This window comes from Budorcas taxicolor, chromosome 23 (genome assembly GCF_023091745.1).
Source record: "Budorcas taxicolor isolate Tak-1 chromosome 23, Takin1.1, whole genome shotgun sequence".
In the NCBI taxonomy this organism is placed as follows: Eukaryota; Metazoa; Chordata; class Mammalia; order Artiodactyla; family Bovidae; genus Budorcas; species Budorcas taxicolor.
The window spans coordinates 39015869-39080338 of record NC_068932.1 but is presented as its reverse complement, the minus strand read 5'-3'; the positions used below and the strand labels follow the sequence as shown (position 1 = coordinate 39080338).

The 64470-nt window shown below is 42.1% G+C and overlaps 1 protein-coding gene across 2 annotated transcripts; it reads left to right on the top strand.

Moving 5' to 3' along the window:
• The first annotated feature begins 23069 nt into the window (after nt 1-23069).
• On the top strand, nt 23070-43018 carry TIAL1 (TIA1 cytotoxic granule associated RNA binding protein like 1). Of its 2 annotated transcripts, none has more exons than XM_052661191.1 (12): nt 23070-23573; nt 30429-30525; nt 36002-36100; nt 36340-36394; nt 36549-36636; nt 38539-38614; nt 40254-40362; nt 40691-40786; nt 40905-40989; nt 41203-41326; nt 41669-41808; nt 42630-43018. In XM_052661191.1, exons 1-12 carry the CDS (start codon nt 23542-23544, stop codon nt 42754-42756), a joined length of 1128 nt encoding a protein of 375 aa, XP_052517151.1. In that variant the 5' UTR covers nt 23070-23541; the 3' UTR covers nt 42757-43018. The 2 variants fall into 2 exon arrangements, with proteins under 2 accessions (XP_052517151.1, XP_052517150.1); XM_052661190.1 differs by having other exon boundaries at nt 35951-36100.
• The last annotated feature ends 21452 nt before the right edge of the window (nt 43019-64470 follow it).

Here is a 64470-nt window from a genome sequence, read left to right as displayed (position 1 = left end):
TTCCACAGCAAGGGGCGCAGGTTTGATCCCTAGTCCAGAAACTAAGATCCCACATCCTATGCGGTTCAGACTGGGGGTGGGGGTGGGGAGGAGAGTGAATTCTCATCTAAAGAGGAGATGATCAAGTTAATGGAGCAACTCTTCTGAAAACAATCTGTTCTAAACGAAGGTCAACTGGATTCTGGCCACAAGTTACTTTTGCTATTATGACCTCCCTTCTCAGGCAGCTGGTTGTTTCAGAGAAGACCCCTGGGGTTGGGGAGTGGGAGCCAAGGCTGCAGAACTCACCAGGCGGTTCGCAGCACAGCTGAGAAACACCAGGGAGAGCAGAATTGCTAATCACGCTGTCTGCTGATGTAAACTCTATTTGGATCCGATAATGTTTTTAAATAACCTCAAACACAATTAGCACTCTGAGGAGGAGGGGCTGGTTGAATGACTAGAGAAATATCATTCAGATGGTTCATTAACTAATTACAGCGCTCCACACACAGTGTCTGGGAGGCAGGGGGCTGTGAGCTGAGTCACAGGGCTGAGTTAGGGACCACAATTCAGCACACTCTTCTGGCACTAGCATCAGGAGGTGACTTTTTTTTTTTTTAATTTGGCTGTGCTGGGTCTTACTTGCACGTGGGATCTTTAGCTGTGGCATTCGGGATCTAGTTCCCTGCCCGGGCATTGATCCTCAGCCCCCGCACTGGAAGCACAGAGTCCCAACTACTAGACTACCAGGCAATTCCCAGGAGATAGCATTCTTAATTGACAAAGAGGGACTCTTCCTTTCTTGCTAGCTATTTCCCTAGCATCATTGGGAAGCTGGTAGGGGAGGCCTGGAAATACTTCCATGCCAGGGCTACAGGGCTTCAAAAGCTCTGTTCCTCTCCATGCTAACTCCTTGCTCTCACAACCAAAGTCAGACTCTCAGAGAGCTTAGACAGGGCAGGCCGGTGTTGGGTCACTCTTTCGGTTAATGAATCTGTTGTCTCCTCTGTCTTGAGCACTGGGTGGAAGAATGTATCCTGGGGAGAAGAGGGCACCTGCTGTTCTACTGCAATCTTGCAGCCCGAAAAACTTGAATTCTCCCTGCATGGGACAGAGGCGTCCATGCAGAGTCAGGGCTGGTTGTATTGCCGCCATGGAGAGGTTAAAAAAATAGTTTGAAGTTGTAGGAAGTGTTTGCAAAGCACGTAGGAATGCCCGCAACTTAGGACAGGCCCCTGATTTTTCCCCCTTCGACTGGGCTGGATCTTTGTTGCCCATGCAGGATCTTTAGAGTTTCCCCAGCGGCTCAGCAGTAAAGCATTCACCTGCAATAACGGAGATGCAGGGGATGTGCGTTCAATCCCTGGGTCAGGAAGATACTCCTGGCGAAGGAAAAGGCCACCTATGCCAGTATTCTTGTCTGGAAAATTTCATGGATAGGGGAGTCTGGTGGGCTACAGCCCATGGGGTGGCAAAGAGTCAGACACATCTGAAGCGACTGAGGTGCATGCATGCAAGATCTTTAGTTGCAGCATGTGGATTCTAGTTCTCGGACCAGGGACCGAACCCAGGACCCCTGCGTTGGGAGTGCGGAGTGTTAACCACTAGACCACAAGGGAAGTCCCTGAGCAGGCCACTCTTTGAATCTTGGTTTTCTGAGCTGCAAGGGAGTTAGCATAATAATCTCCTTCAAAGAGTCATCGGATCAAATCACGAAAGGATGTAGAGATTTTAGCATGGTGCTTGGCAAGAAGCCAGGACTCCGTCAGTTCTCCTTTATGTCATTTGATCACACGCACGCTGTTACTCACATCCTTCAGAGGAGAGCAGATTCAGACCTCGGCTCCTTCCCCCAGGCATGCTCCTCCAGCATTCAGTCAGCATTCAGACTCTCGACGTTTGGCCAGCCTTCTGATGGAGCTGAAGACTGACTACTCACAACTCTTTTTCTGAATTTTTTAAAGAAATCAGTGTCAGTAGCACACTATTAGAATTGGCAACCTCCTCCCCCAGCTTTGTTTTGAAAACAGCCTTCTTTTAGAGGAATATAATTAAGCCTAGCTGGCTATATGACCCTATTTTTCTATTTTCCTCCAAAGAGGAGGCCAGATATTTCTGGGGCCAAATACAGGATTAACATTTCTTAGCCTAGTAAACACACCCATCTGGATGCAGCGTGGGGAGCATTAGCGCTCCAAACGTTTCCTGTAATCAGCTTGAAAGATCCAGGCCACAAGCTTGGAAATTGAATTCTAGAAGTGATTTTCCCATCGTGGAAGCTATTTCAATTACGGCTTCTGCAGATGAAACTCAGATAAGCCGCAAACACAAGCCTTGCACACTTATGTAATGTGTCTGTACAATGGGAACCTTGTGCCGCACAAGGAAGAGGCCACCTGGAGGCTCAGAACACAGGTGCCAGCCAGGGCCACCTGCCTGCTCGGAGCGGCCGCGGCGAGCCAGGTGTCAGGTGAGACTCTGAGCAACCGCAGGTGACCGGAATCCAGGCCCCATCCTTAAATCCTGGCAGTGAAAAGAAGACGAGATTCACTGCAGGAAGTTGGCAGGGCGGTTGACTCTGGTGCCCTGAAAGCAGTAGCTCAGCTTGGAGTTGAGGGTGTGACATCTGAACTGAATTCCCAAGGGAAGGGAGGGCATGGCAGGCGGAGGGAAGAGCAAACCAGGACCCAGAGCTATGAAATGCGTGTGTGTGCCCGTGTCTCCAGGCTGCCCCGGGTTCGAGTGGGAGTGGCAGGAGACTAGCTTTGCCCTTCACCATCATTTTTAGCCTCAGAAAGTCCTTTAGGAACTGCCCCAGGAGCTTATCTCCAAGACACCAGACTTCTAGGGCATGAGATTCAGAGCTCCATGAGCCCTCCCAAGAAATGCAGAGGCCACGCTGTTGCATTTCCAAGCTGGATCTCTGGAGGGCCTGATCTCTAGAGTGCTGGGTCTCCAGAGGACCATGGGGCCTGAGCATTAGTATCAGAGTCCGTGGGTGCAACAGTGGCCAGTCCATGGAGGCTGAGGCACCAGAGCCCAGGTGGAAATTCTAGGATACAGCCGTCAGTCTGGGAAGGCCTCAGCTATAGATGGCAGGAATAAGATTCAGGGCAGTTTCAGAGGTCATTAGGCAGGTGGCCCTTGGGCGATCTGGGAGCAGAGGCCACTTTGCCCAGCGATCCTTCAGTGAAGAAGACTCGAAAGAAGACAGAGGCAGGCTCATGGGGTGGGAGCCTTGCAGTTGTTCACTTTTTGTGTGCTACACAATTTGGGTGAGGAATGCTTTGTAAGGGGATTCCCATGTGGCTCAGTGGTAAAGAATCCACCTACCAATGTAGGAGACTCAAGAGACTCGGGTTCAATCCCTGGATTGGGAAGATCCCCTGGAGAAGGGAATGGTGACTCATGCCAGTATTCTTGCCTGGAAATTCCACAGACAGAGGAGCCTGGCAGGTTATAGTCCATGGGGTTGCAAAAGTCAGACACGACTGAGCAACTGAACCTATGAAATTTGTGACACCTGGCTAACATCAGCTCATCGTGGGAAGCCCACAGTAGGAGTTCAGAGGGAAGCAGATAGACCTGAGTTCAAGTCCTAATCTTGCAGTTTGCTGTGGGCCTTGAATTAGAGTTTCACGAAGTGCCGGATTGCTAGGTGTTAAAATGGGGATTAGGGAGTCCACAGGTTATTGTGAGTGTCAAATGAAGTGTTAGTGGAAGATCTGGCATCATGGTGAGTATTGGATGGTAATGGGTTTTATCCAGGTGTCCCTGGATAAAAGTTTGCAGCCAGTAGCTAATCTTGCATTATTTAGGGTACTGAGAGACAGTGTTACCCTTCAGTTTTGAGGCCTCCTTACTGTCATCCTCATGGCAGTGGGGTCGGCTCATCTATAATCACATGCTAAGGAAACAAAATTGAGGGGTTCCTGAAGGGCCTCCCACTGGCCTCTCCTCTTTCCTGCTTCCACTGAGACTCTTCTGATTGCCTTCTCCATGCAAAGCTGCCAGAAAAGAGTGCATGCAGCGAGAAGTGATGCAACTTGAAATTTCATTCACTGTCATAAGAGAACTTGCTGGGCTTGAACCTTTTCACTGCCCTTCTCAGTATCAAAATCCAAGAGGCAAAGATTTTATGAGAGAAATAATGTAGATTCAAAGTTGAAAAAAAAAAAAAAATCTAGGACACTGAAACTGAGTTGCTTTTCTGCTCCTGGCCTCAGTTTCCTAGTCTGTAATGGAGAGATCATAGTAATAGCTTCCTCTTAGGGTTACTGTCGGAGAAGGCAATGGCAACCCACTCCAGTACACTTGCCTGGAGAATCCCAGGGACAGGGGAGCCTGGTGGGCTGCCGTCTATGGGGTCGCACAGAGTTGGACACTGAAGCAACTCAGCAGCAGCAGCAGCAGCAGCAGCAACAGCAGCAGCAGCAGGGTTACTGTGGAGAGTAAATGAAAGTATTGAAAAACGCTTGGTGCAGGGACTTCCCTGGTGGTCCAGTGGTTAAGATTTCATCTTCCAATGAAGGGGCTGCAGGTTCAATCCCTGGTCAGGGAGCTAAGATCCCATATGCCTCGTGGCCAAAAAACCAAAACATAAAACAGAAGCAATACTATAAAAAATTCAACAAATATTATTAAAAATGGTCCACATAGAGAGGGAGCGGGAAATGCTTGGTGCAATGCCTGGCAGAGAGGAAGCACCTCACATATGTTAATGATAGTCATCATAGCCATTCTACTCCCAGACATGATGTAGGGTCTCTTTCCAGAAATACTCTGTGCTTCCAAGAAAATGTATCTACGTACACATCCACACAGAGAGATGTTACACGTAATGCTCTGCAGCATGCTTGTGTTCACTTAATAAGCTTGGGCATGTTTCCATATTCAAGCATATTGATTTCCCACATTCTTTTTAAATAACTGGGCACTATTTCATTGAATAGGTACCATAATTTATATGACCAAAGGAGAGCATTTAAACTATAATGCTTGAATTATAGTTCAAGAGACACAAGAGACATGGGTTCGGAACCCTGGGTCAGGAAGATTGCCTGGAACTGGGGGACTTCCCTGGAGGTCCAGAGGTTAAGACTCAGCGTTCTCAATGTAAGGCATGCCAGTTTGATCCCTAGTCAGAGAATTAAGATCACACTAGCCAAAAACTAAATTAATAAATAAAATAACCTATTTTGAAGCTCTCTGTAAAATTTTTTTAATTGAAAAAAATTTTAAGTAAAATATATAATTACAAACTTGTCCAGAGTTTCTATATTTGAATATACATGAAAACAACCATTTGAATAATTCAAACATCCTCTACAACATTTACAAAATCTTACAGTTTTGACCCACATTGTGTACCCAGAGTGGTACAGAGAGACAAACTGGAACCTCAGGTCAAGAGTGCTGTAGACTGGTCTGGACATGCCTAATGGGGCCGCTTAAACACTGTGAAGTTGCTATATTTATTCCAGGTTAATTGGGAACAGAATCAAGATTAAAAGAAGTGTAATAGCTGTTTGTTTACACTTTTAACGACAATGTAAAAGGACCAGTGGTTTTAGTGTTATTTTTCCATTTGGCTTCCTGGCACCTCGAAATTCAATCAATGTCCTGCTGTTCAGAGGTATTTTGAAGTGTGCCAAGTCTTAATTGAAGTGGAAGTGCCTGAAACCATAGTTAATACTGTGAGCAACAGGGAGTCGAATTTATGGAGGTAAACTGTTGCTAGCTCTGCATTTCAACTCCTCCTTGGCTCCTGGGGTCCATTTAAATTCTGAGAGTAGACTGGATGGTCGGGAGCTGGGCTGAGCCAGAGCAGCAGCTCTGCTGATTCTGCTGAGCTTCGGGTTACCTTGGAGTATAAGAAAAGAGTCTGCCACGGGGCCCAGGGCGGACCTCGGCCTGACGTGTGAAGCCTACTGAACGCCCTGGGCACTGCACTGAGAGCTGGAGAGGCAGTGGACTGAAGAACGAGACTGGCTCCCTGTCCTGGGAGACTCCAGTCTGCGTGTATGCTAAGTCGCTTCAGTCGTGTCCAACTCTGTGTGACCCTATGGACTGCAGACCACCAGGCTTCTCTGTCCGTGGGATTTTCCAGGCAAGAGTACTGGAGCCGGTTGCCATTTCCTACTCCAGGCAATCTTCCTGACCCCGTGTTCGAACCCATGTGTCTTGTGTCTCTTGCATTGACAGGCAGATTCTTTGCCACTGTGCTACCTGGGAAGCCCTGGAACCAATATTGTACCAGTTGATTCAAGGCAGAATCATCAATGAGTGCTAAAACCACTGGTAAAATAATGTTGGGGGAAAGGATATTTACATCCACTCAAATGATCACATCATGAATTACTTAATAATTACAAACAGTGAGAAGTGTCTTTCCAAAGGAGAAATCTGGTGGACATCTTCACCAGTTATCTTCTTCAGTCTTCTTTAATGTGGCCAGTAATGGGTCAAATCAACACCAGGTAGCTTCTAATGGGATATGTTGAGGACACAGCATCACCTATGAGGAATTCCTACCAAAAATATTCAACCTGAATATAACTATGAGAAAATAATGAAATAAATCCAAATTGAGGGCCTGAACATTTTAAAAGTATCAATGTAATTGAAGAAGAAATAGAATTGTGACAAATTTGTACTTGAAAGCAGAAGTGAATGGGAAAGACTCAGCCTAGCTCAAACTACCCCTTAACTTAAAGGAGTAGAGATTGGATGAGGGGAGAGGAAACATATGGATAGAGAAACCTGGGGGTGGGCAATGCGCTAATTCTTAGGTGGGGTGGTAAGTATTCACTTTATTATCCTTGACACTTGTCATATATATTACATTCTTTAGTATATGTTACATATGACATCATATTTTAAAATGGCACTTTGGTGATGACCTAGAGGGGTAGGATGAGGGGGTGGGAGGGAAGCTCTTAGAAAGGTGGGATATATGTATACATACAGGTGATTCATGCTGTTATACAGCAGAAAGTAACACAACACTGTAAAGTAATTACACTCCAATTTAAAAAAATTTTTTTCTTAAGTGGAGAAGCAGTAAAAAATGTTCAACTTAAAAAAAAAAAAAAAAGGCATTTTAGTTAGGGCAAGTCCTGAAGTCCCAAATTCTACTTTTGGCCTATTTTCTCTAATGAGTGAAAGTGAAAGTGAAGTCGTGTCCAACTCTGCAACCCCATGGACTGTAGCCTACCAGGCTCCTCTGTCCATGGAATTTTCAGGCAAGAATACTAGAGCGGGTTGCCATTCCCTTCTCCAGGGGATCTTCCCCACCCAAGGATCGAACACGGGTCTCCCACATTGCAGGCAGACGCTTTACCATCTGAGCCACCGGGGAAGCACTTCTCTAGCTAGACCTAGTCCCCAAACAGAAGGCAATGGCCGGTAAGTGAGAGGCCGAGGAATCACTGACTGCTCCAAACCCCATGGCAGAGAAAGGAGGTAAGGTGGGCTGCATGGGTACTGCCCCTCTTGTCCGTGTTGGTTGGACCCTGAGGCCCGCTTACAGGTTCTGAAGTCTAGTTCTTACCCCAGAACTTAGATTTGAGTGTCAGACTTTGCAATCGTGATAAGAGGAAAAGTCAGCTTTCACGCAGATCCATCATCAGGGAGAAATACAGCCAGTGGCAAGAGCGAGGGAGCCAAGTGCAGAGCTGGTGCAGGTCTGGAGGAGAAAGGGGAAGGGAGGAGAGGTGGTTTGGTCATGTGCTCTTGGGCAGAGAGCAGGCCTGCCCTTTCCTACTCCTGCTATCGTTTCACAGGAAGGGACAGAGGCAAGAGCCACACTCCACCCGAGGTCCCTTTAACTGAGTAACTGTCCACTGGCAGGTGTGGCCCATCTTGAGTTCCAGAGAAACTCCTCTTGACCTTGGTGGAATCAGGCGTAGGGCCAGAGGAGGACAGCAAGGACACTGAATTCCTTCTCTTGGAGGACAGTCCACTCCAAAGAGAGTGGACTTATAATATTTTACAAGTGAAATTGACAGAGTTCTGGAGGCTTCATAAATGTTACATGGCTTCCTTTCCCTTCTCCTCCAGGAGCACACAGTCCCCTCTGTCCAAGCCTTTCAGATGGTGAGAAGTATTGTCACCCTTGCTCCCCAATGGGTCAGCCGGCGGGGACAGAGCTCCCTCTGCTGGCTCACACGCTGGAGACTTCCAGATGTTGAACTGAATCCTTCCTATGTGACATCAACTGCAAATAATTGTCATCATAACAATCTGTAACAACTTTTTTATTATCTAGTACAAGTATCTATTGCTGTAGAAGAATACTCTAATATAAAGTATAGCAAGGACTCTGGAATCAGTTCAGAACCTGTAACAGTGACCTATGTCTTAATTTCTGAGCCTCAGTTTTCTCATCTGTACAATGGGTATAATGATACTGGATTAGGATCCAGTTAGCAAAACAGAAATTACATTAGTTGGTTTAACAAAGAGAAGTTGGGGGAACTTGTTACACATGTTGGAGGACTAAAAAAGACAAAAATAGGTATTTTGAAGCTACAGAAAATAAGCACAAGCGGCAGCTACCATTCCTTTGGTGGAGAGAAGAGGTTGGGGTTTTCGGAACTGCCTCAGTCATCTATTGCTACTCAACAAATCGCCTCAAAGCTTAGAGACTTCACATTGGTTGGTTGGCTGGACAGATCTTCTGTGGGTCTCACCCGGGCTCACTTGTGCTGCAATCTTTTGCTGGAATGCAGGCTGAGACATGCTGAGGGGTTGGCCTGTCTCTCTCTCTCTGTCTGTTCATCCTCAGGGAAGGCTGACTTGCTATAGTCCACAGGGTCGCAGAGTCCAACACGACTGAGCAACGGAACAGCATATTGGTGATGGTGGCAGCACCAGCCCAAAAAAATGAGGCCCAAAGCGCAAGTTCTGATCCATCCTCCTGTTAATTGATATCCCACCGACCATAGCAGATCACTTGGCCTAGCCCGAGTTATGGTGGAGGGGACTCCACGAGGGCACTGACCTCACGAGGTTATCATCCATCAAGGGTCACTGGTGTAACAGTTGATCACAAGGACCTATGGGATCTCCAGCTACTGCTCAGAACCTTGGAGGAGGGCCCTCATGGAGCTGGCATGTAGACAGCTGAAAAGTGGGTACTACCCAGCCATGCTGGGAATGTGGAAAGAAGTTGGAAATTGGAACCATCTGCTGTTCCCAGCAAGCAAATAGGAAGAAGTCCCTTCTGCCTTCCACACTCCCCCCTTGTGGCCCTTTTTTGGCCAGCTGTGAGAGAAGAGCTGGAGCTTGCAGGCTCCCAGCCCTGGCGTGGATCACAGAGCCAGGGCGGAAGGTGGGCACTGAAACAGTTCCTCCCTTCCCTGGCAGGTGTGGTGAAGACGGGCACTGTCTGCACAGCCCAGATGAAATGTTCGATTATGAGTAACTATTTTTAAGATGCATTTTGGCCACGAGGCACGTGGGATCTTAGTTCCCCATTGTTGTTGTTCAGTCGCTAAGTCATGTTTGACGCTTTGTGACCCCATAGACTTCAGCATGCCAGGCTTTCCTGTCCTTCACCATCTCCCTCAGTTTGCTCAAACTCATGTCCACTGAGTCAGAGATACCATCCAACCATCTCTTCCTCTGTGGCCACCTTCTCCTCCTGCCTTCAATCTTTCCCAGCATCAGGGTCTTTTCCAATAAGTCGGTTCTTCACATCAGGTGGTGAAAATATTGGAGCTTCAGCATCATTCCTTCCAATGAATAGTCATTGACTGATTTGATCTCCTTGCTCTCCAAGGGACTCTCAAGAGTCTTCTCCAGCATCACAATTCGAAAGCATCAATTCTGATGCTCAGCCTTCTTTATGGTCCAACTTTCACATCCATACCAGGGATCAAACCCATGCCCCCTGCATTGGAAGGCGAAGTCTCAACCACTGGACTGCCAGAGAAGTCCTGGAGATAACTATTTTTATGTTTTTAATTCTTTTTCCATCTTTCTTGAGCACAATTGCTAAACTCTCACTGTACTAAACTGCACTGTGCGAAACTCTCACTGTACTAAGTACCACACAGTGAGATAAAATTTAGAGACAGCTGGTTTTTGTTTTATCACAGTTTTGTGGCCCTCATCCATAAATGCCATGACATTTATCATCTCAAGTTTCCCAGGTGGCTCTAGTGGTCAAGAATCGGCCTGCCAGTGCAGAAGGTACAAGAGACATGGGTTCAATCCCCGAGTCAGGAAGATCCCCTAGAGAAGGGCATGGCAACTCACTCGAGTATTCTTGCCTGGAAAATTCCGTGGACAGAGGAGCCTGGCGGGCTACAGCCCACGAGGCCGTGGAGAGATGGACATGACTGAGCAAAACACAGGCTATTTATCATCTCAGGCCAGAGTGTGTCAGGAACCAGGACTGTTATAGCAGTTCACAGAGCATCTGAGTGGATTTTTCAAACATGTAAGACACTGGTCTTGAGAACTACACTTTTCAGTTGCAAAAGCAGGGTTTATTAAGAGAGGAAAGATTTCCTGAGGTCTCAGAGACCAAGAGCCTGGAGGACTCAGAATACAGAGCTCATACCAAAAGGCACAGAGAGGAACGGAAGCCATGAGGTCTCTGAAATAGTTTTCTTGTTTTGTTTTTTTCCTGCTCCAAAGAGATGGTAGTGACAAACTACAGGAGAGAAAGAATCAGAGGGGCTTAAATGGATCTGATATGTGGGGCTGCAGGAGAGGCCCTGTAGTCTGGCCTTACCAGGAGTCATAAGGGTTTCCACAAATGGCCATGGGAATGTCAAGGATAGATTTACTTATTCTGTCTCAAAAAGCCAGGAACAGCCTCATATCTGCAAGACACAGACAACACTCAAACTGGGAAACTGAAATGAATCAGGGATCTATTTACGAAAGTGTGGGCAGGGTTTAGTAACAGCCACAAGGAGGAGTTGCTACAGTAGCCTAGTACTAATAATAACTGGGTGCTATCAACTACCACTTTTAGGCCTGACGGAGCAAGAAGGAGGACCAGTTACTACAACCTGGTGAGCTGTATGTTGAAGACTGCTGGTTATGTTTTAGGGGACATGACCAGCTGAGGGTAGCAACCCAGTGGGTAGAAAGTTGTGGGAATAAATACTGTCTTTTCTTTCTTTCAACCTCTTAATACAAGGGTTGCTAGATTACATGGGAAATACCTATGCTAAAATATTGCTGAAATTCAAATTTAACTGGGTGTCTTGTATTTTATCTGGCAAGACTAGCCAGTACTCCCCATTGGCTGAACCAAGACAGAAGCCAGAGCCCAGGACAAGCTATTGATGCAATCATGGGTCCCTTTGGGTTTTATTTTGTAGTCAATAGGGATAGTGGTAGATTTTCAGGAAAAGGATAAATATTAAGTAATACTTTACTTAATATTCACAGCAACACTACTTGTGAGAGTATAGTGAATGTGTTAGTCACTCAGTGTGTCCCCTCTTTGCAACCCTATGGACTGTAGCCTGCCAGGTTCTGCTGCCCACGGAATTCTCCAGGCAAGAATACTGAAGTAGGTAGCCATTCCCTTCTCTAGGGGATCTTCCCAACCCAGGGATCGAACCAGGGTCTCCAGTATTGCAGGCAGATTCCCAACCATCTGAGATACCAAGAAAGCCTATGGTGGTGAAGTCGCTCAGTCATGTCTGACTCTTTGCAACCCCGTGGACTGTAACCTACTAGGCTTCTCCGTCCATGGGATTCTCCAGGCAAGAATACTGGAGTGGGTTGCCATTTCCTTCTCCAGGGGATCTTCCCGACCCAGGGATCGAGCCCAGGTCTCCCGCATTGGAGGCAGACGCTTTAACCTCTGAGCCACCAGGGAAGCCCCCCCAAGTGATAGCATAAAATGCACATTAATGAAAGAATGAATAAACTGCAATGGTCACAAAGTGGAATGTAACACAGCAGCGAAAATAAACTGAAGACACAAACAACAACATGGATTTTTTTTTGGTTGTTAACCATCTCAGTTTATTGGTATCTGGATTTTTTTATAAAAACATCTTAAATAAAAACAGCTAAACAAAAAAATAAAGTATATTTAACTTATGTAGGGTACATGTCTTAAATTTAATGTACATATTATTTCTTTTATATACATATTGTCTTATGTTGATATCCTAACCAATCCTGAATAATCATTGGAAGGACTGTTGCTGAAGCTGAGACTCTAATACTTTGGCCACCAGATGAGAAGAGCCGACTCATTGGAAAAGACCCTGAGGCTGGGAAATAATTGAAGGCAAAAGGAGAAGAGGGCACCGGAGGATGAAATAGTTAGATGGCATCACTGACTCAATGGACATGAATTTGAGCAAACTCTGGGGGACAGTGGAGGACAAAGAAGCCTGGCATGCTACAGTTCATGGGGTCACAAACAGTCAGACAAAACTAGACAATGGAACAATAAGAAGTGTTTTTAAAAATTGCATTTATTTATTAATTTTGGCCGTGCTGGGTCTCTTGCGTGGGCTTTTCTCCAGTTGCAGAGAGCGGGGGCTACCCTCTAGCTGGGGTGCGTGGGCTTCTCACCACGGCGGCTCCTCCGGTGGGGAGCACGGGCTCTAGGGCTCTTGGCTTCAGAAGCTGTGGCTTGTGGGCTCAGTAGCTGCAGCTCCTGGACTCCAGAGCACAGGCTCAGTAGTTGTGGCGCACAGGTTTAGCTGCTCCAAGGCATGTGGGATCTTCTCAGATCAGGGATTGAACCCGTTTCTTCTGCATTGGCAGATGGATTCCTAAGCACTGAGCCACAGGGAAGCCCAACAATTATTTTTAACACAATTATTATATTCCAGATTCATTCTCAACCTCTATGTATCACTAAGTAGGAAGTTTTGTGTTACCATACAGTTTATTGTCAGTAGAATAATTTTCTTTACATGATTGCCTCTTGTGCATTTTTAGCATATTTTTGTGATGGTATAATTATTATGTAGTCAAGTAACTATGACAATAGATGGGGAAACAGTGGAAATAGTGACAGATTTTATTTTGGGGGGGCTCCAAAATCACTGCAGATGGTGACCACGGCCATGAGATTAAAAGATGCGTACTTCTTAGAAGATAAGTTATGACCAACCAAGAGAGCATATTGAAAAGCAGAGATATTACTTTGTCAACAAAGGTCCGTCTAGCACAGATGTGTATAACGGACTTTTGGACTCAGAGGGAGAGGGAGAGGGTGGGATGATTTGGGAGAATGGCATTGTAACATGTATACTATCATGTAAGAATCGAATCGCCAGTCTATGTCCGACGCAGGATACAGCATGCTTGGGGCTGGTGCACGGTGATGACCCAGAGGGATGTTATGGGGAGGGAGGTGGGAGGGGGGTTCATGTTTGGGAACGCATGTACACCCGTGGTGGATTCATGTCAATGTATGGCAAAACCAATACAGTATTGTAAAGTAAAATAAAGTAAAAAAAAAAAAAAAAAAAAAAAAGGTCCGTCTAGTCAAGGCTATGGTTTTTCCAGTAATCATGTATGGATGTGAGAGTTGGACTATAAAGAAAGCTGAGCACCCAAGAACTGATGCTTTTGAACTGTGGTGTTGGAGAAGACTCTTGAGAGTCCCTTGGACTGCAAGGAGATCCAAGTCATCCATCCTAAAGATCAGTCCTGGTTGTTCATTGGAAGGACTGATGTTGAAGCTGAAACTCCAATACTTTGGCCACCTGATGTGAAGAGCTGACTCATTTGAAAAGACCCTGATGCTGGGAGGGACTAGGGGCAGGAGGAGAAGGGGACGACAGAGGATGAGATGGCTGGATGGCATCACCGACTCGATGGACATGAGTTTGGTTAAACTCCGGGAGTTTGTGATGGACAGGGAGGCCTGGCATGGTGCAGTCCATGGGGTTGCAAAGAGTCAGACATGACTGAGCGACTGAACTGAACTATTAAAAAATCAAGCTATAAAGTAGTTCTATTATATCCCCAAATCTCCACAAACTCTCCTGTAGTCAACTCCTCCTCCAGCCCTCGACCTCTGGCAACCACTTACCTGTCTTCCATTCCTACGGTTTTGTCTTTTTCAGAATTTCATATAAATGGAGTCACACAGCATGTAGACTTTGGAACCTGGCTTCTTTTGAATGAAAGAATAAAGCGTAATGCATTTGAGATTCATTCCTGTTGTCGCATGCAAATTTCATTCCTTTTCATTGTTAAGTGGGATTCCACTGTACAAATAGTGTGTCAGTTTATTCAGAAGTTTAAGGACATTTAGGATATATATCAATCAGGACTGATAAGTGTCAATCCCCAGAAAAGCAGATCCAGTAAGATACACATGCGTGTGTGTGTGTGTGTGTGTACACATCTCTCTCTCTTGCTCAGTTGTATGTGACTCTTTGTGACTCTGTGGACTGTAGCCCACTAGGGTCCTCTGTCCATGGAATTCTCCAGGCAAGCATACTGGAATGGGTTGCCATTCTCTTCTCCAGGGCATCTTCCTGACCCAGGAATTGAACCTAGGTCTCCCACATCGAAGGCAGACTGATTACCATATGGGCCACTAGGGAAGCCTGTATACACACATATCTATGTATATGTATTTATACATATAATACATGCATATATACATCTATAGATGCATATATATATCTATGCCTATCTATATCATCTGTATCAATATCTGTATCTGTGTTTATCAAGAAAAAGAATTCATTCTGAGAAATTAGTTCATATGAGTGTGAGACAAGTCCAAAATCTGAAGAGTAGGCCAGCAGTCTGGAGACACAGGCAGGACTTTTATGCTACATTTTCAAGGCAGAATTTCTTCTTCTCTGGGAAACGTCAGTGATGCTCTTTAGACCTTCAAATGATTTAATGAGGCCCACCTGCATTATTGAAAATAATCTCCTTTACTTAGTAAACTGTAAATGATAGTCACATGTACAAAAATATCCCCATAGCAGCATCTGGACTAATGCATGGCCAAACAACTGGGCGCTGCTGTCTAACCGAGTTGGCATAAAATTGTCACAAGATATGCCCAGTGTTTGGTGACTATGAACACAGCTCTATAAACATTCCTGATAAAGGTTTTGTGTGGGTATAAACTTTCATTTCACTTGAGTAAATAAATCAGAGTGGGATAGCTGGATCATATAGTAATTTTTATGTTTAATTTTATAAGTAACTGCCAGATTGTTTTCCAAAGTGATTAGAGGTGAGAAATTAAGGTAGAGTCTCTTAACTGATGATTGTGTTCAAGTTAGGGTCCTGATCTAACAGACCTGAGATGGGGGAGTTGAAGGACTATACGAAAGAGCATCATGTTAAGAACTCTGGAGAACCTAACAGACCCTGGTCCCCACTGTCACAGACCACAGACTTGAGGACCCTTTTCATCAGATCAGAGGTTGGTGACTTTTTGAAATTGTTTCTAAATGACTTTGCACGCAGCAGAGGCTGAGATTGCTATGGGCTGGTTTTTCAACGTGTCTATGTTCCTCATTTGTCTGATTTTAATTTAGATCAGCCTTTTGCTACATGTTTTAGTTGCTTGATTTTACAAAAAGTAAAGGCCTTTCATCATTTACAGCACCCTATTAGGTCTAAGGCTTAGCATTGGGGAGGGGAAGGTTAATTTTTCCATTGGTGCAACCATGTTGATGCTGTATTTTCTTTGTAGATGAATTCTAATTTTTATCAGCTCTATCTACGTAGTTTTTAAAATATCAATGTGTATACACACATATCTATGTATACACATTTATACGTATAATACATGCATATATACATCTATAGATGTATATCTATAGATGTATAGATGTTTCCCGGCTTGTCAGGAAACCAGAAATTCTGGAACCTCTTCCATTTCCTCTTCCCAGAATCATCCATTTTCAGTATTTACTCCCTATCTTTAAATAGCTTGACTATATTTCCATTTCCCGTTCCTCAGTTTTAGGTATTATCTATTGACTTCGGCCATAAAAGATAAGAATTTATCTTTCACCCCTCATCTACCATACAAACACATATTTTGCTGTAATATAATTTTGGTTAAATCAATTTTCAGTGTCTTTATTATTATGACCATGTAAATGTTATGCACAGCTGAGCCAAACAATACAATTACTTCTCCTCTCCAATGTAACTTCCTTTTCATGGAGTTGGGAAATGTCTTATTTTTCTGTTCACTTGGTTTTTCATGTACTTATTTACATTATCTCCCAATTCTGTCTCAGTTGTTTGCTCTCCTTTCAGTAAGAGTAAACAAACTAGGTATTAATTACATTCCATCTTCTTGAAAAAATCTCTCTCAGACTCTTTTTAAAAGACTGCAGTAAAATTGACACAGCAAAGCTTACGCCGGATGCCATTTTTAAGTGTACAGCTCAGCGGCATTAAGCACAGTCATTTTAGACAACCATCAGCTCCATCCATTGCTGCCACATTCTCATCATCTCAAACTGAGACTCCGTGCCCATTAAACACCAGCGTCCTCCCCAAACCCCCAGCCCTCACCCTTCTGCCTGCTCTCTGAATTCAACTATTCTAGGCCCCTCCTGTAAGTGGAACCATACAACATTTGCCCTTTGTGACTGGCTTATTCCACTTAGCAGGATGCCTTTAAGGCTCATCCATGTTGTAGCATGTGTCGGAATCGCCTTCCTTTTTAAAGCTGAATAATAATTTCATTGCACGTATAGGCCACATTTTGTTCACGCATCCATCCATCAGTGGGCACGTGTGTTGCCTCCACCTTTCGGCTGTTGTAATGCTGCTATGAACACGGGTGTATGGTTTCTCTTTGAGATCCTACTTTTAATTTCTCGGGGGTATATATTCAAAAGTGGAGTTCTTGACTCATGGTAATTCTGTTTTTAATTCTGAGGAACTGCCATACTGTTTTCCACAGTGGCTGCACCATTTTACAATCCCATTGACAGGGCCCAAGGGTCCCAATTTCTGCTCATCGTCACCAACACTTATTATTTACTTTTTCTGGCATTTTCCATAGTATCCATCCAAGTGGGTTTCGGGTAGGAGCCTTTCCTCTTGACTGATCTTTTAAGGTTGTTTCTTTGATTTTTGTCATGTGTTTTTGTCCTCTCATATTCTCAGCCCTCCTTCCTTACCCTCCCTAGGGGACACTTTCTCTCACCTCAGACCTCAGTTACACCTACAGATTTTTTACTCGGGGAGCTAGGCTGGGTCCCTGAGCTCTCGACTTCCATATCCATTTGAATGCTGGGCAGCTTTAAATATATGTGCAATCACTGAGAGCAAAACCAAACGCATTTTCCCTAAAACCCGCTCTTCCTGTGTTTCTGACTCAGTGAAAGAATTCACCATCTGGGAAGACAGGCAAGCCATTAACACGTGGAGTTAGCTTGTTTTTTTTTTTTTTTTTACCCTTCTCCCACCTTACTGCCATCCTGTTATCTTGTATCCATAACATTGTCTTTTTCATTGCTACTGCCTCAGTTCAGTTCAGTTCAGTCGCTCAGTCGTGTCTGACTCTTTGCGACCCCACGAATCGCAGCACGCCAGGCCTCCCTCTCCATCACCATCTCCCGGAGTTCACTCAGACTCACGTCCATCGAGTCAGTGATGCCATCCAGCCATCTCATCCTCTCTCGTCCCCTTCTCCTCCTGCCCCCAATCCCTCCCAGCATCAGAGTCTTTTCCAATGAGTCAACTCTTTGCATGAGGTGGCCGAAGTACTGGAGTTTCAGCTTTAGCATCATTCCTTCCAAAGAAATCCCAGGGATGATCTCCTTCAGAATGGACTGGTTAGATCTCCTTGCAGTCCAAGGGACTCTCAAGAGTCTTCTCCAACACCACAGCTCAAAAGCATCAATTCTTCGGCACTCAGCCTTCTTCACAGTCCAGCTCTCACACCCATACATGACCACTGGGAAAACCTAAATCTACTCATTGTAACTCCTTTTCTTTTACTTGTTGAAATTTAGCCCAGAAGCTCAGCCTGAAATCTTTCATCCCTGTGATAATCTAGACACCTGCTTGAGTCTTCCTGCTCCAGTATAGGCCTGATACTACTCCTCTACTTAAAACCTTGGAACATATGTGGAAGAGAACCCTGGTGGTGCAGTGGTAAAGACACAAGAGACCCAATCCCTGGGTCAGAAAGATCTCCTGGAGTAAGAAATAGCAACTTACTCTACTTGATCCAGTATTCTTGCATGGAAAATCCCATGGACAGAGGAGCCTGGTAGGCTACAGTCCATGGGGTCGCAAAGAGTCGGACACTACTGAGCGACTTCACTTTCTTTTTTTCTAACCGATCCAGTATTCTTGCCTGGAGAACCCCAGGGATGGGGTTGCACAGAGTTGGACATGACTGAAGCGACTTAGCAGCAGCAGCTACTCAATCCAGTATTCTCGCCTGGAGAATCCCAGGGACAGAGGACTTGGCAGGTTACAGTTCAAGGGACTGCCAAGAGTCAGTCACGGTTGAGTGACTGAGCACAGAGGGACGGAGAATAGATGGATTCTTCTAGGGAAAAGCAGAAAGGGGAAGACTAACCCTATGATGCGAACTTCTCATGAAGATAACAGTTTTGTACTGACAACAGGCATAAACTAGAGAGCCCAGAAACAAACCTGTGCATGTCAGAAACTCTGGCACAGGACTCTGGTAACCACGAAGGTACCTTACTCAAAATTCCCTCCAAGAGAACCAGGGCTCGGAGCACAGTTAGTAGACAACCTCTTGGTCTCGCCCAGATTAGAAGACAGCAACTTTATAGCCACTGCGGCATTCGTGCAGAGACCATGCTCTCGCCCAAGGCTGCTTTGAGCCAGGGGCTGAGACAGCAGAGGTACAGGGGTCGAGCCGTTTCTGTCTGACATGGGTCTCCACTAACAGGCAAACTTTCCTCTAAGGGTCTCCAGTGACCTCATCAACATTAGCTCCGAGTTGCACCAAGTTGGAGGCAATTCCTAGCCAACCCTCCTTGCCCACTTTCCTTTTCACACGTGTCCAACATGTATTATGGGATTTTTGCCTATTCCTGTTCTATTTCACCCTTCACAAATTTTCCTTCAATGCCTCTCTTGATCTTCTAAGGACCCAAATTACATGATGACACAAGGAGCATATCAGATCAAATGGGAAACACTGTGTGGAACTGTTCAATGAATGGAACTTTAAAATAATGATTATAAATGTGGAAGAATATGAAATTGGATCCCTACCCTATATTTGTATAAAATTTTAACTCCAGGTAGATTAATGACTTAAATTTCAAATATTAAGTTTAAAAACTTTTAGTAGATTCCATGGATGAATATCTTTTAGAATCTGTGATTTAGAAGTTGAGGTAGGAAAATATTTCTTAAACAAGACACACACACACACACTCCAAACAGATTTGACCGCTTTAAAATTAAGCACTTTTGGGACTTCCCTGGTGGTCTAAAGGTTAGGAATCTGTGCTTTCACTGCTGAGGGTATGGGTTTAATCCTTGGTCCAGGAACTAAGATCTCAGAAGCCACTAGGTACTGCCAAAAATAAATAAATAAATAATTTTTAAAATTAAGCACTTTTGTTCATTAAAGGCATTTAAAGAGCTTATAAACTGGGAGAAGATATTTGCAATATATATAACTGAGAAAGGATCAGCATCAAGAATTCCTTAAAATCAATGAAAAAAAGCATATATAACCTAATAGGGAAATGGACAAAAGATGTAAACAGGCATTTTTCAGAAGAGGAAACATATGGCTATGAAATATGAAGAGACAATCTTATTGATTATTAAATGCAAATTAAGTCCAAACTGAGCTAACATTTTGATTGATAAGTGTAAAAAGTCTGACAAAGCAAGTGTTGAAGAAGTTATGGATCCACTCATAAAACCTCCTATATAGTGCAAATCTGTGTATCCCCTTGGGAAAAAACGTTTGACATTATCTTCTAAAACTGAATATTCACTACCCCATGATTCAACAAAACTAATTTTACATATAGACTCAAACAAACCAAAGAGAGCTCTTGTAAATCTGTAACAGAAGAATACAAAAATGTTCATAGCAGCATTGCTCACAATAGCAAAAACCTAGAAGAAACCCAAATGTCCATTCATGAGAAATCAGACAAAATCTGGTACGTTCACCAGCTGGAATCTTATACAAGAGTGAAAATGAATGAACTAAATACATACAATATGGCTGAATCTTACAGTGTAGTGTATGAATTTCATACAGTATATGAAAAAAGCTCAAAAAGATACAAAGACACCATTTCCCCTCTCCCACTCTGTAATAGACTTTATTTCTGAGCAGTTTTAAGGTCCATCACTTCATGGGAAATAGATGGGGAAACAGTGGAAACAGTGTCAGACTTTATTTTGGGGGGCTCCAAAATCACTGCAGATGGTGACTGCAGCCATGAAATTAAAAGACACTTACTCCTTGGAAGGAAAGTTATGACCAACCTAGACAGCATATTGAAAAGCAGAGACATTACTTTGCCAACAAAGGTCCATCTAGTCAAGGCTATGGTTTTTCCAGTGGTCATGTATGGATATGAGTGTTGGACTGTGAAGAAAGCTGAGCGCTGAAGAATTGATGCTTTTGAACTGTGGTGTTGGAGAAGACTCTTGAGAGTCCCTTGGACTGCAAGGAGATCCAACCAGTCCATCCTGAAGTAGATCAGTCCTGGGTGTTCATTGGAAGGACTGATGCTGAAGCTGAAATTCCAATACTTGGCCACCTCATGCGAAGAGTTGACTCATTGGAAAAGACCCTGATGTTGGGAGGGATTGGGGGCAGGAGAAGGGGACGACAGAGAATGAGATGGCTGGGTGGCATCACCGACTCGATGGACATGACTTTGAGTGAACTCTGAGAGTTGGTGATGGAGAGGGAGGCCTGGCGTGCTGTGATTCATGAGGTCGCAAAGAGTTGGACACGACTGAGCCACTGAACTGAACTGAAGGTTATAGAAAAATGGTGCAGAAAGCACAAAGTTCCGATACATCCTTTCTCTACCACACAATTTTCCCTATTGCTGCTGCTGCTGCTGCTAAGTCGCTTCAGTCATGTCCGACTCTCAGGCTCCCCCGTCCCTGGGATTCTCCAGGCAAGAACACTGGAGTGGGTTGCCATTTCCTTCTCCACCCCTATTGCTACTATCTTGCATTTATGTGGTACATTTGTTGCACACAATGGGCCAATGTTGACATATGATTATCCACTAACAGTTCATAGTCCACGTTAGCATTCACTGTGTTGTACACTCTGGGACCCACCATTACAATACCACACAGAATAATTTCACCACTGGGGTAAAAATGACCTGTGCTCCACCTGCTGCTGCTAAGTTGCTTCAGTCCTGTCTGACTCTGCTGCTGCTACTGCTGCGAAGTCACTTCAGTTGTGTCCGACTCTGTGCGACCCCATAGACGGCAGCCCACCAGGCTCCCCTGTCCCTGGGATTCTCCAGGCCAGAACACTGGAGTGGGTTGCCATTTCCTTCCCCAATGCATGAAAGTGAAAAGTGAAAGTGAAGTTGTTCAGTTGTGTCAGACTCTTAGTGACCCCATGGACTGCAGCCTACCAGGTTCCTCCATCCATGGGATTTTCCAGGCAAGAGTACTGGAGTGGGGTGCCATTGCCTTCTCTGGTCCGACTCTATGTGACCCCTTAGACGGCAGCCCACCAGGCTCCCCCATCCCTGGGATTCTCCAGGCAAGAACACTAGAGTGGGTTGCCATTTCCTTCTCCAATGTGTGAAAGTGAAAAGCGAAAGTGAAGTCCCTCAGTCGTGTCTGACTCTTAGTGACCCCATGGACTGCAGCCCACCAGGCTCTTCCGCGGTGGGATTTTCCAGGCAAGAGTACTGGAGTGGGGTGCCATTGCTTCGGGTTACATGTGCTTTAATTTGCTCCACCTATTCATCCTCATCTCTTGCAACCATTCTTTTTTTTTTTTTAACCAGTCCTGCCAATACTTTGGTTATAGTCCAGTGAAACTCAGTTCAGAACTGTAAGATAATACATTCCTGTCGTTTTAAGCCACTAAGACTGTTAGAGGCATAGATCCATGATGAACTGCATTATGATAAATACAGTCCTGTACCCAGGTCCAGTTAAGAGAATAAATCCCTTGAATAGCTTTTTGTGGACTAGAAGACAAAGCCCAAACTCCTCAGCCTGGTGGCAATCCTTAACATGGTTCTATAAACCCCCTGCTCTTCTTGTCACCTTATCCGATGAGTGAACGGATGGAGAGATCTTCGAAACTTGCAAAGCAATTTTCCCTGGGGCTTCCCTGGTGGCTAAGTGGTAAAGAATCCGCCTGCCAATACAGGAGACGCAGATTCGATCCCTGAGGAAATGGCAACCCCATTCCAGTATTCTTGCCTGGAACATCCAATGCACAGGGGATCCTGGCGGGCTACAGAGGTCGCAAAGAGTGGAACACGACTGAGCACAACCCCCAAAGCAATTTACATGCCGCCAACCCAGGCTCGAATACCTATTTGAGGGAAAACGCGACCACAGGACGCGGCTGGCAGTTGGGAAAGTTGGGGTGGGGGGCCGGTGAGGGTAGCCTGCAGCTCAGCGCGGGTCCAAGGTCCACTCTATCATCTTCGCCCGTCGCGCGGGGTAGCGGTTGAGGACAGGAGGCCGGCCGTTTTGTTTAAAACTGGGGGTCAGAAAGCCCCTGAGGGCTCGGACACCACGCGGAGTCAGAGCACTGCCTTTAGCAGCAATTGAAGAAACCGCTCTCAAGCTGGACGGAGGCGGAGCGGCAGCTCCCGCAGAGCCAACAGAAGTGCTTTAAAATGCCAGGAGCAGTGCTAGGACAGCCCCCAGCGCGAGGCACTCTGGGACTTGTAGTCTACCTCCGAGACGGGGCTTTCCCGCACCTCGTTTCCCCGCCTCTTACTGTAGCTTTTATTCTCCCCCCGCTCCCCTCCCAGCACGCCGACTTCCTGGTCGCCGCACGCCTCACAGACGACTACACTACCCAGAAGTCTCTTCTCCGCGTCCCAGCGCCCCGCTGGTGCCGGCCGTCTCCTTTGGACTACAGTTCCCAGAAGTCCTCTGGAGCAGTGATTCCCTCTCTCATTTCTAGGACCACAATTCACAGACACATTACCTTCCCGGCGGTTCTCTCTCTCTCTTTTTTTTGACTCGAGCTGGCTGGGTTTCGCCGACCGGCCGGCGCACAGCGACGACGTGGTTCGCCGTGACACCGCACCGGGTTCTCTCAGCGGCCCGTCTTCCTCCCCTCTTAGCGATCCCCCTTGCAGGTCGTCGCCGCCGGCCTGAGCAGTGACCTGGCGGGCCGCGCCTGCGCTCTGCCCCGTTTCCTGCCTGGCTGGTGGCGGCGGCCATTTTGTCCATCCTCCTCCTCCTCCTGCTCCTCCTGGTTGGAGCGCAGTGTCCGGAGCGGGCTGGGGGGAGAAAGCCCGAGAGCAGGGTTCGGTGCCTTTTCCTCTGTCCCCAGCCGGTGCCCGGAGCCCCCCTCCCCTTCCTCCCCACCCCCTCCCCTCCCCGGCCCTGCCCTCCCCCTTGTCCCGGGATCGCTCCGTCGCACCCACCATGATGGAAGACGACGGGCAGCCCCGGACTCTGTGAGTACCCGAGACGGAGGGGGTACCAGGCGCTGGGAGGCCCCCTGGCACCGCGGGATGCTGTGGGAGGGAGCAGGAGTGCGGGGCCGAAGCTGGGACTTCTCGGTGGATCCCTGGCCGCGGTGGCGCGGACGCGAAGTGCATTCCTCATCTGTCCCTTTTTTCCTTGGAAGGGAAGCCCTCCCTTCCCCCCCAAATACAGTCACTTCCTGGGGTCCGGGGCTCGCTTGGACCTTTCCCTCTAGCGCCCTTCTTTGCACGCCCTTTCTAAGCTGGGTTTCTGCACGGCAGAGCCTGTCAGGCCCGGGAGAGCTCCTGCTCTCCGTCTGCTTTGGGAGCCCTGGGCTGGGCCGGGAGCTGCGGGTCCCCCCCCACCCCCCCGACCATGGGGGCCGGGCCTGGTGGGGGTGGGCCTGGGGGTGGGATCGCAGCCACCTCCCGCTGTGGGTCGCGAGGAATCGGCCCTCGCGCCCTTCACGTCCCCGGCTCCAGTCGCTGCCGGCTCTTCTCCCTAAGTTGAACTCCCGGAGGAAGCCGGACGCTCGCCCGCAACTCTAGCCCCTACTCTGCCCCACGTGCCCGCGCCCACGCTGTCAGAAACACTCGCCCAGCGCCCGCTACTTTGAGAGTGAGAAAGGGATGCCTCTTGCCGCCGGAGCATCTTTTCCCTTCTTGGATGATGAAGTTTACTTTGAGCGCTACCTACGCTAAACTGACAACCAGTTGTTAAACTGCTTTTGCTCTCATTGGTGTTACCTCCTCCTAATCTGTTTCTTGGGTCGAGACCTTCAGAATTGGATAAGTAGAGGTTTTTTTGTTTTGCTTTGTTTTGTGTTGTTTTTTTTTTAAATCAGCTCTTCGATGTGTGTCTTTTGAGCGCTCTTTCTTCGATCTTGCTGTTGCTCTTTACCTGAAGCCCAGTATAATGAATGAATTTCATCTTCCAATTGCTTTTTCTAGTTTCCTTGCCTTTCTACTGAAGAGTGATGACTCAGCATTTGCATTCCTTTGCAAATAATGTGGCACTCCTTTCTTTTTTTCCTGCTTTTTTTTTTTTTTTTTTTGAAGCGTGAGTAATTCCTAGTTAAATGTTTTAAGTTGGGTACCTTGGGTTTTCCTAACGTTTCGAAGCTCAGCACACCTGCCTCCAGTGCAGGGAGTCAGTCAGGTCGCTGCTTTGTTTTCTCTTTCCTCTGCCTGGTATTGATAGGATCATAGTCCACTTGGCTCTACTGTCTGTTGGGGAAATTACTTTGGGGGGAATAGACGAAGGTGGATGGGTACTCAGGAAGTTTGACCAGTTTTTCTTCTCTACTTCTAGCAAGGAAAGTGTGTTCGGTCAAGAAGGTAGATATCTGTGTTCAATATTGGTACAAGTTTGGCTTCTTGTCTTGTTGGGAGGGGTAGATTACACTATTTGTTCCTGTTTCTCTAATGTCTTCCTAAAGTATCTGCTATTCTTTTTGAGAATTTGAGGCCAGCTGAAGCACATATAATGCTTGGATGAAAAGCCTGCTTAAGTAGAGGTTTTCCGTGTATGTTTTGTGCTGTCTTCCATTTCTGCTGTCTTCCCAGAAGAGAGAATTGGGACAAGCTTGAAATTTGTCCTTTTGACATCTGTTGAAGCCAAGACTTGGGATTTAGTTAGCAATGTGTTCTTGGAAGGAAGCATCTGGGAAGGGTGAATTTAGGCCTAGCAAGCTTGTATTTAACAAGGAGGAAAGTTACATTGTATTTAAAACTCTGAAATGTCATCATTGCATCATAATAGCTACTGAATAATTGGTTAATTCTTGAGGCACGTTTCACTTTAATTGTATCTGTTTCTGATGAAGAATTCCTGGTTTTTATCATGCTAAATAAAATGCTGTTGCAGTAGCCTTAATTCATATAACTACTTTGCATCTTCCATCTCTATCAGATCTTACTCCACAGACTAATTTGTCACTTAAGAATTCTTACCTCAACCTTCTCCAAACTCCTGTTCTTTCTCAGTATGTTTACAGCTGTCTAAAAATGTGACATGTATACATATAAGTACTGAAACATCTTGAGCCTGGTTGTGCCTGCATGTCAGATGTCAGCACATGTTCGCTTTTCTTCCTTTTTCCTGCTCCCACTCTTCTCCATGGGAAGGTTTGTTGTTTTTTTTTTTAGACAAGGACTGCTACATCTTCCTAGGTCTTACCCCTGCCTGGAACGTAAGAGGTACTCAAATATTTTACAATGATTTTACTTCTTTTCACTAAATTTAATATTAAGTCCGTTTTTTAAAGAAATCCTGATTGATTTAAAATTATATATAGGCAGACATGGTCATACATGGTGTGGTCTGTTGATTTATATATATATATTTTAAACCTCAAACGTACAATTTTGAGATAAAAGCAAATGTTTCACAATTACATTTTTGTCAGATTTTAATAAAAGTAATGCATATTTTACGTATTCTTAAAAGGTTCTTTTAGATACAAGTAACATCATGAAAAATTTGAAGGTGACTTTAGAGATTGATATCTAGTAGGGGTTTTGTTTATTTATGGAGATCCTTCTTTTATTTTATATTGTGATCTTTGGTTTGGGCTTTAAAGTGGTTGGTATGTTTTAAAACAATGTACTCTTAACAAAGTTTATCTTAAACTGTTTCCTTAAAATGCCTGTGTGTTACTAGTGAGGTTTTTTTCCTGCAGACACACACAAGCTAAGACATATGGTTCTATCATCAGAAAACAATATGGTGTTTATAGCCTAGGTAGGTCTTTAAATATTCATTACCTACAGTATTACTAATTTATTTGATGGTATTTAAAGTGATATAGAATTGCTTTGATGTTGAGACTAAAGTTTGTCATATAGTTGCTTTGAAGGTCTGTTTTCTGACGTTCTTTGTTCTCATTTGACATTTGCGGGAGGTGGGGGGAGCTAATATATACTGGGTAATTTGGGATCTAAAAAAACAAATGAGAAAAATTCTGTGTAACACCTACCTTGTAGGATTCACATTTCAGATTTGTGTTGTGGGTAACTTTGAGCGCAGTGATTTGATCCATGGTATTTCTGAATCTGTTACACAGCATTAAATGGTAATGGTGCTCTACTGTAGGTTCATTTTCTTCATCTATTTGATGTACCACAATGAAGAGGAATTGTGGATGTGGGGTTACACCGTGGTGTGCAGAGCCATCTTGTAGACTGTTTTCTTCCTAACAGAGACTCAGTCAAAAGGAGGAAATAAACCATTGATTTAGGGATAATCTGACCATCCAAGGGCAATAGCAGAAGTAAATACTATTAAATCTTATTATAAAATTGATTACTCTACCAAGGGTTTGGCTGTATTGGGCCTGAAATTAAATTAAGCCTCTCATTCAATTTAATCATATTCTGTTTCTCTAAAATATATGTGTGTGTGTGTGTTGATATTCCTTTTATAGTTGGTCAGTTCACTTATACCTCCTGTACCTTTCTTCTGCCCTGCCTCCTTCCTAAAACGAAATATTGATAAATTGATCAGTTCATTAGAGGCCCATTGAAGGATATTGTTGCAAAATCTTCTCTTACATAAGAATTTGCAAGAACAAAACCAAAAATGTTACTTAGCCATAGCATCTTGTGTAAAAGTGCTGATAATTTTGACCTCGGTACGGCTAATCTTTTCAGAGTGAGAGCACAGTCAGCGATGGAAAGTGTGATTAGTCTTCTGAAAGGCATGGTGTTCTTAAAATTCTGCGCAGTTCGACATAGGAAGTAGTTTGGCAATGTGGACTTTTGCCTACTGTGAAACTGCCAAGTTCTAGTCTCAAATTTGATTTTAACCCTGATGTTAGGGAATAAAGACACCATTTTCCATTTTTAATGTGTTAATTCCTACAGTTCCTATTCTTACAAGACAAAATAGACCTAACATATACTTTTTCCCCACTTTGAGTTAAAAAGTGTTTCAGAATTTCCTAAGTATTTTCTCTTTGAATTGTCAGATATGAGCATTTGAGCTTTTTGTCTTTTTCTGTTATTCTGTGTTCTTCAAGTAGAAATTTTATATTTAAATCCTTGGAATGTTAGAATATGTTGACTGCCTCATAACCAAAGCAGAAAAAAAGCGTAGAAATGATGTATAATTTAGAAGGAAAAGGTAATATTTCAGTATACTACCAAGATGTGATATTTTTGCCAGAGCAAGCCTTGAATATTTTTGCTAGTATTTATTTTGGGACAGAAACTTTATAATAATGTCATGGTACTTAAGCTGTATAGTGTTTTAAAAGTTACGAGATATTTCGGTATTAAGTTGTATGGAGGATGAAGGCAAATGTAGATGAATGAATTACAGAGCTCTGAGTGAAGGAAAAGGCAGTCTTGAGATTTGGGTATAACTTAGGTGAAATTATGTGTTGAATTATATCCTTTTTATCCTGTCGGATTCAGATGTCGTACATGTGGTTATGGAAGGCCATTTTTATCTTAGCTTCTGGAGTTTGTTGCTTTACCACTGAACTTTTAGTGAAAATATTTGAAAAGTAGGAAACCTTAAACCTGGACTTTTTCTATAAGTATTTCATGACATTCTAAAATTAACCTTTTACTCTTTGTTGCTTGAAATGTAAATTAATATATCTAAATGTGCCTCTAGAAGTTCTTCAGAATCTGTATTAATTAGAAATAGATTGATTTGGAATAAAGATCCTATGAAACAGGATGCCCATGCAGTTTTTCCTGGAAAGATGTTTAAACACTCATACAAACTTAAAATTATTTAAATCATCTACAGTTTGTTACATAAAAGCGATACTTTTTACTTTGTTACTAGTTAGCTTTGATAGTGAAACTCCTATTCTCAGAAATGAGCTGCTGCTGCTAAATCGCTTCAGTCTTTTCTGACTCTGTGCGACCCCACAGACGGCAGCCCACCAGGCTCCCCTGTCCCTGGGATTCTCCAGGCAAGAACATTGGAGTGGGTTGCCATTTCCTTCTCCAATGCATGCATGCACGCTAAGTCGCTTCAGTCGTGTCCGACTCTGTGCGACCCTATAGACAACAGCCCTGTCCATAGGATTCTCTAGGCAAGAATACTGGAGTGGGTTGCCATTAACTTCTCCACTTAGAAATGAGCTAACTATTACTATTTTAGGTTAGATGAGTTTTAACACTTCAGAGACCAAGGTCACTGTTCTTTATAGCTAGGTCTGCTGCTGCTAAGTCGCTTCAGTCGTGTCCGACTCTGTGCGACCCCATAGACGGCAGCCCACCAGGCTCCCCCATCCCTGGGATTCTCCAGGCAAGAACACTGGAGTGGGTTGCCATTTCCTTCTCCAGTGCATGAAAGTGAAAAGTGAAAGTGAAGTCTACCTTGTATAAAAAATTCCAAGGATACAGACTCACAAACTGCTATGGGTTTAAAAAAAAAAAAAAAAGGAGACGGGTGATTGTCTGGCTAGCTCGGTAGTCTGTAACCTTTCACTACTGCTGGGAGTGTGTCCTGCACAGCCTACTCATGGGTCTGCTCTACTTTAAATGTAACAAAGAAGGTAACATAGTGGACCTCAACCAGTTTGTCACTTATTTAGTCTTCCATTCAAGTAACATTGGACTTATGTTTCATTTTTAGAGTGTGTTAAAGTTATTGGGACCCATTACGATGAAATTCTTAGGTAAAGAAGAAAGTTGCTGTTCATTCTTAATCAGATTTTCTTCTTTTACACTTAACCTTACCTTTCTCAGTCTTGTTTTCCCTTTCAGAGTGTCCCAGCTTAAACTATGGCAACTGTAGATGCAAGGCTTATATTGGTCTCAATACATTGTTTCCAGATGTTATATATTATAGTTAGGAAAGTAAAGCTTGTTTTCCTTTCCAGAAGAAAAGTGTCTACATTTTACAAATATTGTTTGGTTTATGAGGATCATAACAGATGTGAGTTTTAGGAATCATACACTGAGTACCGGAAAGACTTGAGAAGTTTATTCAGCTAGATTGAGATAGATCAGTGATCCGAGGTGGTCACCTTTGAGTGACAGCGTCCTTTCCTTTTAAACTTAACCTGTGTATTAAATTTCTCACATAAAATGTGTATGTTCAACTTGTAATTTAAAAAAAACACAAATTTTTAGATATGTTGTAGTCAAAAGTATGCCTGAATTTGTCTTTAATTTTTTCTGAATTTTTAGCGAAATCTTTATATTTGCATTGTTATCTACATAAAGATGTATTTTGTTGATTTGATGCATTTTAGCTGAGGAAATTTTGTTATTTTACCCTGCTCTCCTGAAACAAAATACTGAAGACGTACCATCAATGACAGTTTTATTACCAAGACAGAAAAAAAAATCCTTCAATTTCTTGTGTGTTTTGCTATAACTTTGATTCTGTTCTTGATCACGTAATTGCTTTGGTTGAGGGTCTAAGATAAACTAACCTTACATCTGATAACCCTCTATGATTGGGTGTTTTAACGAGTCAATATTTGTGGTACTGTGTGTGTTATACATTATTTTAAATTGTGTTTCACATCTAAACATTGTAGTTTTCTTGAGACTGGTTTAAATTTACTATTTTTATTCTAACAGATGAGAAAATGATATATAGGCTGCAGAATAATATGCTTTGGGGGGTATGCAAAATCACATTGATTTGCTCTTTATAAAGTCTTTTGAAGTGATAACTTTAGTGCCCTAAAAACAGTTATGCTTTCCTAGCTGAGAGTTAATCTTACACACAAAGAGTCAGGCTTAATTGGAAAAATTTTATTGAAGAGAGAGGAAGTTGAAATAAAAAATGATGTGTAAATGATAGTGCTTTAGAGCCAGAGCTGAAGGGAAATTGCTGATAGTTGTTTTTTTTTTTTCTCTCTTCCTATACAGATACGTAGGTAACCTCTCCAGAGATGTGACAGAAGTTCTTATTCTTCAGTTATTCAGTCAGATTGGACCCTGTAAAAGCTGTAAAATGATCACAGAGGTAAGAGCTTCCCAGTTCCAGGTGCTGACAGTTAGCATAATGTTTACCATTTTGAGATACATGAGTTGATTTGTATCATTTGAAGCCTCAGGTTACTAGATGGAGAGATGAGTGTTTGTTGTGTTGACTTGTTTGCTTTGACTGACAAACTAGGTTTAGAAGTCGAGAGGACAAAGTGTGCCCTTATTTTCAAATAGGCCTTCATGATGATGCTATCTTCAGGCGATGCTGCTTATAAAAAGTTGTTAGAGCTTATCTCAAAAGGTGATATTTCATCTATTTACAGTAAGAGTGTTACACTTGAAGTTCAGGGGATGGTGTGTGCAGAACGTTGGCTTATTATGACCATAGTGCCACACAGGCATCCTGAGCATTTTTAGTAAATGCTGCTTGAGCAGCTTGATAAAGGTAGCAGTCTGAATTGAATTGTGAATTTGCTTTCCTTTTCTCCCCCCAAAATCTTACTTTTTATACTTTTCTGGTCAATGACTTGTATTTCAGTTTATTCTCTTCTTCTTTTTTATTTAATACTTCTTTTTTTTTTTTTTTTTTGACTATTCAGTTTGTGCCAGGTACCATGGTAAGTGCTAAGGATACAGTGGTGAATAAAACAGTTCCTCGCCCCATAGAATTCTCCAGTCTAATGAGGGAGACAGAGGAGTTAACAGGCACAGATGATAATAGGATAGTAAATGTTGTGGAAGCTGACAGTTTCAAGTGCTCTAGGAGCATATAGGCCACACAGTCTTCAGTCAGGGGAGGGTTCTTGGAGGATTCCGTGTCTCAGCTGAAACCAGAAAGGATAGTGGAAACTGGCTAGATAGGAATCTGAGAAAGAAGGGAATCCAGGTAGAGAGAAGAATGTTGATCCAGCCCGGTAGACAGAGAGTGGGAGTTCTTGTGAGATTGAGAGAGAAATAAAAACCATAACATGGTGAAGTTTGGAATGGGATTCGTCTGCTGAGATGCCAGGAGATGAGGCAGGAGCATTCATCAGGGTCCAGAGCTGTGTTGAGGAGTTTGTGTGATGTCCTGAGACGGGAGAAACTATTAAAAACCTATAAAGCCAAGTGGCCTTTTGATCTCCTTTCCTAACTAACAGTAATTATCTCTGTCTGGTATGTTACCTCTTTTTTCCTTCCTGTCTTTGATTATTACTCATTCTCCCTTTTCATTCATCAAACATTTCCTCTGTACTTGGCGCCGTTCAGAGCGTTGGGAACATACTGCAGAGCTAGACCAGCAAGGTGCCCAGGAGTTCACGAACAAATGAGAGTGTTGTCAACAACAGTAAACTGTTACGGAAAACCGTCAACGGTCATTCTGGATAGGGATAAGAGCTTTGAAGAGGATGAACGTTCCGTGATGATGAGTGGAGTGTTGGTGCCGTGTAGCCTGGGTGGTGAGGGGAGGCGTCCTGCCATTGGCATCTGTTTTGTGAATGTAATAATAATGGTTCATAAGGAGACGGGAACAGAAGTTGCCTAATTGAATGTTGAGGCTTTTTGGTTATGGTCTGTGATCCAGAAATCTCTCTCATCAGCGGGTAGTTGACTCAGCCACATTTTAAAGGATCAAATGCATCTTTTTCAGACTGTGGATGTTGGGTATGGGACCAGCCTGGTAATGACTGCTGTCAGAAATCATCACCTCTTTGAGCTGAGATGGGACTAACAGGATGGTGCTGTCCATATTAAGAGCTGGAGGCAGAGGGAACAGCCCATACAAAAGCCTTGAGTTGGTAGTTAGCTTGGGTGTTTGAGGAACCAAAGACCAGGTGGCTGGAGCCTGGTGAACGGTGGGAAGTGAGCAGGCAGGCAGGGTTTGGAATCAGTAGGGCAGTACCGGCCGTGACGGGGTGCTTGGATTTTATCGTGGTTGCACCCGGGGCTTTAGGTAGGATGGTAAAGTATTCCTGTTAGATTTTGGGGGAGGGGCTGTGCTGGGTCTTCATTGCAGGGCTGGGACTTTCTCTAGTCTTATATGCATTTTAAAGGTGACTGGAAAATGACTGTTGGAGGGAGGACGGATTGTAGGGGGCAAGGGCGAAAGGAGAAGGAAACTAGCTGTGTCTATTTCACTAGTCAGGGTAAGAGATGCTGCGGGGAACTTGTTCATAAGAGTGGTAGCCACAGAAGTAGAGGTAGATAAATTTAAGACGTATTCTGGAGGCAGCGTCGGTAGGACTGGATTGGCCATGGGACACAGGGAAATAAAGACAGCAAGAAAACCCCCGAAGATTCTTGTTTGTGGTTGTGTGGGTGGTAATGCTGTTTATTTGGTAAAATGAACATGACTGAAGGGGGCACGGGATGGATGGGGGGAGTGGTGAGAATCATGCTCTGTGTTGGCAGTGTTAAATTTAAAATGTGTTTTAGACATATATCAATAAATGGACATTATATGTAGGCAGTTGGATAAATATTTTGGAACTCTGGGGAGGCCAATGCTGATGATACTGGCTTGCAGTGATATTTGAAGCCATGGGCCTGGATAAGATGTAGTTCGTAGAGCTAGAGATAGCACTGAGAGAGGAGAGAGTAGGGGGGCCTAGGTGCCAGCCCTGGTGCATCTCAGCACTTGCCGTTCAGTTGCTAAGTCATATCCGACTCTTGGTGACCCTGTGAACTGCAGCTTGCCAGGCTTTCCTCAACGCTTAAGTGACAGTGATAGTTTGAGTTAAGAGGGAAAAAGGCCCTCAGAAAGATTTCCAGTGAGGAAATAGGAAAACCAAGAGAATATGGTGGAATCTAGAGGAGAATATTTTGAAGAGGAGGAGAGTTGTCAACTGTGTTGAAATCTGCTTGAAAGTCAAGATGAGGAAGAAAAGGGATCACAAAGATGGGCAGAGAGGTCATTGGTGAGCTCAGCACAAACTTTCCTTGCCGTGGTTGGGTTAGAAACTGACTGGAGTGTGTTTAGGAAAGAATGGAATGTGAGAAAGTGGAAAGTCACTAGAAAGTGTTTTGACAAACATTTTTTTTTTTTTAATTAACTTATATGCACAATCAGCCACTTGAGGGTGGAAGGGTTTGAAGTGAACTTTCATGATTTATCCGTATTCTACAACTCTACACTTGAACTTGTAAATAGTTTTAAAGTCTCATATTTCTCTGCTTTGATATTTATGTCATCCAACAAAAATTGGTGACAACACGAAGGTAAGGACACAGTCAGTTTTAATATTTTTTTTCCTTTGGCTGCGCAGCACGTGGTATGTTAGGGATCTGAGCCATGCCCCTTGCATTGGAAGCATGGGTCTTAACCACTGGACCGCCAGGGAAGCCCCCATAGTGTCCCTGGGTAGTGGAGTAAATGGAAAGCTTTCAAAGGCCATGAACTCCACTGCCGAGTATTGGTTTCCTTTCATCAATTTCATTTCAGTGTGTGAGAAATCTTTCTTGCCCTTACGATGTTCTACTTTAGATACTGTATCTTAGACTCTAGCTGTTTTCCCTGTATACATGTGGGTATGTGTGTGTTCAGATACTGTGTCATGTCTGGCTCTTTGCCACCCCATGGCCTGTAGCCCGCCAGGCTCCTCTGTCCATGGGAGTCTCCAGGAAGGGATACTGGAGTGGATTGCCACGCCCTCCTCCAGGGGATCTTGCCAACCCAGGGATCAAACCTGAGTTTCTTAAGGGCTCTTTCATTGGCAGGCAGATTCTTTACCACTAGCGCCACCTGGGAAGCTCCACCTCCATATACTATAATAAGTGTATATTACCAATTCTAAGGCAAATGTTAAAAAATTGTAACATCTCTGATAGTGACCAAAAAAATCAATGGTGTCTTAAGTGAGATGAAATGCAGTGTGATACGAATATCTAAGCGTGTGTGTTCACATGTATGTATGGACATTGAATGGGATCAGGCCTACTACTAGTTAGATAAATTTGCAAACACTATGCACAAGTAGCCAATTACCTGAAGCCTGTCATAGTTATTATACTTCTACCATTGGATTCCTGTACGTTTTACTAGTTAACCACGTTTTCCTTTGAGACCATCAGGGCAAAAGAGGTAGGATAAGGAAGAAAGCTGACTAGCACAGATTTAGCTTCTTTCTTACTTTGAGATCCTTTCTTCAATGAATGTTTCTGGTAAATGTCAACTCTCTTTCACAAAAGGAATTTGAATGTGTATTTCTCTTTGGAGTCTTTACCCCTGTTTCCTTTCTCTGCCTCGTAAGTACAACAACGTTCCCGTTCACGTGGCTACAACAATAGGATTTTGTATGCGAGTCCATAGTTTTCATGTCAGTATTAACAATTACACTTTTTTTCCCTCAAGGAAATGCCTTCTGGTTGCTTCACCACTATTGTTTTAGACGTCTTATTTTGGATTTTTCTTCTAAAACTTTCCTGGAATGAAAAACAGTGGTTGTTGAAAAGAGCTTTATTTTATCTGGTATTTTTAATCCCTTGTAAGTGCAACTGGAATTGCTGCATTTTAAATATTATTTTTAGTGTATTTTACATTGAACAGTGATGAATATTTTTAGCCTACATAAAAAATATATTTGTACAATTGTATAGCTCTTCATTATAGGTTGCCGTCTTATAAAAGTTCATTTCCATTTTGGTTCATAGGTCATATAGTTGCTATAATTTAGGTGCTTTCTTTTATATTGTGTTTTTTTGTTGTTTATTGTTGATAATTTTATATTGTTGTTTATTTAATATTTATTGGTGTTGTATTAGACACTCTTATATTGGCATTTTCTGATGTAAAATCATACCTTTGCCTTGGAATATTTTATTCAGACATTTTCAGAAAACCTTTTCTTAATCACTAGTACATTTTTCTGGTCTTTGGAAGGCCAAATTCAAAGTGTATGGAATCTCCAATGCTTTCAAAGCTTTTGAAAGGGATTTCATTTCAACACTTGATTATAAATCTGAAATTTTTTGGTTTCCATTCTTATTCCTTCCTTATCCAGAGAAATACATAATCTTGTCTCATCATGTATAGTACTAATCCTAGTTTCGATCAGGAGTAAAGTTTGTAAAGTTGGTTCATTTCTGTATTTTTTTATGGTCATGGGATACAGTTTATGAAGGATTATGATGCGTAAATAGAGTTTATCCCTTTGAAAATAATGTTGGGAGAGGAGAGCAGTGGTAAGGAGTGGTCCTCACCTCTCAGATCTGAGCTTGAGGTTTTGTTTAGTATAAACTTCTGTTCTATATTTAACTTATTTCACCAGAATCCTGTATTTTTATTTAATATTGATAGTCATGATTCTCTACTGCTTTGTAGTTCTGTTTGAGTACAACAATATTCTGAGGTACAAAGCCAGGTATAGGTGTAAATCTTATAAAGTGTTAGGCTTTGTAAAGTGTTAGGCTTTCATAAGCTTATGCAGTCTCACCTCATACATTCCTAGCTATCAGTAATGTTTTCTCCTGGATTTTCTTCTCAGCAACCCGATAGCAGAAGGGTCAACTCTTCTGTTGGATTTTCTGTTTTGCAGCATACAAGCAATGACCCATATTGCTTTGTGGAATTTTATGAACACAGAGATGCAGCTGCTGCATTAGCTGCTATGAATGGGAGAAAAATTTTGGGAAAGGTAAGATCATAAATGATGGCACCTGATGAGTATATCTGTGCATGTCAGATTAGTTTGTGTTCTTTCTTAGCAAGTTTTTAAACAAATACTCAGCTCTGCCAAGTGATGGTTTTGTTTTCTTCAGCTTAGTGCTTTTACCAAAATTCATTCTGCTTGATAAATGATTTTAATAAGTGGTAAGTGTTATGAGTAATAATGACATGCCTAATAATTTTATGAAATATAATCTTTATTTTTAGGAGGTCAAAGTAAACTGGGCAACAACACCAAGTAGCCAGAAAAAAGATACTTCCAGTAAGTACTCCTGCTGCATTTTACGGAAGAGTTGTGAAATTATCCTGGCAGCATTACCAGCTCACATAGGGCTTTTTCTTCCTTTTAGTGTTGCCTAAGAAAGGTTTAGTCCCTGACTTCTTAAATATTTGATTACTAAATGCTTTGATTTCAGATCATTTCCACGTGTTTGTTGGAGATTTGAGTCCAGAAATTACAACAGAAGATATCAAATCAGCATTTGCCCCCTTTGGTAAAATATCGTAAGTATCATAATCAATACTATATTCAATACCAGTAGGCAAAATTGTATATGATGAACTTGTATCAGAGTTAAGAGTTTCTTTCCCTAGTTAGTGTGATTTTTTTTGTTTGTTGTTTGTTTGGTTTTTTTGATTAGTAGATGTTGTTGAAAATGTTAATGTCATTTCAATGTTTTGGGGTCTTGTTTTCATCTAATCCTGTGTATAACATGTGAAAAAATTTTAAGTGATTCTATTTGTTATCTTTAAAGCAGATGTTTGGGTGGTAATGCCTATTATAAACTCTAGCTTTTGTCAAATGTTTCCAAAATTTGGTGGTTAAAGATACAGGTTAACCAAAATTAAATGTGATTTCAGTTGTGTATTAAACTTTTATAGAAGGAATTTATAAGTGGGGAAAAGTAGGGAAATCCTTGGGTATATTGTGAAATTAGAAATTTATATGTTATTATAATGATAAATGTGTTTTGATATTTTAGCTGAAAAGTAGCACTATTACAGTATTAAAATGTTTCAATGTCTGAGCCATAAATGTGGGATTAATTAGTAGATTATTTTTTGTTAGTGGTGTTTAATTCTGCTAGTTAGGGCCAAATTGTGGTTTGATTTATTTTTTTTTTTTTAAACGAAGTTTATGCTCAGATTTTACTGTATTGTTACTTGATCTAATATATTGGAAAATTAAAAGTGGTTACAAGTTCTGTAAAATGTTTATCACAATTTATCTAGTTAAAATCACATTATTTTATGTATTTATTTCCTATAGATTTAAGTTAAATGTTTTAGTACTTTACAAAAATATGTTTCACCTAAGAACAACAATATTTCTCTCTACAGTTTGTTGTTCTGTAGATTTTATTTGATAGATGTAATTCTTAATTTTCTGTTTTGATATTTGCTTTGCTTTTTAATCTCTAATAAATGTGGTAAGTAGTACTGTTTTAAAAATCAGTGTAAAAAATAATACAGGTTGCTGTTTTTCAATCTTTATTTATACCTGAGACCTGCAGTTTTTCTGAAGTCCAAGTCACAATTAAAAGTAATAGCATTCTGGTTATTTTGCAGAATTGCTCATAAGAATGGACAGGATCTTGAAGGCTAACTGCAAGGAACTGTGCACACTGGAACTCAGTTGTAGATTTTTTTCTCATTTCTATTTATTATTATTATACATTATTTATATATACATATTTTAGTATTTACATTTTAACATTCTATATTCAGTGGAGTTCTATATTTCCAATCATTTTAACTTACTCACTAAAATTTCTGTGTAAATTTGTTGTTTTCGTACTGGTGTGCTTAGCATTGTTGTTAGTTTTTTATTCTCCTTTCTTAAATTTCTGAAAATGTCAATTTTTCAAAATTTACAGCTGCCCAAACTCCAAAATGATGGTAGAGAATTGACCAAGAAAAATAAAGAAATCTGTTAACAGGCCATGTATGCCTTTTTAATTCCTATTTTTTCCTCTTTTTCAATTTTTTAATATTTCATATATTTTGTATCACTAGGCAGAAAACATTTAACTATTTAGAGTTTGCATGGTAAAGTAGTTAGCATTGTTACAGTAATTTATAGAACCAGTAAACCTTAGAGGACACTAGCCAATAGAATATTAGCAAAGGAAACTATTGTTCCTATTAATCTTCAGATTTGAGCATTTAGTTTAGAAAGCACAGGCTATTTGATTAGGTTGCATGTTTATTACATGTTTTTGTCCTACTGCTTTTTTCTAACAGGTAAAGAAGCGTTAGGGAGAGTTCAGGAATGGCTGTAGTTAATTAGGGCTAACTGAAATTTTATTTAAAAAAATGCTCACAATACAGTGTGTGTGGTTCCTTTTAGTTTTTATTTTGAGAATGACTCTCACTTCCCTCATTTAGCTGTGCTTCTTTTCACAGGGATGCCCGAGTAGTTAAAGACATGGCAACTGGAAAATCCAAAGGCTATGGCTTTGTGTCTTTTTATAATAAACTGGTATGTTCTTTCAGTTCAATTTGAATTTAATACAAAATTCAGTCATCAGTAAATGTTTTTGGATGTTAACAACAAACACGATGATTGTGTGATTTTGTAATAGGGCATAGTTCTTTTTTTTCTTTTTTTCCATAAGCTTAGAAATAAATGAGAAAAGATAGACTGGTTATAAGGTGATGATAAGAAAGAATATTGAAGTTTGCAGTTGTGACTTGGTATGAGTAAGATGTTTAGAAATGAAACTCAAAATTAGGACTCACGAGCTAACCTCAGAATTTGAGGTTATAAATTATATTTGTCTTAACCATGAAAATCTCAATTTTAACTTTTTAATTATATTATCTGTATTTTTGTAGCTGGGATGGTAGTGACTACAGCAAGTTACAGAAATGAAATTTTAGGCAATTCATATTGATTTTTGCATATATTCAAGAAAAGGGTACCAAATATCTAAGCATATGCATTAGCTGTAACATCAGATAATACAATGGGCTTTGATATTAACATTTTGGAACAGTTTCAACAACAAATTGCACATTTTATTGAAGCAGTAAGATAAAGGGACAAGAGTTGTATTTGGTGGGGGGCGGGGGGTGCTGTTCTAAGTCTTAGTTGTGGCACGTGTGATTTCTAGTTTTCCCTGCGCATGCAGACTCTTTAGTTTGAGGCATGTAGGATCTAGTTCCCTGACCAGGGATTGGTCCCAGGCCCCCTGCATTGGGAGCCCAGAATCCCAGCCACTGGACCACCAGGGAAGGCCTTGGAGTCATATTCTTTTTTTGCTTAGATTCATTGCAAATGCACATTAACCTCTATAATCTAAACTCATTTTGGGGGGAATTCCCTGGCGTTCCAGTGATTAGGACTCTGCATTTCCACTGCAGAGCGTATGGATTCGATCTCTGGTTGGGGAACTAAGATCTTGCATACCATGTGGCATGGCCAAAAAAAAAGTTTTTTTTTAAAACATTATAAATCAGCGCAGAAGTTTTTTGTCTTAAGTTTTAAATCTCGTGTCATAGTCATGTGTGCACGCGTATGTGCTAAGTCACTTCAGCCGTGTCCAACTCTTTGTGATCCCAGGGACTGTAGTCCACCAGGCTTCTCAGGCCATGGGATTCTCCAGGCAAGAATACTGGAGTGGGTTGCTATGTCCTCCTCCAAGATATCTTCCTGACCCAGAGATCGAACCCTTCTCTCTTAGTCTCCTGCATTGGCAGGCAGGTTCTTTACCACTAACATCACCTGGGAAGGCCTGTCATAATCATAATCCATTGCTATTAGAATGTAGATTTGGTAAGGGGTAAGGTGATTTAGACCATAATATCAAGAGTTTTTAGATACTCTACAGTAAAAGTTATGTTACAGATCAACAAGATATTTTAAAACAACTGTCTCTTTTCTTGGTTATCAGTGGGATTGTGATTTTTCTCCCTGCATGTTTGAATTATAAATTTCCCTTGATGCTTAAATGCTGTTCCTAGTATCTTAAAATGTATAAATAAACATTGCTGTAATGAGTCATTTACTGATAAGATTTTTGTATCCAGAAATGCCAACATTTTATTTCATCTTAGTGAGTCTTGTATACTGTTATTTTCTGTGTTGGTAATCGCTCTTTTCTTTTTTTCCTTCACAGGATGCAGAAAATGCAATTGTGCATATGGGAGGTCAGTGGTTGGGTGGTCGTCAAATCAGAACCAATTGGGCCACACGTAAACCACCTGCACCTAAAAGTACACAAGAAAGTAAGATGCATCTGCTTTTATATGTTTTTAAGGATACTTCACAAAATCATCTATTAGTATAGTCTTAATTTCTTAAAATTTAATTTTGTTAGCATTGTAAGACTCATTTTGTTTTCGATATATTTATCTGAAAATAACTGGGCTTTGATGTAAGTATATTTGAAGCTATGAACCAGCTGGTTTTATAGATCAAATCAGTAGTGTCAAGGAGAAAAAAGTTCTGTTTCTCCCCACAGTGAGGCATATCTCATATCTTTATAGTATTACAGTAACCCATTTTATAATGCTGTATAACTGTCAACACTTTTTTCTTTCTTTCTGCATACAGATAACACTAAGCAGTTGAGATTTGAAGATGTAGTAAACCAGTCAAGTCCAAAAAACTGTACTGTGTACTGTGGAGGAATTGCTTCTGGCTTAACAGGTATAGTGAATCTTTTTTCCTAGTTGCCTTCTCTGTGGAGCTTCATCATCATTAGTAGTAATTTCTTGATAATATGAACCTTAAATATTTTTACATTTTTTGTATGTTTATTTTTCAGATCAGCTTATGAGGCAGACCTTCTCACCATTTGGGCAAATTATGGAAATCAGAGTTTTTCCAGAAAAGGGCTATTCATTTGTCAGGTATAATTCTACCTTACATGTGATCCATTCCTTTCAGTTATATTATTTGATCCCCACAAGTGTGTGTTTGTTAATTTAGTACTTCTTTGCAATATATAACTTTAAACTGCCTGCATGATGTGCTTTAGGAGAATACCAAGTCGATAGGTTTAAACTAAGGGGTTTCTGTATTACTAAATTTAAAAAAAAAACCTCCTTCTCTTCCTCTCTTAGATTTTCTACCCATGAAAGTGCGGCTCATGCTATTGTTTCGGTGAATGGTACTACAATTGAAGGACATGTTGTTAAATGCTATTGGGGTAAAGAATCTCCTGATATGACTAAAAACTTTCAGCAGGTAATTCGATTTTTCATAGCACTTTTTAAGGTTTCCGTCTTACATATCTACATAAGAGCTTTAGAAAGTCTGTAAAAGAGAGCAAACAAAAAATAAAGCATATAGCTGCTTTCAGTTGATTTTATTAATGCTATTTCAAAAGTGATTATTTTGCGGTATTAACTGAATCTTAATACTTTCTTTTCACAGGTGTCACCACCCCAATAAACTTAGACAATGATAAATAACAGAGTCCTATTCACATAAGGGTGCTTACTTAGTTTTTCTCTTCCTTGTCTCCCACTTTCTTCAAATACTGTGTTTCTTACTCGTTTCCTAAAACAGTGATTTGCTTTTTCCTAGGTTGACTATAGTCAGTGGGGCCAGTGGAGCCAAGTTTATGGAAACCCACAACAGTATGGACAGTATATGGCAAATGGGTGGCAAGTACCGCCTTATGGAGTATACGGGCAGCCATGGAATCAACAAGGATTTGGAGTAGAGTAAGTTGTTTTGAGTTTTTCCAGTGTAGAAACATAAAGTTCAAACAAAAGGAATCTAAAAGTATGTTTTCCTGGGGAGAATCTTTTTAAATTAAATACATTGAACTATGTGGTATTATAAGCATTGTAGAAACTTTATGAAAAATGCTGCCACTTTGCTCTTTATAATCTGGGTGGAAAGGGAGATTGGGATAGCATCTGCTGTGTCCTCTAGGAGCAGCTAATAGAGTTTGACTTATATTTCTAAACACCATTTTATTTACTTATTTACTTTTGCATGGAAAAGATCTTTTGTCTTATTTATGTTGAGAAATTTAGTGCTTTATGCCTATTAACTTGTGTGAGAAGTCTCCCAAGATTTATCTAATTCAAAACAGCTTACCCTTTTTGTTTTATGGATCAATTGCGTTGTTCCTTGTACTATTTTCCCCTGGGCCAGCCTGGATCTTTATTCTCAGCAGTTGCTCCTCCCCCTTCCAATGTAAACATGTGTTTTTTAAATTGATATACGTATCTACTATTTGTTCAATATTTGGAGGGTAGATGTGTTGAATCATTTGTCATTTTTAAAAAAAATCAGCTTTGAGATATTTGTCAGACAGCATTATGTTGTCTAAACAGAAATTTAAGACTAATATTAGAACATATATTTTGCACATATGGCTAGATATGTAACATTTATTTCTTTGCTCTTTGTTGTAGGTATCTTGATTCCTTGTCTAATCTGTGATTAGGCTCTGCTTGATTTCTGTGTAAATGTATAGATGATTTTTTTTTACTTGTGTTTGCTGAAGTTTTTTTTTTTCTTTCTTTCTTCCAAGTCAATCACCTTCAGCTGCTTGGATGGGTGGATTTGGTGCTCAGCCTCCCCAAGGACAAGCCCCTCCCCCTGTAATACCTCCTCCCAACCAAGCTGGATATGGCATGGCCAGTTACCAGACACAGTGAGCGGGGACTCTCAACAAAATGTAATTCATGATAGCTTCAATTTCCTTGTGACACTCTGAAGACATGAAAGTAGGCATCGGAAAATGAAAATATTTATTTTAAAAATTGAAATGTTTGGAACCTTTAGCACAGCTTTGCTTTGGTGAAGGACACATGTCTTCTAGTTCTGCCTTTTTAAGTTTTTGTTCATGATGGATATGAACATGATTTTTCTTTGTGTATAAAAACTAAAATAAAGTGAATAAAAAATTCTGACTACAAATTTTGATATAATAGGAGAAATGGGTAAATACATTTTGATTCTTAGATACTATTCCATTTTTATCTTGCTGTTCAGTATTTTAACTCACTGTGTTTTTAAAAGAGCAAAAAAGGGAGGACCGTGAAAAACTGGGAATCACATATAAGTTCATCCTGAATTTTGATACTCCCCTCCCCTCCCCCGTGGTGGACCACATTTGAAGTCAGGAGGAAAAAAAAAGTGATATTGAGAAGAAATGCATGATTTTGAAGTCGCTTTGGAGGAAATACTTTCTCTGTGCCTAAAGAAACTGAAACCAGACTGATAAAAGAAATTTTGTAACCTAAATAAGGAACAGCATTGTCTGCCTTGAGCAAATGTTGGTGGTTCACATTAAGACATATTTTTAAAACTTTAAAAAGTGTTCATAATTAAAACTGTAGTAAACTACATTTCATTTTGGGGGGAAAATCCCAAGTATGGTGTTTGTATTAAAAGTCAGACAGTCATACCTATGCTTTTACATGAAGTTTAAATGATATACATTGTAAATATTGAATACAGTGTTTTAAAAGCATGCTTCAACATAGAAGTAGCAACAATGTAATTATTTGAAGTAACACTTAACACACTCCACTGCATTGAATGCAATGGATGAATAAGAATGTTTAAGACTGACATTTCCAAGGTTGGCTACTATGTAAGATTAAAATTCTACAAATGACAGAAAAAGCCTTAACTTTAATTTCATACAAATCTGATGCATTAGTACATTTTAAAATGTCATTGGAAATTAGATATTTTTTTTCTTTTTTCTCTTTTTGCTTTACATCATCTGGTATGTAAATACCTTGATTAAAACCTTGTAAGCCTATTTCAAGGTTCTATAAGTTGTATAGTACAAGCGTTTTTAAAAAATCTTGGGGTGTTTTTTAAAATTAGATATATTTTGCCCAAGAATTTTTTTAACAAGATTGTTAAAACATCTTATTTAGACAGTTTGATGTACCAATTTATAATTGGATATTCAGCTTAAATAGTACACAGAGTTGTGACTTTTATTTTTAATTAATTTTTTCCTTGTGGGTAGTGTGCATGGGATGACAAGTCTGAACAGAGGCTGAGCTGTATGAGTGTAGAGTTTGTAAATGATTCGATTGGGTAAGATTAACACTTGATTCTGAGGTATTTTTCAGGCCATGTGCATAAAACCTGCCTCAAATTTCTATCATAACAGGAATGTAAAATAAAACTCTTATCTATTTGAATCCTAACAGCTAGGGGGTGCAAATGTTTAGGCAGTGTATTTGAAATGTTTTGAAATCTGGGCACCAAAATGAAAAAAAAAAAACCTCTTTACAGTTATACTATAAGATACAGTTAGCACCCAAAAATTACTGGTTTTTAAACTTTTGAAGTCTTATAATTAGCTTTAAAATAATGGTTTTGTAAATTGGTCTCCACAGTAATTTTGGTATTTTCCTTCTTCCCCCCATTTAGAAATTTATTAAATATGAAAATTTACAGAGTCTGAAGTTGTTCGTCTTCAGGCCAAATTTTTTATGGCACTTTAGTTTTAACCACAGTACTCATTTATTACATTCATCTATTATAAAGTTTACCCTTATTTCTTTTGTTCATGGTTAGTATCTTTGGGGGATGTTATGGAAAATTTACTTTATATTTTATAAGGAGAACACTCAAATTATTCAGTTATGCCTCCTAGTTAAAATTTTCTTAAATATATGTGAAACTTGAACTAAACTCTCAGTTTGCCTTTTTTGGTCTGCCAGTAACTTAAGTAGCTTGTTGCAACACCAGACTAGTTAATACTGCATAGTAAACATATGACTGAAGTCTTTTCATCTTAATCTGAAAGAACAAGATTACGTGCTCAGTTCAGTTAATGGAAATTATTAATATTTCTTATTAAATGGTTTTTAAAATATAAAGCTACTTATCCAAATGAAATGTACCATTTAAAATACAACTATCAAGCTAACACAGACTCAAGACTATTTTATAACACAGAGTGAAGTCAGTGCTATCTTGATCCAGTTTAAGCCTAAGAATCGTTGCCTTTTCCATGTTCATTAAAAACAGCAGCAAAGATTCTTTGGCAAGCAAGAAAATGTTTATTTCATAATCACTTTGAGGTTTATTTTTGGTGATGTGTTTCTGACTACCACCTTCTTTGCTCTGATCTCTCTACTAGTATTTCCCCTCATGCCATTACCACTTGATTTTCATGTCTGCTGGCACTGAGAGGCTGAAATGACTGGCCAACTTAAGCCAAAGCTGTAAACCACAGTTGAAGTTAAGTCTTTCAATAAAGACTAGACTATATGATGAGTGACTTTTTCTTATTGTCGTTTATTATATAATTATCCTTCCAGGCTGCCATGAAATAGGAAATTCCATTTTGTTTCATGTTATTAGTTAAGGTATATGAAGTTTACATATATTCAGGACCTATTTCTGTGTTCTGTATAAGTGATAAACATCCATTTGCTTTGCTGGATTAAAATTTAATTTCTGGATATAGAGGAGTAGAAATTTGCATCCTTCTAAAAATGTATGTTCTGTTGAATATTCAGTTCAGTCGCTCAGTCGTGTCCAACTCTTTGCGACCCCATGGACTGCAGCGTGCCAGGCTTCCCTGTCCATCACCAACTCCTGGGGCTTGCTCAAACTGATTTCCATCGAGTTGGTGATGCCATCCAACCGTCTCTGTAGAATATTAATGTAGTAAAATCTCACTAGAGTCCACAAGTCATGGGAACCATAAGTTTACCATTTCTGGATTGATCTTTGATAGTCGGACACGACTGAGCGACTTCACTTTCACTTTTCACTTTCATGGGTTGGAGAAGGAAATGGCAACCCACTCCAGTGTTCTTGCCTGGAGAATCCCAGGGACGGGGGAGCCTCGTAGGCTGTCATCTACAGGGTCGCACAGAGTTGGACACGACTGAAGTGACAGCAGCAGCAGCAGCAGCAGCAGCAGCAGTGCTATTAGTAAAGATTATGTTCAGTAAACAGAAAAAGAATTAAATTGTCTAAACACCTTTCTAACAGGTGTGCCCAAATTATATCTTACCTATTCATTGAAAAATCAGCATTTGGGCTTCCACTTTATACATTAGAAACATTGAATTTGCATTTTTGTATGTATTGAAAAGATACAGAAATGATTTAGACTTTTACTATTTACATAAAGCCTTGAGAGGTTCAAATGAGTGGGTTTTGTTAAATAAGAATTCTGTGTGTAGTAATAAAATGTCTTACTATGTTCAGATCACTACAGATTGTATTACCATCTCTTCCACTTTCAAATAAGGAAATTATGTGAATAATTATGACATTTTAAAAATGTGTCATTCTAAGTTGTGGTTAATTAGTGTGGTATTTGCCATATGAAACCTAGGCTTGTGCCTACCTAAATTGGGTCTGTTTTGGGAGAGGGGCTATTTTTTAAATAATTGCAGATAAACTAGAAACTATAATTTAGAAAGTACTTTGTATAAATATCTCTTTGAGGGGCACGGATAATTTAATTTTAGAATTGCCCAAATGTGAAGGAGGTTCAGTTTATATCTAGAAAATAGAGGAAGGGGATTTATATGTGTTTGTCTTAGAAAAAGGGGGTGTTAATAATCACTGACCCTTTTGTTAAATTACAGTTTTGTTTGAAGGAAGAGAAGGTTAATCCACATAACAAACATAAATTTGGCTTTTGAACAATGTCAATTAGGGTAACAGGTGATGAAAGGTACATATCCAATAAATGAATCCCTTAGTGTTCCAACTCAGTTCTAATACATAATGCTGAATTATCACTTTTCCTGATGGTTGCATTTTTCAAAATTGAGTAACCATTGCTTCTTTGAGATATTTTGAAGTCAGCTTGAAAAGTTAACCAGACATGACTAAAACTGAACTGCAATTAGATAGCTGTCAGAAGAAAGCTGGGATGGTTTTACGCTGAAAAGTAATCTCTTGGGGTCAAGCCGTCCAGTTGTTGATTTTGCAACTGGGCGTAGTTTGCCCGTGGACCTCCTGTTTTGACTCTGAGTCACCATTGTGAACTGATGAGAGTTTGTAAACAGCCTGTTGTCAGGTGGTTCTGGAGATTTTTTTTTTTTAGTTAAACCAGGTTTCCCTATGTATAACTAGTATCTAACTTTCCCGACCATGATGTTTTTTCCCTTCTGTTCCTGTATCTTTCTTCCTTAGGTTTCAATACACCAATGCAGAGAAGTCCACAAAACTGTCTGGACGAAATAGGCATGAAAGGTATAGCCATATGCAACTGTGCCTGTTCTGAGGATTGATATTAATACTGTATAAATTTCAGATTTTCACAGCTCACTTTACTGGTTACGAGTTGTGAGTTGAGTTGTTCCATATGTGGTGTATATGATTGCTTTTGCTCATGAAAAGAAAACCAATTCACAGGTCTTAACATAGCTAAACAAAACGTTTAATAACTTTAGTCCTTTTTGAAAAGGACTAAACTTGGAAGAACATTTTTAACTAAATTGGATAGGTTATAATATTTTGGTATAGGGCCCAGTTCATCCTTGGTTATCTGTTCAATGAGGTTGGGAAAGGAGTAGTGACTAGAGTAATAAAGATGGGAGAAGTCCTTGATTCTGAAGAGTGTTAACGCGAGAATAAGACAATCCTGGGCAGGTGTAGTAAACCATGCATGATGTCAGGACTTGGGTGCTGATACTTAACATGTTAGCATACACTGCACATTTTGTCAAGAAGACTTAACCAGGTCATTGAAAATAAAATATCACCAACATACCTGTCTTACTTACTGGCCTTGATCATTTCAGCTTCCTTTAATGTGTATTTTTATTTTTGTGCCTATGTGTGTATTAGAATGTTGGGCACATGCTGCTGTTTTATTAATGTATTTTTAAATATTTATTTATTTGTTTGGCTGCACCAGGTCTTCTTTGCAGCATGTGGGACTTAGTTCCCCAACTGGGGATTGAACCCAGGTCCCCTGCATTGGGAGCTTGATGTCTTATCCACTCGACCACCAGGAAGTCCTGTTTTAAAATATTGCCTTTGAGCATTTTCAGTAAAATGGGATTAAGACATCCTTCAAAATCCATATTTAGTTTGTCATAACCAGGAATCTTTTAGTGGATAACCTTGTTCCCAGGTTGCCTCACTACTTTTCTATCTTTGGATACTTCAGTTTCCCTCCTTTAGAATGTAAGCTCCATGGGGGCAAGGACCTTCTGATAGCTACACAAATCCTAGGATTTAAATAACAATATTTGGCATGTGGAGGATATTCAGTAAATGTTTATTGCATGAATGTGATTGAGGAAGTAAAAGCAAATGAGTATTTTAGTCTCCCTCTTAGAATACTACATGAGTAGGCCTTGATTACAATCAACCAAGTGCTTGATAAAATGCAGACTCTGAGAGTCCACAGTTGTGGTTAAATGTAATCTGAGATAAAGTTAATTGGTGTGGGTTCCTTTCTTCCTTTAGCTCTTGTCAGGGGAAGAAACTTTGGGCAATGGTCACAAATTTTCCCAGAAAAATTAGCATTTTAGAGTGCATGATTACTGTGATTGTTACCCAATATAGTGTTAACCATCTTTCAAAGGTGACTAGAATGTACACCTTATGATAATGTTACCAGGTAGGGACCATAGCTGTTCCTGTATAGCTCTCTTCAAGAACGTGAGTGATACTGGGCCATGGTATCAGATAGTTTAGGGAGCATTTTTTCAGAAGAGGGGCTACCAGCAAGGCAGAATTGGGTTCCTAGGCAGGCAGCATCTGAGTATAATAGACTACTTGGAAATAACCATAGGAAGTGACACAGTTGAGTTTCTTGAAGTAGCAAATTATTCATATGTATATAATCGCTATATATGTATCAGACATCTAAAGTCTGTGTGCTTCAGCAATACTGATAAGGACATTTCTTAAATTTCTTAAATGAAAATTAGTTTGTAAAAGACTTGTAGGAAAACAAGTAATTTTAATAGTGTTGATTTCTCATGGTATCACCTGTGAGTGTACATTTAAAATACTGTGTTACTTGAAATATGATCTGCCCTCTATCACAAAGGGTAATGCCTTATAGTCTATATTTTTAGTTTGATTATTGAAACTGAAACTGCTAGTCGCTCAGTCTATGGCCCGCAAGGTTCTTCTGTCCATGGAGTTCTCCAGGCAAGAATACTGGAAGCAGGTAGCCATTCCCTTCTCCAGGGGATCTTCCTCACCCAGGGATCAAACCCAGGTCTCCTGCACTGCAGGTGGATTCTTTACCATCTGAGCCACCAGGGAAGCCCCAAGCAAGCCCTTCACTTGATTGAGTCTTAAATGTGCTCTGAATCTAGTGCTGCCAAGCACAAAGCTTTTAAATTCTAATGTCTGGAAATTACTTGTGTTTACTCCCAGGAATTTACAACTGTACTCAAATTTGTTACCTCTTTCAAGCAAATCTGCCTACAATGCATCTGGGTTGGGAAGATCCCCTGGAGAAGGACATGGCAATCCGTACCAATATTCTTGCCTAGAGAATTCCATAGACAGAGGAGCTTGGTGGGCTACAGTCCATGGGGTTGCAAAGAGGCAGATATGACTGAGCAACTACACTTTTCTAAAGCAAATACGTTGTCTTGACATTCAGTTTGCTGATGCTTTTATTAGACCTACAGAGACTTGAGACGAAATGCAAAAGCAGGGGAAAAAATACATCTCAATTTATAAATCTTGTCTTCACTTGCTCTCTATTCTTACCCAAGTTTGACCTGCCATCTTTTTTCATCTGGAATACTACAGCTTCCTACCTGAAATGTATGCTTTAAAAAGTTAGGACATAGGTATATATATGTGCCCAACTCTTGAGTTTCGAACATACACATTCATGTAGAGCCACTGAGATTGGGAAAGAGGCATTGACAGCACCCTAGAAGCCTTCATGCTTTTTATCTGGTCTCTAACCTCCACTTTTCCCCCTAAGATAACCACTAGCCTAATTTGTATGATCTTAAAACAGTTAGTTTTTGAACTCTACGACACCTGCTCCTTGGAAGAAAAACTATCTCCCTGCTGTCTACCAACCTAGACAGCAGATTAAAAAGCAGAGACGTTACTTTGCCAACAAAGGTCCGTCTAGTCAAAGCTATGGTTTTTTCAGTAGTCATGTATGGAAGTGAGAGTTGGACCATAAAGAAAGCGGCTGAGCACCGAAGAATTCATGCTTTTGAACAGTGGTGTTGGAGAAGACTCTTGAGAGTCCCTTGGACAACAAGGAGATTGAACCAGTCAATCCGGAAAGAAATCAGTCTTGAATATTCATTGAAAGGACTGCTGCTGAAGCTGAAGCTCCAATACTTTGGTCACTTGATTTGAAGAGCCAACTCAATGGAAAAGACCCTGATGCTGGGAAAGATTGAGGGCAGGAGGAGAAGGGGGCAACAGAGGATGAGATGGTTGGATAGCGTCACTGATTCAATGGACATGAGTTTGAGTAAACTCCAGTAGATAGTGGAGAACAGAGGAGCCTGGCCTGCTGCAGTCCATGGGGTCGCAAAGAGTGGAACACAACTTAGCAACTGAACAACAATAGCAAATAATGATGATAAAGTAGGGACAGAAGAGAAATAGGGTCATGGTCTGGAGCAGACTGGAGCAGCAGTTTGGTTAGATCTATTAATAAGGGAAATACATTGCTTGGGAAGCAATACGGGTCATTCTATTATTCAAGGCACAGTTGCTGACCTCCCCACCTTGTCACTCCCAAAGTCAGGCGGGCCACTGAGGTTCCTCTGGCGATCTAGGTAGCTACTGCTGGTGGTGGGAGCCTCTCAGTTTTCAGCTGTTTGGGGAACAGGCAAGTCAGCTTCTTTTCAGGAGCTCCTGCTGGTGTTGATGAACATGCTTGTGGTGGTGATTGGAAAGGAAATCTTCAAGAGGGAAGCCAGTGAAGTCGCTCAGTCGTGTACAACTCTTTGCGACCCCATGTACTGTAGCCCGCCAGGCTCCTCTGTCCATGGGATTTTCCAGGCAAGAGTACTGGAGCGGGTTGCCGTTTCCTTCTCTAGGAGATCTTCTGACCCAAGGACTGAACCTGGGTCTCCCGCATTGCAGGCAGACGCTTTACTGTCTGAGCCACCAGGGAACGTGCAAATCTAAGCCTTCCCTTCTCCCCTCCTGTCCTCATGCCCCCTCATCCCTGTCTCTACCACTGGCCACTGTTCCTATGTTTACAGTTGAATGAACCGTTAGTCATCTTTTCCCTGATCAATCAGAATAAGGACAGGGTGTTCAAAAGAAAAAGTAAAAATCGAAATAATTTGGAGTTAAATTCTTAAGTTCTGGGAGCAATGATCTAGTTGACTATATACATTTAAAAATTTTGAAAAGTTTGGCAATTATTTCCTTTTTTTTTTTTTTCACCCAACTTTCATTCTTACTTTAAGCTGGAAACTGTACTGTAGATGTAAAACGCATATGTGCTGAGTCGGGCCCAACTCTTTGCGACTCCGTGGACTGTAGCTAGCCTGCCAGGCTCCTCTGTCCATGGGAATTGTCCAGGCAAGAATACTGGAGTGGGTTGCCATGTGCTCTAGGGGATCTTCCAAACCGAGGAATCGAGCCCAGGTCTCCTGCATTGCAGGCAGATTCTTTACTGTCTGAGCCACCAGGGAAGCCCAAAAGAGTGAATAGTTTTGTTTTTTAATTTAAAAGAACAAAAGCAAACCAGAAAATAACAAATGTTGATGAGGATGTGGGGAAATTGAAACACTTGTGTACTGTTGGTGGGAACGTGAAACTGTGTGACCGCTATGAAAAGCAGTCTGGAGAGTCCTCAAAAAATTAAAAAATAGAATTTACCATATGACCTGGTAATCTCATTTCCAGATATATATCCAAAAGAATTGGAAGCAGATTCTCAAAAAGATATTTGTGTACCCATGTTTATAGCAGCATTATCCACAAAGCTGAGATGGAAGAAACTCAGGTGTCCATTGACAGATGAATGGATTATGCAAAATGTATATATATATATACCATGGAATATTATTCAGCCTTTTAAAAGGAAGGAAATTCTACGCAGGCTACAACCTGGATAAAGCTTGAGGGTGTTGTGCTAAGTGAAATAGTTCAGTCGCTCAGTCGTGTCCGACTCTTTGCGACCCCATGAACCACAGCACACCAGGCCTCCCTGTCCATCACCAACTGCCAGAGTCCACCCAAACCCATGTCCATTGAGTCGGTGATGCCATCCAACCATCTCATCCTCTGTTGTCCCCTTCTCCTCCTGCTTTCAATCTTTCCCAGCATCAGGGTCTTTTCAAATGAGTCAGCTCTTCACATCAGGTGGCCAAGCCAGTCACAAAAAGAAAAATACTGTGTAATTTTGTAATTCCTCTTATATGAGACATCTAATGTAGTCAAATTGATGGAGACAGAAAGGAAAATGAAAGTTACCAGGAACTGAAGGGAAGAGGGAAAGGGGAAATGTTTCATGGGGATAGTTTCAGATTTGCAGGATGAAAATGTTCTGGAGATTCGTTTCTCAACAGTGTGACCCTACTGAACTGTACAGTTAAAACTGGCTAAGATGGAAAATTTTATGTTCTGTATTTTCAACACGATAAAGTATGTAACTTTTGAATTTTATGGATCACATTAAAAAAAATAATAATAAACGAGAATGATTACTGTTTGGGCCTAACCACTCTTCCTTTCAGATTTGTCAGCACTTTCTGAATTCTTCTCATTTTCTCGCTGACAGAATTAGATCCTCTGTGTAAATTTACTCAGTTTTCTTGTTAGGTGACTGTCCTTAGACACTTTTCCTCTTCAGAAATAGTACTCTTCCACTGGTTTTGCTTTGTTAAGTCTACATTTTATGTAACCAAACTTAGTTATTTAAGACATTTAGGTGCGTTAAGATCTCAGCTAGTTGTCAGCTTATTAGTAAATTTCCTCTTGACTTAAACTACCTTAAGCTGATTTTAGTCTACTGGTATTTCTTAGCCAGTGGCATAAAAATATTAAATGTGAATAAATAAGTTAGGCCACCAACCTCAACAACACTAGGAGGGCAATGCACGGAAAATGTAGCAGATAGCAGTCTGATCCTCAGTTGCTGCATATCCATTTAGCCTATGAAGTCAAGAATGGTATGTTTGCCCTCGGAGAATTTACTGCTGTTTATGTTAAGGGTGAAAAAAGCCTGGTGACCCTGACTTAAAAAGGTTGAGGGTAGTGGTGGCTGAGAACAGACGTGGTCTCAGCTGGCAAGATTGTTTGAGGTTTCAAATGGTGCCTGGCAACAAATTTTACCTGTATCTATAAATCCCTTCAAAACATGGTCCCCAATCCAAAATGGCACTTGATAGCCCATTTTATAAATGTGTGGGATTAACAGTTTATTAAAGAAAGTATTTTGGTATTTATGACTGGAAGCTTGTAAAAATAAGTAGTGTTAGTAGACTCTCCTGTCTTTATCAGTAGAGATCACATAACAAGACTGATAACCAGAAATTTGTGGTATTTGCCTCCCTGTAAAAGTAACTCCTTTTTATGAGCTTAAAACTTCGGGTCTGTCTGACAATTGCCAGATCTCTGTGTGGAACTAATGCCTACTCTTAAGAAGTGTAGCTGTCCAGACTAAGGTGCATTTATCCAGCTGCTGGGCCAACAGCCCTCATTGCTTTCAGCTTGCTTACAAACTCATTTAAGTGTGCATATGTAGGTGCATGTTCATTTGTGTATGGTGGCAGTGGGGTTAGTCACTAAGTCGTGTCTGGCTGTTGTGACCCCATGGACTGTAGCCCACCAGGCTCCTCTGTCTGTGGGTTTTCCCAGGCAAGAATACTGGAGTGAGTTGCCATTCCCTTCTCCAGGGGATCTTCTGACCCAGGGATCAAACCTGGGTCTCCTGCATTGTTCAGTTCAGTTCAGTTGCTCAGTCGTGTCCGACTCTTTGCGACCCCCATGAACCGCAGCACGCCAGGCCTCCCTGTCCATCACCAACTCCCAGAGTCCACTCAAACCCATGTCCATTGAATCAGTGATGCCATCCAACCATCTCATCCTCTGTTGTCCCCTTCTCCTCCTGCCTTCAATCTTTCCCAGCATCAGGGTCCTTTCCAATGAGTCAATTCTTCGCATCAGGTGGCCAAAGTATTGGTGTTGATTCAGCTTCAGCGTCAGTCCTTCCAAAAAATATTAAGGACTGATTTCCTTTAGGATGGACTGGTTGGATCTCCTTGCTGTCCAATGGTCCAACTCTCACATCCATACATGACTACTGGAAAAACCATAGCTTTGACTAGACGGACCTTTGTTGGCAAAGTAATATCTCTGCTTTTTAATATGCTGTCTAGGTTGGTCATAGCTTTTCTTCCAAGGAGCAAGCACCTCTTAATTTCATGGCTGCAGTCACAATCTGCAGTGATTTTGGAGCCCTCCAAAATAACGTCTCTCATGGTTTCCACCGTTTCCCCATCTATTTGCCATGAAGTGATGGGACCGGATGCCGTGATCTTAATTTCTGAATGTTGAATTTTAAACCAGCTTTTTCACTCTCCTCTTTCAATTTCATCAAGAGGCTCTTTAATTCATTTTCGCTTTCTGCCATAAGGGTGGTGTCATCTGTGTATCTGAGGTTATTGATATTTCTCCTGGCAATCTTGATTCCAGCTTGTGCTTCATCCAGCCCGGCATTTCACATGATGTACTTATATGAGGCACATGTAGAAGAGCACAAGGAATCTGAAGACCTTCATTCCAGTCCTATTTTTTCAGTCTTTTATTTACTTCCACGTAACAAGAACGACATACAATCCTGTTGTCTCTTAAGGCAACCGTATTAGAAAGCCTTACCACGCTGTCCAGCATCTCTTACAAGCACTTTGCGTGTCTTTGGGGTTGGGTTCCCTGTTCCCAGAAGCCTGTGTTTTCCTTTCTTTTTGCATTTTCTCATATTATAGGGGCTTCCCGGGCGGCTCAGATGGTAAAGAATCTGCCTGCAATGCAGGAGACCTGAGTTCTATCCCTGGGTCAGAAAGATCCCCTGAAGAAGGAAATGGCAGCCCACTCCAGTATTCTTGCCTGGAGAATTCCATGGACAGAGGAGCCTGGCCAGCTACAATCCATGGGTTCACAAAGAGTCAGACATGACTGAGTGACTTTCACTTCACTTCATATTGTTGTAGAATATCCTCCAGTAGTTTTCTAAGAAATTCAATGACAATTTGATTTCTTTCTTTTTAAAAACTATTTATTTATTTGGCTTTGCTGGGTCTTCACTGTGGCATGTGGAATCTTTAGCTGCAATCTGCAAACTCTTACTTGCTGCATGGAGGATCCAGTTCCCTGACCAGGGATAAAACCCAGGCCCCCTGCATTGGGAGCGTGGAGTCTTAGCCACTGGACCACTAGGGAAGTCCCAACAATTTGATTTCTGAACCTTTGTATGTGAGCTGGTTTTGCGAAACACAGCATCTTTCATTGTGGCGCTAGGGCTCTTTCTTGCAATGTGGGGGCTCCAGAATCCGTGGGCTCAGTAGTTGCAGCTTGAGGGGTTAGTTACAGTGCAGCTTGTGGAATCTTAGTTCTCCAACCAGGGACTGGAAGGTGGATTCTTAACCACTGGACCACCAGGGAAGTCCCCTGATCTTTGCAATTAAAAAACTTCAACAATTTTGTTGAGATAAAATGTATATACCATAGAGTTCACCTATTTAGAGCATAAAATTACATGCTTTTTAGCATATTTACAGAGCTGTGCAGCCATCACCATAACCTAATTTTAGGACTTTTTCATCATCCACCAAAGAAAGTTGGTACCTATTAACAACAGTTAATTAACCCCATCTACTCTCTGGGGCTTCCTTGGTGGCTCAGGAATAAAAAATCCACTTGCCAATACAGGAGACGTGGGTTTGATCCCAGGGTTGGGAAGATCCCCTGGAGAAGGAAATGGCAACCCACTCCGTTATTCATGCCTGGGACATCCCATGGACAGAGGAACCTGGTGGGCTACAGTCCATGGGGTTGCAAGGAATTGGCACAACTTAGCGACTCAGCAATAACAATAATCTGCTCTCCATCTCTACAGACTTGTCTATTTTGAAATGTATCTAAATGTGATCATACAATATGTGGTTTTCTGCGATGGTTCTTTCACCTAGTGAAATATTTGTTTAGGTTCCTACATGTGGTATATGTCGAGGCTTCACTCATTTTTATTGTGAATAACAATCTATTGCATGGTTATCTGTGTATCCATTCAACAGCTGATAGACATTTGGGTGGTTTCCAGTTTCAGGATATTACAAACAAAGCTGCTGTGAATATTCATGTATAAGTCTGTTATAGACATATGCTTTTATTTGTCTTGATCTAATGCCGAGAAGTGGAATATTTGAATTATACGGTCTATATATGTTTGACTTTGAAAAAAATTTTCATATTCTCACCAGCAGTACACTTTCCATAAGCTTTTTGGAAAGAGCTGTTTTGAAATTTCATGCTGGTGTACTTTGTTGTAGGTATATCATTATGTCCACTTTGTGGGCTCTTTCAGTTTGGAGATGAGTTTTCTTCCATCTGGACAATTTTGTGGAATTGGATCTTTCATTTCCTCTCTGCTATTTTCTCTGCAATGTCTTTCTAGAACGTCTGTTGCTCAGGCTGATTCTTTCACTAGTTTTCTTTCTTTCCTATTATACATTGTTTCATTTGTTCTAATTTTTAGGAGATTTCTTTGACTTTTTCTTCCACCCTCCTTTAAAAAATAATTGTTTTTGTATTTATATTCTAAGCTCTGTTTCTATTATGGATGCAATAACTTCTCTCTCTCTCAGGTAATTACAGTTTTTAAAAAAGATTTATTCTACTGTCTCCATTGTCTTTCCTCTGAATTCTTCTGTTTGTTCTGGTTTCTCTCTCAGGCTGGAGGCATTCCTTGAATGTCTGTGATCTTCACATACCCCTCATATTTGAGAGGGAGATGTCAAAAGCTCTTAGAAGCTGCATGTGGATGGTGTATTTCTCTATGATTGGTTAGACGTGACACCTTTGGGGAATCCCTGAATATTAATATCTATTGTGCTTTGTTTGATATTTATTTGGAGGGAGATATTAAATGTGTCCAGGGCTCCCGACTGCTGGCTTTCTGGGTGCAGGGAGGGGAAGGGGCCTCCCGATTCAGGATGCAGAACTTCACCCTCATAGAGCCCGGAATCCCACTTGCAAGTCAGTTCAGCCCCTGGTCCCTAAGTCCACAGCCTCCGTGCCCCTACATTTCCCAGTCATTTCTGGTTTCCTGGGCTGGGGTGGGAGGGAGCCTGAGGCCTCCTTGGATTGATCCAAAACCCATTTCCAGCCCTTTCCTGTCCTGTAGTGGGTGGTCCTGTGGCTTTTGGTTCACAGCTCACGGGTGGCTCTGTAGGGTACACTGGCCTCCTGCCAATGCCCAGCTGCCCATATTGGGTGGAAGCTCCTTTCTCTTGTTGAAGCAGTTTCTGCTGCTCCATCAGCTTTCAGATTGGCTGGCATTTTATAATATTGTAAATCAACTACACTTTAATTAAAAGAAGAAGAAGAAGAAATCTGTCTTCCGTTTTTGCCTCCTTTCTTGTACACCTCATCCAGGCAGGTTTGCACTTAAAAAAAACTTTTTTAAATTATTTATTTTTAGCTGCACTGGATCTTTGTTCTGTGTGCAGGCTTTCTCTAGTTGTGAGGGCAGAGGCTTCTCTCTAGTCGCGTTGTGATGGCTTCTCATTGCAGTGGCTTCTCTTGCTGCAGAGCTTGGGCTCCAGGGTGTGCAGGCTCCATAGTTACGCTCCTGGGCTCTAGACCACAGGCTCAGTAGTGGTGGTGCCTGGGCTTCGTTGCTGCAAGGCATGTGGGGTCTTACTGGGTCAGGGATAGAACCCGTGTTCCCTGCACTGGCAGGTGGATTCTTAACCACTAGACTACCGAAGAAGCCCAGGTGTGTACCTTATTATCGAATACACCTTATTCGTAATGTCTTTTCTGTCATCTTAGTGGAGTTTGGGGAGAGAGGGGATAAGTACTTCCCTTCTGGATTCATCAGCACATTGGTGTTCCCTGTGTGACAGGCACTCCTCCGGGTGTTGGGATGGCAGCTGACATTCTAGGGAGAATGGAGACTAGGATGTGTGTAAGGACTCCATGGAGAGCAGACATATGTAGTAAGTAGGTAAGTTCCAGTGTGTTAGAAGGTGTGCGTGCTACAGAGAGACAGGGAAGGGATGGCGGAAAATGGAGCATGGAAGTTCAGGGATGAGGCTGCCATTTGAAACACTGAGGAGGTAACATTTGGATAAAGACCCAAAGAAGCTGAGGGCGTGCACCATGCATACCCAGGGCAGGCTGCTCCGGACAGAGAGAAGCGCAAGGCTATGAGGTGGGATTGCTGGCGGTGGGGGGTGAGGGGTAAGGAGGATTTGCTAGAGCAGATGAGTGAGGGGAGAGAACAGGAAAGGAGCTCAGAGGTGGAGAGAGGTCCCAGTCACGTGGGGTCTTGTCAGTCTTTATAAAGTCTTGGGCTTTCTCTTGGGGCCACATGGGGAGCCACTGTCGTTTTGAGCAGAGGGTTGACATGGTGAGACATCCCTTATTTGAAAGGCTCACTCTGGTTGCTGGGTTCAGAACAGACCATGGCAATTGGAAGCAGGGTGACCTGTCAGGAGGCTGCTGCAGTGAACCAGAGCAGTGGATGGTGGCTTGGATGGGGGTGATGTGGAGATTGAGATGGAGCATGGGCTTCTGGATTTATTTTGAATGTAGAACCTACAGAGTTCCTTGGACTCTGATATGAGATGTGAGAAAAAGGATGATCAGAAATGACTCCAAGATAATTGGCCTGAGCAAGGGTGGAGCTGTCTTTAGTCGTGATGAGAAGGCTGCAGGTGGGTGGGGTGGGTGTGGATGGGAAGAGGAGGTTCCTTCCCGGACTCACTTGGTTTGCAATGTCTTAGCTGGCTTCCAAGAGGAGACATCAAACAGGCAAGACCAGGCTGGAGATGGAAACGTGGGAGTCCCCTGGTCTAAGAATGGCATTTCACGTGGGCTTAGGTGAAACTGATGTGTCTATGCAGGTTCGATTGCTTGTAACCACCCTGAGGGAGAAGATTGACGGTGGGGGAGGTTGTAGGGGTGGGTGAAGGGTAACTGGGAACTCTGAACTTTCTGTTTAATTGTGCTGTGGGACCAAAATTCTTCTGAAAAACAAAGTCTATTTGTTTATGAGACTTGATGATATGGCCAAGGGAGTAAGCGTGCAAGACAAGAGATCCAAAAAACCTGCAGTGTCCTCCTTCAGGAGGAAGGAGAGGTGGCGGTAGGGACAGCCATTGGGGCAGAAAGAAAGAAGAGTAGGAAAGCGTAGTGTCTTGGAAGTCAAAGGAAGGAAGTGGTTCAGGATGGGGGGCAGGATCCACAGGATCAGATGCTGACAGTGGGTCAAGTAAGACGGAGATGGAGCTGACTGTTGGAATTCCCAAGGGGATGCCAGTGTGACTTTGCAAGAGCAGCTGAGTGGGGTGGTGAAGATGCAGGCAGACTGGAGAGGCCTAGGAGGGTGAGAGGAGACAGTGGCTGCAGGCAGCTAATGGAGGCACTTTGCTGAGAAGCTGCAGTGAAACAGAGCAACAGAAAACTTTTTTTCTTTTTGCTTTGAGATCGGAGAAATGCAAGTATGACCACACGATGCTATAATTCAAATCTGTCTTTGCTTAGCAGGAATCCCAATTTGAATTTTAAACATACAGAAAGCCTTGCCTTTTTTTAAGGTGCATCTTCACGGATGCAGCATGATACAAGACAGAGAGAGCTGAGCCAGGAAGACCACCTTCCGATGACTCAGGAAAGCAAGCATCACTCCTTGGCAAAGTCATCTGGGTCTCAGTTTCCTGATCTGCAGCTTAAGATGCTGATCTCCAAGGATCTAGCTATGATATGGCATGAATGGGTGACTTGAAAAGCAAGGGAGATCAAAGCTGGGAAAGGCAGTCAATATCTGCTCGCTTCTTCCATGGGAAATTAAGAGTTTAAAGAAAGCACAACTAATGTTGTAAAGATGTGGGCTTAAGTATTTGTAGATTAATGCTAGTAGAGATTTTGATCAGTTTCCAACTGCCAAACCCATCCCCCCATTGAAAAGCATATTCATTGTAGAAATTTTATAAAACATGAAAATATAATAATGAACATTAAAATCACCCATTATCCCAACATCTAGAGATAAATGATAGTAACATTGTGGAGTCATTTCCTTCCACCTCTCTATCCATAAATATAATACCATATTTCCTCTCTTCCCCCAATGAAAAATGCCTCTATAATTGTATCCTGTTTTTTTCAGTGACAGCTTCACAAGCATGTTCTCTGCATCACCAAATATTCTTCACTACCTCTTGAAAAGTGAAAGTGAAGTTGTTCAATCGTGTCCGACTCTTTACCACGACCCCATGGACTGTAGCCTACCAGGCTTCTCAGTCCGTGGGATTTTCCAGGCAAGAGTACTGGAGTTATTATTTCCTTCTCCAGGGGATCTTCCCGACCCAGGGATCGAACCCAGGTCTCCTGCATTATAGGCAGATGCTTTACCCTCTGAGCCACCTGGGAAGTCCATACAGCTGTTCAACAGGAATACACTGTTACTAGGAATACACTGTAACTTAGTCTTTCTATGAATGGCCATTTATAGCTATCATAAATAGCGCTGATAAAAGAAGTGTTAGGATGTTCAACCTTGCACGTAAATCTTTGTATTTCAGGCTTCCCTGGTAGTCCAGTGATTAAGAATCCACCTTACAACACAGTGAACACCAGTTCAAGTCCATGGTCCAGGAAGATCCCACCTGTCTTGGGGCAACTAAGCCCATGTGCCGCAATTGCTGAGCCCGTGCTCCAGAGTCCTGTGCTCCAGAGTCCCGTGCTCCAGAGTCCCATGCTCCAGAGTCCCGTGCCCCAGAGTCCTGTGCTCCAGAGTCCCATGCTCCAGAGTCCCATGCCCCAGAGTCCTGTGCCCCAGAATCCCATGCTCCACAACGAGAGAGGCTGTGGCAATGGGAAGCCCACGCATCGCAACTGGAGGGTAGCCCCCACTGGCTGCAACTAGAGAAAGCCAGCACACAGCAACGAAGACCCAGCAGAGCCAAAAAGGTTTAAAAATGAATAAACAAATAAATAAATCATTGCATGTCTTATTCTTTCTTTGGCATAAACAGCCAGTTGTAGAATTATTCACTGGTCCAATGGGTGGAAACATTCTCAAGCTTCTTGGGCATATTGCCAAAAACCACCTTAACACATCTGCCTCTCTTACCTTCCAGAGAGGTTGTAACAATTTACTTTCCTGCCTTCACTGTGTGTGTCGATTGCATCATGCTGTTAAAAACCCTGCCAACTTCCTATGATTTCTTTTTAAAAGTCACCTCTCACTGAATATAAGCCAAAGTTTATTACTTATTAAAACAGCATTGTAGGGGGAGTGATCCAGATTCCAGTATATTTTTGTGTGCCTACATGCTCTGGGCACTGTGCCAGATGCTTTCTTGTTTACTCCTGTTTATTGTGAACACCACACCCTTAGAATGTAGGTGGCATCCTTTTCTTGTCCAATCCTAGGAGTCTGTGTTGAAAGACACACAGTTGGGGAATTCCCTGGCAGTCCAGTCATTAGGATTCTGCACACCTACTGCCAAAGACACAGGTTTGATACCTGCTAAGGGAACTAAGATCCTGCAAACTTTGAAGTGCGGCCAAAAAAACCCAAAAGACACACGGTCTCATGTATGGTCAAGATCGATACCCAGGGCTCTTGATTCCAAGCTGACACTTCAGTATTTACTTATTTTACTATACTGCACCTGCTTCAAATGGCTGAGAATAATCTTTATGACTCTAAGCCATATTCCATTTTATTGTGTGTGCTCAGTCCCTCAGTCATGTCCGACCCTCTGTGACCCCATAGCCCAACCAGGCTCCTGTACTCGTGGAATTTTCCAGGCAAGAATACTGGCGTGAGTTGTCATTTCTTCCTCCAGGGAATCTTCCAAACCCAAGGATGAACCCACATTTCCTGTGTCTCCTGTGTTGGCAGGCAGAGTCTTTACCACTGCACCACGTGGACTCAATTTTATTATTAAAGACTAAAAGATATTCACAGCTTACCAGTTTTTTTTTTTAAGGTTTTGAGAATAAAAAATATCAAATTCTAGAGTCGATAATAATCCTGAAATTCTGCTTTACCAGGAGACATCCTAGTCCCCTGCTCCTCGCCTGGTTAGAGTGAAAGTGGTTCAACAAAAGGAAGGGGCCAAGCCGATTGTCCTCTTCTTTCCTAGATTTGGTTGCTGCTACTGCTGCTGCTAAGTCTCTTCAGCTGTGTCCAACTGTGCAACCCCATAGACTGCAACCGACCAGACTCTGTCCATGGGATTTTCCAGGCAAGAGTACTGGAGTGGGTCACCAGTGTCTTCTCCACCTAGATTGGTTACCAGTGTTTGTAAAGGCTTGAGATGAGCTACAGAAAGTGAGTGATGCTATTTGGATGGAGAGTATCTTTAGGTACCACAAACCACAGGCAGCACTTGGATCCTGTGGGAGGGGTATGTGTGAGTATTTTATTTTGGCAAGCCTTAGGAACCAGGAGTCTATATACTTCTATACTTGGTCTTCTGCACAGCACACATTGAAAACTGGCTGCTGGATCTTCAGACACTTGAGACAAGTATTTACAGCAATTTCATGAGGACAGTCTTTTCATGCCCCGAAACAAATTTTAAACTGTGATCGTTGACCCATGGGTCTTTATTTCTGTACTCACTATCTGATGTGCTAACAGGACAGTAAAAGTGAGTTGAAGCTGTTCTATTTTCCCTTCATTTCAAAAAGGCCTGGCCACAGTCTTTAGCTCCGAACAGCTTAATATGGATATCCTAGGCCACGCCAGGTTTTTTTTTTTTTTTCCCCCAGGATACAGCGAGGGTGGACTTGGAAACTGGCGTAACATTGAGCTGTGCCTAAATTTCACCCATTGCCAGCCTCTCTATTTCCCGTGTTAGGATGACTTGTAGTCTCTCCCGAGGAACTTTTGGGGAGGTTCTGCACAATTTCCTGGTTCTTGCTATGATAATGCAGCATCATTAAGGTGCTGGACTTGCAGACTATAAAAGTCCTGCTCTGACAATGGCTGAACCTGCTGCCTATTTAAGCAGGATATTTAAGCACCACACGGTTCAATCCTGTTACAACCAAGAGGAAAGAGGAGGTCCAGAGCAGGCTGACAGCAGGAGAGGCTTCAAAAAACCCGAGCTTCTCAGATGGTTCTCGCTCTTTTCCTGGTCATGGTGGTCTCCTAGAACTGCAGCTGAAAACCCCTGTACCCTTCAGGAGCTAGAAAAGCTTCTCTCCAGCAGTAGAGGGACAGGGTGCTTAGAAATACTCTGAGCAAAATACTTTGAGAGGGGAAGGGATGGGAGGGACAGAAATGAGAAGCAGCCATAGAAGGCCAAAGACGGGTGGGATTGGGACCAAACCGGTGGGTGGAGGGAGGGAGGAAAAATAAGCGGAATGGGAAGCTCAGAACAGAAGATATAAAAGAAAGTGCCAACTAGTGAAAATCTTGAGAAAGGATGGTTGGAGGGGGGATCGACGACTGGGCAGCAGTTGAGAAAAATAGCAATTAGTACTGCTAAAAATAAAGACCAATTTAGAGACAAAGCCAGATACACAGGAGGAAAATAGGACTGCCAGAAAGACAATTCCTCGTAAACCAGATCCTCAAGAAAGTGAGGCTAATGACACCCCTTCTCGGGATGTTTTGCAGAAGAAATGAGACAATAGATTTGAGTGGAGCTGGCCACTCAGAGCAGGTGACCGGCGGCTGGAAAGGAGGAATCAGAAGCAGGGCTCAGTGTGGCCCGAGTGATTTCCAGGGTTGATCGCTAAGGCCCTGCCGACAGGTGCACCACGTGAGTGGCGCCCCAAGTTAGGGTCTCCCGCCAGCCAGCATGCCGGGCAGAGGCATCGCTCAGCGCTGAAACCGGAGGAGGTCCTACGGAATTCTCCCGAGGTCGGCCCTTGGAGCCTCAAGACCAAGGGCAGGAGGTGCCCAAATTTCGGTGCCCGCGCAGCGCGGCCCGGGAGAGGGCGCCCACCGGCGCGGGCTCGGCTCGCTCCGCCCGCGGACATCGCGGCCCGGGGCCAGGCGACGCTCCCGCTGGCTTTCGCGGCCGTGGGAGGGCCCAACTCCCACGTTGTCGGGCAGGCCGGGGAGCGCAGGGATCCTGGAACCCGAGGGCAAGAGGGCGAAGGCCGTGGGTTGCACCCGGGCTTTGCAGAACCACGAGATCTCGGCTTTCCGGTCTCGGAACCAGGAGGTGACCCTCACCTGCCGTCTAGCAAAAGCGCGCGGAATCACCAAG

What these genes read in the sequence shown, in the direction of transcription:
- TIAL1 (XM_052661190.1), top strand. Translation starts at nt 23,542, where the DNA reads ATGATGGAAGACGACGGGCAGCCCCGGACTCT. An exon ending in GGAGAAAAATTTTGGGAAAG is followed by an intron (nt 36,101 to 36,339) that starts GTAAGATCATAA and finishes CTTTATTTTTAG; the next exon opens with GAGGTCAAAGTAAACTGGGC. An exon ending in AAGGGCTATTCATTTGTCAG is followed by an intron (nt 40,990 to 41,202) that starts GTATAATTCTAC and finishes TTCCTCTCTTAG; the next exon opens with ATTTTCTACCCATGAAAGTG.